Below are 72,089 nucleotides of genomic sequence, written 5' to 3' on the forward strand. Positions count from 1 at the left end.
TACTTGGATTATTATGAAGCGAACCCTTCAACCTTGCAATAGTTTTTTCTAACTCCATTTTCCCTCTTTCAATTTCATTCAAAATAAATCATTGGGTTCCTATAAGAGGTCTTTCAATTGACAAAGGTTGTGAAAGTGGTTGTTCTTCATTTTAAGGGTTTTTAGGTTGATCTTGTGGAGGGTTTGTTGGATTAGGTGATTGATTGTTCACACGTGGATTAGGTGGTAGATTCTCTACATTACCTGACAATTCAATAAATACTATTATAAAAACCTAAACAAACCACAATCAAAATTTTAGAAAACATATAATTTAACAAAAAATAAGAGTTAAAATTCATACACTTTGAGTAGTTTGGGATTTATGTCATCGTGGAGCCATATCTCATGAAAATTGGGGTTCAAAATGGGCAGCAATAGGGCATACATGCTCCTTTGAAGAGAAAGAAAATGCCAAAGCCATGAAGAGAAATAAGAAATGGCTCTTAGTTTTTTTTTTTAAAAAAACTTTCAACAACACGATCACATTACCAATTTCACAAGCCATAGGTTTGTTCCACCCAAACCATAGTGTGATCATGCTATAGTATGATCACACTATATCAAGATTGCACTATACCTTAGATTAGGGGGAAAAAATGTGGTGTATTTTTGTTCCACAACTTTATGCACTTACCCTAAACTCATGTACATGGTAATTAGTATATGTCTAATATGTACAAAGTGGTTGCAACTTAAGCTAGGATACTGATTGAGGCTTTCTTAGTAATCATATTGCAATAAAATTTCTTCATTTGTGTTTCATCTATATTTTCAAGATCTAGAATCTAGTAATGGTCCTTTGCAATGCTCTAATGCTCTACACCCATGAAAATCAAGTTTGTAATCATCCTTAATTTCCATACTCCATAGTTAGTTCCATCAAAATTTATTCTTTCCTTTTTAAAGGCCATTGTAGATCTCCTTGAGCAGTTAAGAGGATCAAAGAGATCTAATACCAAATGATAAGAATGACTATGCACAACCCACCACTAGAGGGCACAAATTACTTGTGCCCGAATCAAAATACTAAATCATCCTTGAATTTGTTGGTAAGAATTCCTCAGGGAAATTGAAAAATGTTTTTTAGGATATTGTAAGTAATATTTTGGAGATTATTGAGTGGTAACGTGTTGCATTCATGACTTAGTTTTCCATTGATGTCAATGTATCATCCTTTTGGAAAGGCCTGGTAGAGTAGTAAAGATAGTTTTGTTTGGTGAGATTAGTGGTTGTTGAATTGCTTTTAGTAGAGTTAACAATATGTTCTTAGATGTTTATAGATGCTATGAAGTTATGCATGAGTTATGGAAGATTTGTAGAGGAGTAGTTGTGGGGAAGTTTATAGGAAATTGTATGTTGTTTGTATTGTATCTTTTAGGTGAGGTTGAAGCTTTGTCACTGGGCTTGGATTTTGGTCAAAGACATGTTTGATATGGTAGAACTTAGTTTCCAATTTGTGAATATTTGTATAGGATAATGTATAGGTTATTCCTTAGAGGCTAACTATATTACATAATTGATGTAACTTGTATTGTAATGTGTGGAACCTAACTTGTATTGATGTAACTTGTATTTGATCAGAAAATGACTTACATATTGAGTATTTTCTACCAAAGATGATATCATAAAAAAAAACAAGCTAGCAATATCTTACTTTGATATTGACTTTTCAAATATAGATTGGTATTTTCATTAGCTCTTGCAAAACCAACTTTCACCAGTAAAATTATGCCATCTTTCATACCATGCTTTAGGGGCTTGATTCAAACCATATAAATCTTTTTGTAGCTTACATACCATATTCCTCTTGCTTGGATCAACAAATCCTTTGGATTTTTCAATTTAGACTTCTTACTCCACAATTCCATTTAGGAATGCAAATTTGACATCCATTTGATATAATTCGAATCCTTGGTAAGCAACGTATACAAGAAAAGTTCCTACTCTTTCCAAACTTGCAACTAGAGAAAAAGTATCACCATAGTCAAATCCTTGTTCTTGTGCATGTCCCTTAGAAACTAGTCTTGCCTTGTTCCTTGTGACTTCATCTTTCGCATTCATCTTGTTTCTAAAAAACCACTTAGTTCCAATCACATTCTTATCCTTTGGTCTAGGTACTAATCTCCATGTCTTGATCTTCTCAATTTTTTCAATCTCTTCATTCATTGCCCCTTTCTAGTTTTTATTTTCCAGAGAATCTTTAACTGATTTAGGCTTAAATTCAAATAATAAGCATGTATCATTCTTCACTCTTCTTCTTTTCATGACTCTTGAATCTTTGTCTCCAATGATTTGATCTACTACATGATGTCTTCTTACATATTTTTCCAGTATGTAAGCAAAGTTCTCACTCCTTGCAAACTTGCAACTGGAGAAAAAGTATCACCATAGTCAACTCCTTGTTCTTGTGCATGTCCCTTACAAACTAGTCTTGCCTTGTTCTATGTGACTTCATCTTCTTTTTGAAAACCCACTTAGTTCCAATCACATTCTTATCCTTTGGTCTAGGTACTAATGTCCATGTCTTGATCTTCTCAATTTTCTCAATCTCTTCATCCATTGCCCCTTTCTAGTCTTCATTTTCTAGAGCATCTTTAACTAAATTAGGCTCAAATTCACACAATAAGCATGTATCATTCTTCACTCTTCTTCTTGTCAGGACTCTTGAATCTTTATCTCCAATGATTTGATCTAGTGCATGATGTCTTCTTACATATTTTTTCAAAACAGTTTCACGTCTTGTTTCGTCTTGTTGTAATTCACTGGTATTTGTAATTCACTAGTATTATTTTGCTATTCTTCTTCAGGTATTTCTGGATCCAATTCGGCTTCCTCTATCTGATGGTTAGAAATGTCTATATGTGACTCAATTCCTATAGCCTGAAGCTCGACAATCTGTTGATGCTTGATAGAACTCTTTTGTAGAACCTCGACAGTACCTAGCTGGTGATGCTCGACAACCACCTTTTCTAGTTCAAGTAAGGTACTAGGTTAACCTTCATAGATATAAATAAAATTTATGTAATCTTCAAGTTTTTTTCTTGCATTCTTCTTCATTCTTTTTTGAAAATTCACCAACTCTAACATTTGCACTTTCCACAATTTTGTTAGTGTTAGAAATCAAACACTTATAAGATTTGATTTTAATGAAATATCCTAGAACTATGCCTTCATCACTTTTTGCATCAAGTTTACCTTTTCTTGCATCTTTCAATATGTAACACTTGCTTCCAAAAACTTCAAAATATTTCACATTAGGTGCATAGCCATACCAAAGTTCAAAAGATGTTATGTTTGTACCTTTCTTCACTTGAACTCAGTTTAGATTATAGAATGTAGTACTTACAAATTCTCTCCAATATTTCTATGAAACATTCTTCTCCATCATCAATGTTCTTGCACAATCCACAGTTGATCTATTCCTTCTTTCAACCATACCATTATGTGGTGGAGTCCCAGGTGCACTCATTTGTCTCTTGATTCCTTTGTCATTGTAAAATATGTTGAACTCATCTGATATGAATTCACCTCCTTTATCTGATCTCAAGAACTTCAGACTCTTTCCTATTTCCTTTTCAACTCTAGCCAAATACCACTTAAAAATTTTAAATGCATCAGATTTTTCTTTAAGAAACACTATAGTCATCATTCTAGAAAAGCCATCAACAAACATAATGAAATATTTGTCACCATAATAGCTTTGTACTCCAATAGGACCACATAAATCAATATGAACCAATTCCAAAATATCATCAAAACAATAGGTCTTTCTCTTGAAGCTAGGCTTTGTCATTTTACCCATTTGACATTGTTTGCACATCACCTTATTAGGTTTTCTTAATCTTGGTAACCTTCCAACTCTTTTCATTTTACTAATGCCTACCGGATTATCAAAGTTCACATGACATAGCCTCTTATGCCATAGCCAAACATCCTCAACTTGTACAAATAAACAAGTATCTTCAAATAGGTCTAGATAGAACAAGTTACCTCTTCTTTCCTCTCCACTTCCAACTGGTTCACCAGTAGCATCATAGATCTTTGCCTTCTTATTTTGGAATTCAACTCTATAGTATGAACTGATCAACTATGTGACACTCAACAAATTATATTTCAAACCATTGACCCAATATGCATTGTCACATTTGATCTTATCATTTAGTATAACTGAGCATTTACCTTTCACATAACACCGTCCATCATTTTTTTCTCTAGTGGTAATTTTATTATATCTCCTGCTCGCTGCTCCCACTTGCTTCTACCTAGTTCAAGGATTGCTGTTAGGGGACTCGCTTATCAGCCTGTCTTTGGCAGTTGGTCATGGGATAGGGCTCTTGCCTCGGTTCTAGGTAGTTTTGCTACTTCCTTTGTGGATGTTCCTAATTTTGAAGCTGAGGTCCATAGTTTAGGGGTTCTGGTTGTGGATCGTTCAGTTTTTGCCTTGGGTGTGACTCGTATCATGGTCTACAATCCAATTTGGTTGGAGTTGGAGGATAAAGTTGCAAAAGAAATTTCTCAAAAGATCAAGGACTTCTTTGAGAAGGTAGCCATTTTCAGATTTCAAGGCTTCTAGCCTTCCCTTTCGGCTCTTCATGCTTAGATCTCTAAGCACTAGGACCTGTTGATTTATGAATCTGTCCAACTTTTACCCTATGGCTAGGAGTTTTTTTATAGTAAAATTTGATGTTGTTGAAGATAGGAGGGCTATTTTGTGTAGTCACTTCAATTGGGAGGACCGTCACCCATTGTTGGCCAAACCCTAGCGTGAGGGTTTCGACCCTACTTCGAAATCTTTTTCTCATATGCCTATTTGGATCAAGCTCCCAAATCTCTCCCTTCACCTGTGGCTAGATTCAGTTCTTGAAGTTGTGGGAGATGTCATTGGAGACTTCCAAATGGTGGATTCTAAATCTTTATATATTCTTCATACTTATTTCACTCACATTCTTATGGTGGTTGATATTTCGAAGGGCCTCCCTGAGAAGATCAAATTTGAGGTCCCTAATGGATCCTGGATTCAGACTCTAGACTATGAAGGTATTCCTTTCTCTTGTAGGGTTTGCTCTGGAACTGGAAACATTGCTGGACGCTGCATTGAGGAGTTGAGGAAATCAAAGAAAAGACCTTCTTGGTGGGCTGGGGCTTTGGATCAACATTACTTTGTCCTTAAAGACCCTTCTCCTTTAGTTTCCCCTACACCTGTGGTTGCTTTGGGTGTCTCTAGTTCTTCCCCATCTGACTAGGCATCTGGTCTGTGGTTGAATATGTATGTTTTCATTTCCCCTCCCTCTATGGGTTGGGATCTAATAGGTAATCTTTCTAGTATAGTATTGCATGTCTCTCTAGATGGGCTTGATGTCGATGCTTTGGTTTGGGAGAAGGAGGCTTCTTTGGTGGAGGAAGGTTGGACAAAGATTAAAGAAAAATATACAAATGATCCCAATAGTCCTCTAATTGGCTTCTTTGATCTCCTTCTTTTGGGACTAAAGGGTCCTAAATGGTTTTACAAAGTTGTAATTTAGTGGTAGAAGTGAACTGTGTTATCTGTAAGGCCACCTTGGTCACTTTTTTTGGTTGGTGACCTATTTCTCCTCTGATCTATTATATCTTTTGTTTGGGCTCTATTGAATTTTTTTTTATGTGTAAAAGGTTTCAAGCACCCTTCAAAACTTGTTTTACTTAATCAAAAACATCATGCATCATTCATAAACTTAACACTAATTCCATTAAAATGTTCTAACTTCTCAAACTATAAACTTACTTGTACTAGTCATATGATGTGAGAAACCACTATAAACTATCCATTTATCATTCTTAATCACATGTGAAATCAATGAAGTTTTCTCATCAAAATTAGAATTATTTTTCATTACAACATAAACAACTTCTTCATCATGATCATCAAAATCACTATCATAACCATCTTCTTCAGTAATGTAGCAAGATTCTTACCTTTTTATTTATAGTCTTTTTTACCTCAACTGTCTCTATTGTCTCTCCTTCCTGTGTATTTGAAATCTTTCATTTAATTCTTCTCATCTCTATCAAGACATCTTGCAGCAGTATGACTAACTTTGTTACATGTAAAATTGATTATAGGAAGTTTACCTTTGTATTTGCCTTTTCCTCTAGGTAGTCTTCTAGCGAATAATGCTTCAACCTCATCAAGATCATCATTAGATCCACTGTCACTTTACACATACTTGTTTTTCTTCTTTCTCTTAGATCAATCAAGTGTTAGTTTAGCCTTAAAAGCATATTCAACATTAGAAGGGAAATAATTATCAAAATTTGACAATTCAAATGTAGTAAGTCTACAAACTAGACTATCCAAAGTTAGATCATTACCCGGTGTCCATTTCAGTCCCTGAATTGCAGATACTCTAATTGCATAGATAGGAAGTAAAGTCCTCAATACCTTACTTATCACTATCTCATCAGATATGATGTCTCCAACTCCTTTGATAGCATTTACCACCTCTTTGATTTGGCCACAATATTGTGCAATGGTTTCACCTTCTTTCATTCTCATGTCATCAAACTTGCCTATCAAGCTTTTTGCCTTAGCTCTCAATAAATTTTTGTCTCCTCCATGGATTTGTGCTAACTTGTCCCACACTTGCTTTGCACTAGTTCATTCCTTCACATCATCAAATTCATCATAACTTAGAGCAACTGCAAGTTCAATCATCATTTTATTGTGTTCATGGTTCTCTTTCATTTGTTCAATTGTCATAGGTTTATGTACCTCAATGTATTCATTGTCCCAGTAGTGTGATACATAGCATCCTCAATTCCAAATAAGTGAAATCTCATCAAGCGTTGCCATGCTGAGAAGTTCTCCTTGTTCAACTAAGGTATCTCTTTCATGTACATCTTGATCTTTAACTTGAGTCTCTTTAAAAATTTCTTACAACAACCAATACTCTAATATCAATTGTTATAATGATTTAGACTATCTAAGAGGGGCGAATCAATCATCCTCAGGTCTAGATATACCAACTCAACTTTCAACAACTTCAAACAATCTCATTGAACAACTCAGACCATATAGCAATACATCGGCAATGTAATATTCATTGACTTTATGTTATGTCTATGTGTGTTAACTAACAGTAAAATAGATAAATGCAAAAATAGCATGTATAAAAGTAACATCCACACATGTAAATAACACCTTGACACCAGGATTTAATGTGGAAAACCAATTTGGAAAAAAATACTAAGTAACATGCTACCAATTTTTCACTCTTCTAAAGTGAGCTTGGTTAAGAGCCAACCCTATTAAAGGTTGTACAAAACACAATTACATGTGACCCTATTAAAGGATTTAATCACCCTATTAGGAGTGGCCTTGTTAGAGGGCTTTGGATCATTCCATTAGAATGTCACCTTGATTAAAGAATTTACAAAATGACTGTTAGGTCAACCTTGATTAAAGGATGTTGACTATCAAAATGGTTAGAATGTATCTACAAAACACAACTCACTTTGAAAATTTAGATCTCTATTCTCTCATATGTTGGTTCATTGACTGACCTTCATTATCATCTCCATCACTGATTTTCTTGGCATCCCTTCAAGCAATCATAATTCACTAATCTCTTCACACTTCTCCTATGTTGCTCTGCTCCTCACAACTTCTCCTTAAGATCACCAATCAATAATGAACTAACCTTAGAAAACATCTATTTTTCCTCCTTAAATAGGCAATTTTGATCTTTTGTCTCTTAATCATCACTACAGATCTTAAGGTTAGGTCAGATTCATCAAATCCTTCCATCATTTTGTTCTCCTCGTCTTTTCTTGATACTTCTAGGAAATTCTAATCAAATTCTTTCATTTGATCATATAACAGACACTCTTCACATTAAATACACTAGCTCATCAATCCTTATCATCCACGTGTTTTGACTCATCCAAAAAATTAATTGTGTCAACCTCAAACTCAATTCTTTTTCAAACTGCAACTTTTGATATCACAAGACAATCACTAAGTTCTTCTACTCGGTCATCACTGTGTAGCTCCACATACACTATTTTGTTTCACTCGACATTCACTAGCTTTCTCAATCATTACTACGCTTAGGCACTACTAACCTTCCTTCATTAACTTACTCGGTAATAACTATCACTTGGCTTAAACTATTTTTTCAACTTCTACTTGAGCTCCTTAATCATTTGTTCCAACTCCTTCATTAACTAACCAACACAGATACTTTGTCATGCTTAGAGTTTAACTCAACTCTTGTCATTTCACTTATACATCAATTTTATTTGTCTTCTTCACTTCATGTAATGATTAAACAACACATCATCTTGTCAATGTCTAACTTATCAAATACCCATTGTAATTCCATAGTACTTAACTTCTCTCTTCTCAACAACATCACTAGCTTAACTTGCTATCTCTTCTTTTCAAGTCCTCTTCATCAATCAATAGATATTGCACTCTACATTGTTAGTAAACATATCTCTAGTAGGTTAGACGATGTCTTACCAATAAGTTTGACATCAATGTTAACATAAGAATTCTTCCAATTGTCGTTTCCAATAGTTCTTATGGTTACCCTTAAAAAGTGTAAAAACCCTTTCAATCTTCTTGGGTATTCTAGAGAGAAAATCTAGAAGGGGTCCCATAAAAATGAGTCACCATTACTATTATTGAAGACAATGAGGAGAAGGGGGACTCTTACATGCTAGCTAAGGTTGCCTCAACTGCAAGAAATAAAGACAAAAATCTTACTTTTTAGAATGATGAGAATGACAACACATAGAAGCATGACTCTATTGCAAAGGATACTAGCAAAGAAGTGGTTTATGAGGAAGAAAAAGAAGAGGAGGAAGATGCTAGCTTCTAAAAGGAAATATTACAATATGGGGACACTAAAGGGAGCCCCAAGAATTAGGGATCTAAAAATGAAGATACAGAAATATATCAAGAGGATGATGTTTTCCATAATATTTGGGAAAACAAGTAGGGCAAAGGGAACAAGGAGACTAGTTTAAGACTAAAATGGAGAGGGTGAACCTATTAGAAATGATAGTTGAAAGTGACAAGAAAATGTAGGATTTTATGTCCCTAATAAGGACTACAAAAGGGACAATTTAGATACAATTAATGTGGGTATGTCCACAAGCACATCTAAAATCAAAAGCAACTCAAGAAGAGCAACAACATCAAAGGAACCAAAGGTCTAAGAGCATCAACTTAAGAAGATAAGCAACTACAGAGAGGCATTGGAGAACCCCAAAAAGAATTCGGACCTCATTGATGTCCTCAGAATTCCATTTAGTCACATTCTTTATTTCTTATTTTTTATCAACGAGCCCATTAGCCATAACTATATACCATATTATGAATTTTTAAGTATGCATATAGTTAACTTCTTTAACTACTGATAATGAATCATTGAGTATGATATGAAACATTATGTTAATAAACTTGCACACAATCTTACCCAAAAGTAAAAATATAATATCATGGATAATGGAAATTTGTTGTTAACTATTGTAATGTTTGAATGTAATTATAAGATGCTTTGGTTAAGGTATTTTTTTATTACAACTATGTTTAATATTGTTTTCATTTGGATAGGCATGCAACTTTATCAAGATTATGGTATGTGTTGTTCAACATTAGGAGTTCCCTTTGTTGTTTAATGCTAGTCATTCATTGATGATTATTTATCTCTACTTTTCCTTTTATAATGGGATGGAGGCCCTTCCAATATTAATCTAATAGAAAACATATACCCCTCCGAGGAGATGAGAAGAAACTTAGCTGACATATAGGGTTTTGATGGCTGCCATGATCCACATGCCTTAGCTGTCACTGCTCTTATAGCTTGAAGACTTTTTATTCTTTTTTTAAGATAAATAGCTAAGTAGCTTTTGACCTTAGTACCAAATAAACTTTTACATTTCTATTTATAAAAAAGAACTATTCATCAAAATAAAATAACATAAAAATAAAAATATATAATAAATTTTAAATAAATATTAAATAAGATACAAATTTGGAATATTAAATTACCAATTCAATCCATAATACTCGATTTCAACATTAAAATTTTAAGAAAAACATAAATTAGCACAAACTTCAAACACTCTACACTACTACATATTTTTTAAGACAAAATTTCCTCTTAATTGGACTACCAATATCCTCTATTATCCACCTGCTCGATTTTTGGCTTTGGCAACCTGCAATTAGTAACGAAGAACGATGAATTAAAAACATGATTTAATCCCAAAAACGATCGCTACAAAATTGACAATTACATGAAATGTGCAGAAATCAAATTTAATGAGCTCTTATATTTACCTCTCTGTCCCAGTCACATCGATACACAATAGAAGCCAAAACAATCGTCTGAACTGCTGTCCCACAAATCATTCCTATCCATATCCCCTGACATATAAAATTTGGGATTCCATGCGTTCAATTTGATAAAATAAGGTTGAAATACTCAAATAATTGAAACAATCTACCAAAATCTTAAGAGGAAAAGAAGTTTGATAAACTGTACAATAGAATGAGCGTATAATTAATCTGAAACAATGTGCAAAGGAAACCATCTAGATTTGTCTACCCTTCTTCATGTCTTATTATCTGGCGACCTTAAAACTTGTTCATAATGAAAACTAATAGAGCTTCAATATCGTTTTCCTTTGTTTCATTCCAAGAATCGTTGGTTGTTGGATAGTAGCTTTCATTCTATGGCAGTTGAGTATACTACAACGAACTAGTCATATTGTGGGTGCTACATTAGTAAAATATTATTGATTCAGTGGGTATTTCATTAAGTTGATTCCCGTTTGGAAGCAGAGGGAGAACAAAAAAATTCGGAGGAAGACTCAATGTAGACCTGAACTGGAAGGTATATAATAGCATTGCAACTGTTGAAAGAAGTGAAAAGATGTGAAGATATGAAGGCAGCCATTATGTAGCTAAGTTCAAGGCTCCTAGCCGTTGCACCCGAATTTTCTGTGACGTGTGAATATTACAACTATCTACATTCTATGATATAGTATCGTTTGATGAGTACTGTATGTATATATGTGATTTTCTGGTCCAAAGAAAACTTCATTTCATTTTTATTTTAGCCAAAAAAAACCCTGTTTAAAAATTTATTTGTGAGAATCTTCTTGAAAGAAGTGGTACTTACCAAAACTCCCTTTTTAAACACCCAACCAAGAATCACCCCAAAAGGGATACCGATCACATAGTAACACCCAATATTGATGTAAGCAACATAAGATTGCCACCCTGATCCCACTGCTACGCCTGAACCAGAATAAGACTGCAGAGTTAGTGTCATATAAAAGTATAAAGTAAATTTGATCTGTTCAGTGCTCATAAATCTTATGGTAATTGAAATACTTACCTTCCTCTTGAAGTACATAGTTTCTGCCATTATCAATTTCTCAAAGAGATGTTTAATTAAAATAAGTTGGAGGGAGAAAAGGTAGGGCTTTGAAATTCTGATCAATACTTATATAAAAAGGAAGTTTAATTGCTTTACCTGATAGGACTGGCTGAATACTGTTAAAGAGGACAGTAAAGCTCAACAAAATGGACAATTTGGAGACCGCTTTTATAATTGTGGAACTACTTGTGAAGGCGAAAGCAAATTCCCGGCGAAGCACAACAATGAGCAAACAAATGACAATGCCTATCATAGCCGAAGTAGTTGCAGAAATGATAACTGCAAATTTGGCATCTTTGCCATTTCCAGCACCCAGCTCATTGGCCACCCTCACACTGCATTTTTAGACCAAATAAATCCATACAAAAATCAATCCAAGCGACAGTAGAAGACATACAATTTTTTTTGACATTATGATATTAACTCACTTAAAGCAGAATTTGTAACCAATAACAGTTTGGATTTGTCATACATTACAGAGCTAATAGTTACATCCAATGGGGGGAATGGCTGTAGGTGGTGTATCCTAGAATGTCTGGCCAGCAGTCAATTGTAGTTATTCTAAATTGCAGGTTCAAGTTCTGAGTTCGGGTGCATTGATGTTAACTTTCTTAACTGGGTCTGATAATGACTGCACAAAACATATCTTATAAAATGAATTCGTTATTTGCACAAAATATACAAAACCAAACTTTATTGCGAATCAAAAGAAACTAGATTTTTTATGTTGCCAATGGTACCTATCTAGCTTTTAAATTAGGACAGTGATTTGGATGCAGGTCTATTTCTTGCTTTATTTTTATGATGCTTTCTCAGTTAATACTGGTGGATATTGATTGCTGTTATGAAAATTGGACCCAAATTACATAATTTAATTTATAACAACATTTCTCTTGATACTTTCTGTTCTGAAGGGCATTGCTGCCAAGAGTTACAAAATTCTGAAGACATTGAATTTGCACATTAAAATTCTCCTTAGTAAGCTGGAGGGTTCTACTGAAGATAGAGCCGTTATCCATGTCATGGATGTTAAGGAGTCGCTTGCTGATAGGCTGGCTCCAGCACTAGGAAGAAGCTGTCTCCTGCTACTGCGGAGGTTCAAGAGATCAAGAAAGCAGCTGAGGAGAAGGACAAGTTCCCTCCTTTTCTTTTTATTTCTGGAGTATGTTGTCTTTAGGGCTTAGCACATTTTTTTCTGTCCTCCTTCCTTGCTGGCTTTTGTCTGTTGCTGGCCTGTTTTGGTTGTGGTTCTGTTGTGTTTTGGGTACTGCATTGATATACATCTTGAGATATATTTTGTAATAGGGTTTCATGGCTCTTCTGAAACTTATTTTCACGTGATCAAAAACATTTCTCTTAATACAATGCCAAAAACGAAGAGTGTAGTAAAATTTTGATTAGATGGTGTGATTCCAAATGAACACAGGAAGCCCCGCAACATATGGTACTGAACTGCCTAAATAGCTGCGAAATGAGTCATTATGTTGTTTGATACTACTTTGCTATATTTCAAACTCCGTGATAATCTTAATATTATGTTGAAGTTGTCAAAAAGGTTACCCTATTTATACGATGCAAAGGATGGAACATTTGCGTAACGCTAGCTGAAATGAATATGTGAAGCTCCTTTACAAGGAGCAGCCCCATGCCTATTGCTCACATATCTCATGAAGACGAGACAGATGGGCACATGTAGATCAAAATAAACGTACAACGCTTACAAAAGAAACAGAGAATTGTAATGGCTGGTTTGTCCATTATGAATTTGAGAATTTGAATGAAAATCAAAGTGCTTGATATTTATGGATTTATTTCAAATGAGAAATGGGATCCTATCAACTAGAATTGCAAGGATGAAAGATAAATGATGTTCATGTCCCTGGTACACACATTCCATTCGATTGAGGTTAGTTGGAACTTGGGCATGCCTTCGAAACAGCTAGGAAGTTATTATAAAATATGTACTCAATCATTATCATAATAAATTAAATTCAAAGTTGAAAATAATAAATCTGCAAACATTAGGCCAACAAATTCTGTCATCCGAGGGCATTTATAATTCTTGCATTTCATTTCAACGCAGGAAATACCTTTTACAATTCTCAATACAACTATTTATAGTAATTTCATTTCAATGAAGGAAATACTTTTTACAATAGATCTGAATACAACTACATACCCAGTAGCAGCAAAAAAGCCAATTGGTATCATCATCTCCCACCCATTAATGCTCGTACTGCAAGAAATGTGTATCAAGGTTTTAAAAACATAGTTGCAGCATTACACACGCACTTCTGTCATTGCTTTGAAATGAATATTGAACCAGAAAAAAGGCTTTTTACAATGTTACCAGATAGAAAGAGAATCAACTGCAACTTGTGAATCTGGCAAATTTCCTGTCAAGAGAACCAATACTCTGTAATACCAATTCTCTAAACTGGTCACAAGCTAAAGCATGTCAGCACTGATTGAACAATGATTTTAAGTCAGAAGCAACCAAATACATTCATATTTTACAACTTCACAAGCAAATTGATCACTAACCAAAGCATGACACCGGATGCAGCAGATAGTTTGAGAAAAGACCACAAGTCAGTGAATGCATCTCTGGACAATCCTGTCCACGTCAGCGGACAACCCCCACATGTGGCATAAAGAATTTGGGCAATTGGGGGCAACCACCATGCCAAATTCAATGTCATTGCTGAACCAATTAGCCCCATGTCAAATTTAACAATAAACAGCCAGCTTAGAGAAACATGGAGCACCAATGTAGCTGCAGAGATACATGCAATAATCATGGTTTTCAACTGGGATTGCAAAAATCTCTGCACCGGAAAGAGGAATACAAATGCGAAATGTTGGGGAATGAACCAGATTGCAATTCTTCCTGTTAATTCAGCAATGTCATCTGGCTGTCCGAGGATCTTCAAGATGGGTGTTGCAAATATATACATTGGTAAGAGAAGAATTGCAACACCAAAGAGGACAATCCATGCTCGTTGCAGATATAATCCCAACAAACCATATTTCCGAGCCCCAAACGCTTGGCCGCACAGGGTCTCCAGGGCGCTTCCCATGCCTAACTGCCATGCCCAGTTCCAAGTTCAATGAGATAATTAATAAAAGAGACGAATCCCATCATTAAGCTTTCTCGTTCTTATGGTAGAGCCGAAATCAATATGAACTATTAAAAGTCAAAACAAGAACAGGAATGACACTAACAAACAAGGAATATGAAGTTATGAACACCTGCATATTACCATACCCAGCATTGTTTGCAATCCAGTAGACGAGTTGGCAGATGGCACAGAGAATGGATGAAATGATATTAATTCTGGGGAATGTGTGAGGTGGGTTTGCCTTCTCAACTGTTAGCTCTTCGGGATTTTGCATAGAAAAATGCGTGCTACTGAATTTAGGGAGGGAAAAACGAGATCAACCCAAAGTTCACTGGGACATCACATTTACCGACAAAGAATCTGACTTTTGCCGATTCATTATTTTTTTTTATGCTTTCTTTCTTCGTTCTGATGATTTCTTTCTAGATCACAGAATATTATAAAATATTGATAGAAAAATTACTTGTATAATCAAATTTAGAAACAACATTTCTGATTGTCTACTCACTGTAATAATATAATTTGTTAATTTATTACAAGCTATAATGAAGACGACCATTAAGAAAACCAAGATATCATTATTTGCAGAGGAATGCGTATTTAGTGACTGTTTTTAGTCTAAGTGGCAGATTTACTGTAAAAGCAGTTTGCATAATGGTGTATATCAAAGTATTCTTTAAGACCCATTTGATTTGAAAAATGGTTTAAACAAGTGGATAGTGTCCCACTGCATCATTATATTTTTATCTGAACTAGTTATATATTAACACGATTTCACTTTTAGAACTCCTTTTTGAATCTTTCTAAAGGGTTTGCGAATGATTTCACTTAGGCCCCGTTTGGTTGGGGAAGATGAATTTTCCTCATAACCAGGTTATCTGATAACCAGGTTTTCGAAAATCTGGTTATGTATTTTAGGAAGATAGTTGGACCGTTTGGTTGACACGGAAGATGAATTTTCAAATCCATATTCTGTGTTTGGTTGCCAATTTAGAAATTGGAATTGGAACAGAATATGACTAGGAATGTCTTTTTGTTGCGTTTGGTTGTTCATTTTCTAATTGGAATTGGAATTTGATGTAAATTTTTTTAATCTTATTTAATTAGTGAAACACAAGGATTAGAATGAGTAAAGTATTAATATTTATGATTTAATTTATTTATAATTAGACTACATTATTATTATTATTTATTCTTGAATATTCACAGTTTTATTTTGTTAGTCAATAATAAATAAAATGATTATTATTTTTTATTTTAATTCTATTTATTAGCAAAGAAAAGTAAAAAATAATCATACATGCAATCATTTGTACGAAGTTATTTTTTGTCCCATTGTTGGAAATTGTGATCATATATATTATATATTTTTGAAAAATTGTGTAAGACAAATTTATCGTTGAATTGAATTTATTGTCAAGTTCATCCGAACTTCATAATTGTCGAACTCGAATTGAAACTTGAACCTTGTGACTTAGCCGCTAAATATGTGTGTTTGTGTCCTCTCTCTATCCCTCCCTATGTTTGTGTTCATCCACGTGATTTGGCAAAAGGATTGGACACAATAAATGTTGTTTATGCAGATGAATTATTGCCTACACTATATGAGAATTCTCGCATCTCTTAAGACTAGTTGCCGACACAGAGAGGGATTGTGAGGCGTGTTGTGGCTCTTGGTCGGTATCTTCAGAATCCATTGGCCATGGTTGCAACATTATATAGTCTTGGCAAAGAAATATTATCATTGAAGCTTCATTCACTGGAACATTTCCTTACTCCAGATGAAAAGTATGAAGATGTTGAGCAGGTAATAGTTACAACAACCAACTGTAGAGGCTATGAAGCCACTTGTCTTTATAAATGCTATTGGTTTTTTTATGGGTTAGAGGGAATGGACAAGCAGCATCCGAAAACCATGTTATGGATCCATTGGATGATACTAGAATTCATCCAAAGTCATATGAATTTGCCAAGAAAATGGCTAAGGACATATATTGTGAAGAAGCTGGACATGATATAGATGATATGGATGAGGAAACACAAGAAATGGTTGTTGAGCATGTCAAAAATATCCTGATCTGTTAAATGCCCTTGATATTGATGAATATGCTAGAAGTGTGGAGCAATGGACATCCAATAAAAAGCAGGAAACCCTTGCTGACATAAAGAGTGAATTGTTACATGGATTTCAGGATTTGAGATCGCCATATAAAGAGCCATCCCAGGATGAGGAATTTTATCTGCTGACTGGAGAAAATGAAGAGACCTTGTTAATGGAAAAAATTGTCCCCGCAGAGTCCAAAATCATCGTATAATTTGTGATCTGGAATCAAGCTTGACATGAATAATATTGAAAGAGGAGCTTTCTGATGATCTAGATATAGATCCTTTAGAAAAAATTGCAGAAGGCAGCATCCTTACCTGTTGGGTGAAAACTATGACAAAAGTGAAGTACCTAGTTGAGTTAACTTGCAAAGAGAGTTCACTAAAGAATGATAACTATCAGGGTGCATAGGATAAGGATAAGGAGGTTAAGGATCCATATTTTGCGGAAGAGGATTCCATTTCACGAAGTGAACAAGAGAATGAAACCATTAAGTTCCTAACAGATAAAGAGCCAGGGGAGAGTATTATCCGTCCATGCTTGAAAGGGCCTACTCACTTGATTCTAACACTGAACATTTTCAATGGAGTTTATGCACACAAGGATATTGTGGAGGGAGGAAAAGACCAAAAGGATTTTGCTAGCTATCTTCGACTTGGAAAATACTTTCAATTGGGGAGGAGACATTTGAAGATCTTGATGAGGTCATAGACAGATATATATTCAAGAGAGGATAAGATATTTCAGTATTTTGTTCTACTGTTTGGTGAGTCATAAAACACACATCAACAGACACCTTTCTACAGATGCAGGAACACACAAGCTCCTCTCTCTCTCTCTCTCACTTTCTCCCTCTGTCCCTCCGTCCCCCCTTCTTATCCCGCACTCTCTGCCCCTCTATGTATCTCTCCCTTTTAATAAATTTATTAAGTTAGTTAATTATTCAACAAAATATGCAACTAAATTTTACGTGAAATATTATATAGGAAAAAATATACCATTTTACATTCACATACATTAAACATTTGATGAGAACTTTAACAAGAAAAATGATGCTTTGTTAATAATTGCTCTTAAAAAATGTGGAATTTTGGCAACATAGATTTTACATGCAATTTAAAAAGAAAGATCATGAAAATCATTAATCATATAAATCATATTTTAACATCATGAAATTCTAATAATGAATTTCACATAATTACTACAATATGAAAACTTGCTAACTTGATAGAACAATATCCATGATTTGATGGTGGTGTGAAAACACACCGTTAAACACGAAAACACTGAGAAATCCACGATGTATGCCTTTATGCCCCACATTCGACGACACACCATTACATACGAAAACACTGAGAAATTCACGATGTATGCCCTTATGCCCCACATTCGACGGCAACCCTCTCATGCTGCTCAATCTTTCCATTACTGTTTGTGTTGTTAGATGGTCGATCCTACATATATGAACTAAACATGCTTGAAAAATTAAAACCTGATTATTTTTTTAATGGAATACACCAAGGAGTGGCATCAGAAATATTGATCGTTTACAAACACAGTAAACAATCATCCGATAGCTCATTTTTTATCAGCATGTGTGGTCTTGCAATATTAGCAAATCAAGAGCAATAAAAAAATACAAGAGAAAGACACTTTATCAATACCGTTGACAATCTTGTCAAGAAGCACGTACATAGGAAACCAAACTGTGGAAAAAAAATAAGAAATTTAAAAAATATCCAAGCAAATTAGGAATATACATATAACATGGGACATAATCATGACTGTACAATCATCTACCAAAAATCCTCAATACTTTTGATAATCTTGTCAACGAAAACATACATAGGAAATCAAATAGGGACAAAAAGACAAAAAAATAAAAACATATGCAAGAAAATTAGGACTATAGATATAACATAGGACAGAATCATGAACTATACAATCATCTAGCAAATCACATTTCTATATGCTTTCAAGTTCTACAATTGAGCATTCATCATTTGCCACTCCTTGTGTATTCCACGTATGTATGGTTCAAATATAACTCTAATTAACAATGCAATGAACAACTATATCAAACGTTTATGATATCATAAACTACGTGTTGTGAGAGATCAATGCAATACCATTAAACAAAGCCAACTAACCCTCTGGAATTATTTCACATGCCAATCGTGTGAATGCCAATGAAATGAACAACTAAACTATGTACTGACCAATGCCAATCATGTCAATGAAATGAATGACTAAACTATGCATATATCAAGTATGTATACATACGTACATAAATGCGTGAACATACATATGCACAGACATACATATATACGCACATACATACATACATGTGTACATACATACGCACCTACATACATACATACGCACATCCATACACACATACATACATACATGCTTAGCAAAATAGAAAAAAAGTGCTCAGTAATGATTTCCAATATAGTGTTGTGACAGATCAATGCAATACCATTACACAAAGCCAATTAACCATCTGGAATGACTTCACATGCCAATCGTGCGAATGCCAATGAAATGAACAACTATCCTGCATATTGACCAATGCCAATCATGTCAATAAAATGGATGACTAAACTATGCATAGATCAAGTTTGTATACATACGTACATACATGTGTGTACATACATATGCACATACATACATGCATACGTACATACATGTGTGTACATACATACATACGCATATACATACATACATGCTTAGCAAAATAGTAAAAATGTGCTCAGTAATGAGTTCCAGTATAGTGTTGTGAGAGATCAATGCAATGCATAGATCAAGTATGTATACATGCGTACATACATGTGTGTACATACATATGCACATAATACATACATATGTACGTACATACATACATGTGTGTACATACATATTTTTTGTTTCAAATCTGTTTAGAAAAATAGTCAATATGTGCTCACTAATGAATTCCAATATAGTGCTGTGACAGATCAATACCACTGAAATGGACAACTAAACTTTGTAACAGTTTCTTGCCAGTAATGAGTTCTAGTATAGTGCTGTGAGAGATGAATGCAATACCATATAAATAGAGCCAATTCATAAGCTATGTATAGATCAATGGCAATCATGGCTTTTATCTAGACATAATCAATATGTGCTCAATATGTGCTCAATAATGAAATTTACAAGTATATCACTAGCTTTTATCTATACATAGCTGACCTATACATAGTTTATCATAGTTCTATTTCTATCTGCTATTTGCTTAGCATAGTCAATAGATGTGGTAACTATTTGTTTCAAATCTATTTAGCAAAATAGTCAATATGTGCTCACTAATAAATTCTAGTATGGTGCTATGAGAGATCAATACTAGTGAAATGAACAATTAAACTTTGTAACAGTGTCTGGCTGTTTGTGTCAAATCTGTTTAGCAAAATAGTCAATATGTACTCAATAATGAATTCCAGTATGTGTTCACGTGATTACTTGTATATATCATAATGCCAATCATAATAGCAAAACATGGCAATTATGCTTTTATCTATACATAGTTGACCTATACATAGTTTATCATGGTTCAAATCTGTTTAGCAAAACAGTCCAATAAATGCTATAACAGTTTGTTTAGAATATGTTTAACAAAATAGTAAATATATGCTCACTAATGACTTCCAGTATAGTGTTGTGAGAGATCAATGCAATACCATTAATCAAAGTGAATCATGTCAATGAAATGAACAACTAAACTATGGATATATCAAGTATGTATAGATCCATGTAAAATCATTCAACATACTTATGATGTCATAAACTATGTACAGATCAATGCAATACCATTAAACGCAGTCAACTCATAAACTATGTATGGATACATGGAAGATCAATGGCAATCATGGCTTTTATCTATACATAGTTGACATATACATAGTTTATCATGGTTCAAATCTGTTTAGCAAAACAATCCAATACATGTTGTAACAATTTGTTTAGAATCTATTTAACAAAATAGTAAATATATGCTCACTAATGACTCCCAGTATAGTATTGTGAGAGATCAATGCAATACCATTAATCAAAGTGAATCATGCCAATGAAATGAACAACTAAACTATGGATATATCAAGTATGTATAGATCCATGCAAAATCACTCAACATACTTATGACGTCATAAACTATGTACAAATCAATGCAATACCATTAAACGCAGCCAACTCATAAACTATGTATGGATACATGGAAGATCAATGACAATCATGGCTTTTATCTATACATAGTTGACATATACATAATTTATCATGGTTCAAATCTGTTTAGCAAAACAGTCCAATACATGCTGTAACAGTTTGTTTAGAATTTGTTTAACAAAATAGTAAATATATGCTCACTAATGACTTCCAGTATAGTGCTGTGAGAGATCAATGCAATACCATTAATCAAAGTGAATCATGCCAATGAAATGAACAACTAAACTATGGATATATCAAGTATGTATAGATCCATGCAAAATCACTCAACATACTTATGACGTCATAAACTATGTACAAATCAATGCAATACCATTAAACGCAGCCAACTCATAAACTATGTATGGATACATGGAAGATCAATGACAATCATGGCTTTTATCTATACATAGTTGACATTTACATAATTTATCATGGTTCAAATCTGTTTAGCAAAACAGTCCAATACATGCTGTAACAGTTTGTTTAGAATTTGTTTAACAAAATAGTAAATATATGCTCACTAATGACTTCCAGTATAGTGCTGTGAGAGATCAATGCAATACCATTAATCAAAGTGAATCATGCCAATGAAATGAACAACTAAACTATGGATATATCAAGTATGTATAGATCCATGCAAAATCACTCAACATACTTATGACGTCATAAACTATGTACAAATCAATGCAATACCATTAAACGCAACCAACTCATAAACTATGTATGGATACATGGAAGATCAATGAAAATCATGGCTTTTATCTATACATAGTTGACATTTACATAATTTATCATGGTTCAAATCTGTTTAGCAAAACAGTCCAATACATGCTGTAACAGTTTGTTTAGAATTTGTTTAACAAAATAGTAAATATATGCTCACTAATGACTTCCAGTATAGTGTTGTGAGAGATCAATGCAATACCATTAATCAAAGTGAATCATGCCAATGAAATGAACAACTAAACTATGGATATATCAAGTATGTATACATCCATGCAAAATCATTCAACATACTTATGACGTCATAAACTATGTACAAATCAATGCAATACCATTAAACACAGCCAACACATAAACTATGTATGGATACATGGAAGATCAATGAAAATCATGGGTTTTATCTATACATAATTTATCATGGTTCAAATCTGTATAGCAAAACAGTCCAATACATTCTGTAACAATTTGTTTAGAATCTGTTTAACAAAATAGTAAATATATGCTCACTAATGACTTCCAGTATAGTGCTGTGAGAGATCACTAATTAAATAGTCAAAATGTGCTCAATAATGAGTTCCAATATAGTGATGTGAGATTAATATAGTTTTAGTTTAGTGCTATTAGAGATTAATGCAAAACCATTGAATAGAGTAATCATGCAGCATAAGTCATTGCAATCCAGTCAGTAGCTGAAATAGCTAAATGGTACCAAATGTCATTGCAATCCACTCCACTCTCTCCACCTCATCCATCATCAAGAACCCTTTGGCTCTTTCACGTTGAAGCACAAAGGTATCATGTGCTTTCACGAAAATTGCTCGACTCAGTTCAGGGATAGCTTTGAGAGCAATATATGCAGCAGTCAAAATATTATCATCTTCAGATTTATCCACTTTTACAATCTGAGGCTTAATGAGGCCATCTTTCAGTTTCTTAATAGTTTCGCATATCACATCCAATGATGCAGCCAAAGATGTCTTCTTCCTCTTTCCCCTCCTTGATGATGATGGTGGAGGAGTCCCTCTAGCACTTGCACTCGACTGATTGGAATGATATAACTCTTCATCAATATTTGGTTGGCTGTCAAGAGGTGTACCACAATTGGTATCATCCTCATCAAGCACATTAAATGCATCGTTCATAGGGTGCCCTTCTTTAGCATCAAGGGGTGTTGTAGATGCGAACCCTTCAGCAATGTCATTACCAACAATTACAGCCAACTCATTGAAATATTGGAAAGGTGACCTCTTATACATTTTTACATTTTTACATTTTTGAATTCTCTCCTCTACATATAAGCATTAATAGATGGATTAGGTTGTAAGTTTTTCATTATTAAAATAAGAAGGAAAAATTTCTTCAATGAAAAGAGTACAAAGATGATCCTACCTTCAAAAGGTCATCCCACACTGAATCCTCAGCATCCACAGTTTGAGTTTCTTCATTCCAAGCTAACCCACTTGTATTTTTCAAGTCCTTCATTACTTTATATCCTACTTTTCATGTTTTTAGCTTATTCTTAAAATGATCTCGTGACAAATTCGAGTTCATCGCTGAATTGAATGTCCTCTCTATCGCAGTCCATGCCTCTTTTTTAAACCCACCTTCACCTTTCCGTCCGAGATGGACTTGTTCAAGGAGCAAGTCTAAAAACTTGCGTTCCATCGATTTTGTCCACATTTTCTTCTTTGAAGAAGAAGATTTGTTGCTCACAGCGAGGGATCCATCTATATCACTCAAAGTAATGGGAGAACACATTTGTTTCACATGATCGGATCCATCCATGCTCATCATGAGCTCGGTATATGCCATTGTGTACTCCTTCCTGTATTTCATTTAAATTTGAAATAGAAAATCTTTAACTATCAATTTGTAATACGTCATAATGGAACAAGGCTAACATATTGAATAGGTAAACGTATTACGATTTAAAGTAATCATACGACTGAAATTGAAAGTTATTGCTCTTTAAATTTAAATAGAATGCAGCAAGCAGTAACATCAGAAAAATAGGATTTTCAATGAATTCGTTGTTCTCTTCTTACTAGTGGGCTTATGATCTTCATCATTTGGTACTCCTTGCTGTATTTCATTTAAAATTGAAGATGATAAACTTTAAATATCATTTTTTAATACATCCTAATGCAATGAGGCTAACATTTAATAAACTTGAAAGAATTTAACTGAAGATGATACACATTTTAAGCAATAATTGATGATAACACATCAACATCAAAAAAACTACCAGTAAGACAAAATGGTGATATCAATGGCAAGAAAATAGTCATGAGCCCCATTATGAAGCATGTTATTGTACTTTCTCAATGCAAAGATGTATAATAATTGTGCTTTCTTGCATTTAAATCAATGTAATCTATATTTCAAGTTGAATTGTGTATTGCAGATATGATCAACAATTTTTGTACATAATGTAGGTGTGAAACTGAAAGTTAATGTTCTTTTTATTTAATTAGAATGTAGCAAAGATTGATATGAGAATAACGAAATCAAACACCATCATTGTATATGCATACATCAATTTAATCATATAAAGCACATTGCCTTCTAATAAATCATTTATTCTCGAGATCTATAATCTTCCCACATCCTATTTGCTATATCTTCTCGAAATTGGGCCCACTCATTTCTATCCTCCTGAGACAACCCATATGTCTCAAGTAGTGGCACCTCTATCCCATCACGATCATCTTCCTCTTCAATAGCTTCTTCCAATGGAAGGCCATCCTCTATCGTAATGAAATTGTGAAGTATGCAACATGCTAAAACAATATAGGATTGTGTCATGATATCATAAGACGTTGCATGTCTTAAGATTGGAAAATGCTGCTTCAGAATACCAAATGTACGTTCTACTGCATTTCTAAGAGAGGAGTGTCGATGGTTGAACAACTCATGTGCAGAGTTTATTGGGTTTTCTCTTGACCACTCTTTCAAGTGGTAGCGTGTACACCGATAAGGAGCGAGAAATCCAGGTGCATTTGGATATCCAGCATCCACGAGATAATATTTTCCTATATAAAGAAAGTATATTGTCAATACTTGAACCATTTAGCATAACCTTGAGTATATTAAAATGTGATTTGGCTTACCAGGGGGAACTACAAGTGGATCTGATCTGGATAGAGCTGAGGCTAGAACACGGCTATCTGCAGCAGAGCCTTCCCAACCAGTAAGGCAATACTGAAACTTACAATCAAAGGAGCAGACACCCATAACATTTTGCGATAGGTTCCCTTTTCTATCACGATATTTACCCTGTATGTCGACATCAACTCGCACTGGAATATGGGTACCGTCAATGGCTCCAATGCAATCCTGTGGGATATGATACACTGATCAAATGTATGCTCAAGTAATAATAAGATAAGGACAACATTCTAGACAATAAACTTGTAATAATGTGTGATTTACCTTGAAGAATGGTTCAAAACGATCCTTCCCACTAATTTCAGGAGGAGTGCCTGGACTAGGTGGTATGAAGTAATCTCTGTGAAGGGCTAAGATAGCCATCAAAACCTTGTGGAAGTACCGACTGACTGTCTCTCCTGAGTGCCCAAAGTTATGGGCAATCTTGCGGTTCCTTAGATGTGCCCAAGGGTGTGGAGGAACATCAGTAGTTGTTCCTCTAACTTCAAGTGGATCATATCTCTCAAGCTTCCTTTCAGCCTCAAAATACGAGCTAGAGAAAAGAAGGCTGCCCTACTCATCCGAATCTGATCATGACAATCCACCTCATTCGAATGAATAATGTCTCTACAAAAGAAATTTCCTTTTCTTATTCGTTTACCCATTTGACTACCTTCTCGGGCTACCAGTACTTTGGCTATGCCAACAAAAGCAAAAAGAATTGTAAGAATGTGGGTGTATGTGGTCTTCCTAACTATGCTTCCTTGGACCTCTATACTCTCCATAGGATCCATTAGTGATCTGAAATGTGGACAATTTAAACACTATCAGTTATGAAATATCAACTATCACCTATCGAGATACAACATGATTATTTGCTAGCCTCATTGCATTAAGAAGTCAATTATTTATTCAAATACAACAAGGAGTACCAACTACCGAGGATCATAAGCCCATAAAGAACAAATTACAATGTGTCATTATACTCCATGTAATCTATCTATACCAATGAAAGCATAATATTGATTCCATTTGTCTATATGTATACACACATGTATGTATATATGTATGTGCACACACATGTATGTACGTACACACACACACATGTATGTATGCATGTACGTACGTACACACACACACATGTATGTATGTGTGTATGTACACACACACACATGAATGTATGTATGTATGTATGCATGTATGTACGTACACACACACACACATGTATGCATGCATGTACGTAGACACACACATGTATGTATGCATGCATGTACGTACACACACAAGTATGTATGTGTGTACGTACATACACACACATGTATGTATGTACACATACACATGTACAAACTATAACTTGAATTTGGGCTTTTATGAATGTGTTTTAATAAATCGTCGGGTCCGCTGAAATTGAGGCTCGTCTTTTAGAAGATGAAAAGTAATATAGTTGGCAATAGGAATAGAGTTTCTTTCTGCATTGATCTATACATAGTTTTAAATCATGGCTTTTATCTATACATAGTTTATGACCTCATAAGTATGTTGAATGATTTTGCATGGATCAATACATACTTGATATATCCATAGTTTAGTTGTTCATTTCATTGGCATGATTCACTTTGATTAATGGTATTGCATTGATCTCTCACATCACTATACTGGAACTCATTGGACTATTTTGCTAAACAGATTTGAACCATGATAAACTATGTATAGGTCAACTATGTATAGATAAAAGCATGATTGCCATGTTTTGCTATTATGATTGACACTATAATATATACAGGTAATCACATGATCACATACTGGAATTCATTATTGAGCACATATTGAGCACATATTGATTATGTATAGATAAAAGCCATGATTGCCATTGATCTATACATAGTTTATGATTTGGCTCTATTTAATGGTATTGCATTCATCTCTCACAGCAGTACACTAGAACTCATAACTAGCAAGAAACTGTTACAAAGTTTAGTTGTTCATTTCACTGGTATTGATCTCTCACAACACTATACTGAAAGTCATTAGTGAGCATATATTGACTATTTTGTCAAATAGATTCTAAACAAACTGTTACAGCATATATTGGACTGTTTTGCTAAACAGATTTGAACCATGATAAACTACGTATAGGTCAACTATGTATAGATAAAAGCCATGATTGCCATGTTTTGCTTGATTGGCACTATGATATATACAGGTAATCACATGAGCACACACTAGAATTCATTATTAAGCACATATTGAGTACATATTGATTATGTATAGATAAAAGCCATGATTGACATTGATCTATACATAGTTGATTCATACATAGTTTATGACTTGACTCTATTTAATGGTATTGCATTCATCTCTCACAGCAGTATACTAGAACTCATTACTGGCAAGAAACAGTTAGAAAGTTTAGTTATTTATTTCACTGGTATTGATCTCTCATAGCACTATACTGGAATTTATTAGTGAGCACAAGTTTATGACTTGGCTCTATTTAATGGTATTTCATTCATCTCTCACAACAACATACTAGAACTCATTACTGGCAAGAAATTGTTACAAAGTTTGGTTGTTCATTTCACTGGTATTGATCTCTCACAGCACTATAGTGGAATTTATTAGTGAGCACATATTGACTATTTTGCTAAACAGATTTAAAACAAACACCCAGAAATTGTTACAAAGTTTAATTTTTCATTTCACTGGTATTGATCTCTCACAGCACTATACTCGAATTTATTAGTGAGCACATATTGACTATTTTAAAAACAGATTTGAAACAAACAGTTACCACATATATTGACTATTTTAAAAACAGATTTGAAACAAACAGTTACGTTTGAATGAACCAAAAAAACTTAAAAAAATCCAGTATGCAAAGGTGGGTGTGAGAAGAGAACCATTTACCGCCGCCGCTGTTCAAAGTGGAGAAGAGAAATCGCAGAAAATGCCACAGCCACACGCCACGGCCACAGGAAACCACGGCCACAGAAAACCCACAAACCAAAAACCCTCGCAAACCACGGCCACAGAAAACCCACAAGCCCAACAAACGCAGCAAACCAAAAACCCTCGCCTTCGCACAACAGAGCACGAAAACAATACAACCGTCGTCTTCCAAAAAACCCAATTTGTTCTTCCAAAAACCTAAGGCGGATTCGGCGGACCCGACGATTTATTCAAACGCATTCATAAAAACCCAAAACCTGGTTTTCATTTCAACTTCCACCTATTTCTTGGAAGAAATTTCTTCCAATTTTCGAACGAAATTGGCAGACGAAACCCGAAACCGGGTTATGCATTTGATGAACCAAACGCCACCATTTTCTTCCATAACCCGATTTTGGCGCTGAAAACCCTATTCCGCGCCCGGTATTCCCGTAACCAAACGGGGCCTTACGAATGTTATCCTATCCTCAACAACAGAAAGAAAATGGAAAATGAAAAATAGAAAGCAAAAAGGCGGGAACACATTTTGATACTTACAAAGAGTCCAAAGTTGAAACCCACAATGACGGTACTGGCGATGGAAATGGCAGCCAGTTCCAAATCGCCAATATGTCCTGCAAAAGCCTGAGTGACAACATTTGTTCCATACATAGCTATGCGGCTGAATATGGCAGGCCCTGCAATTGCCCATAATTTCTTGGATTCTTCTAAAATTCTTCTTCCAACATCTTTTGGGGATATCGCTAACCCACTTTGATCGCCTTCCTGCAAAATGACATGAAATTTCAACATCCCTATTATGCTCGTTGCGAATAAGTGGGTCTTTGAGAGAGTCTGCCATATCTTTTCAATACTAAACCCCTTAAATCTGAACAAAGAAATAACCTCAAAGTTCTATATCCCTACAACATAATCTCTTACCAATGGTGGTTCGATGCGAAAAAATGGCGGTCCTAACGAATTTTAAATCGCTCTCGAAGCTCAAGAAAAGGACATTTCATATCAGATAGAGAGACTGCGTATTGTAGGTCAAATTCTCACCTTTCGTTGTCAAAAACGAAAACGAAATTGAACTGATTTCCTTGAATGTCAGGAGAAGATGTTGAAAAATGTGGACTGTACTAAATCCCGATACGGAAACTGAAAATGGACAGAAGTGGTACGTTTCAGAAGCTGTTTCTTTATGGAAACTTAAACCTGACTAGTCAGTCACCTCAGCTCTTATTTATGATTTCTGCAGAACTTTATGCGCCGAAAATCTTTTTCAGTGGAAAAGGCCTTGTCACATCAACGCGTGCACTCGTTCCTATTGGCATGTGGTAATTTCTGCCATGGCCGACCATCTAGAGTTGCCCACAGTTTTTCAACCATCTTCACAGCGGTATCAGAGCCAGGTTAGTCTGATTGTAAGAGAACCAAGGTCACTATAGGGTTATTTTACATACTAAATCACATAGAGTTTTGTATTAAATGATTATTATAGTTATATTTGAAAGAATTAATGAAAATTGTACCATGTACACATAAACATTACTCTATCAACAAGAGATGCAATCGTCATAGTTCTTAGTTTCTGTCATTTGAATTTTTAGTTTAAACAAAATAGAAGTAGCAATGTTCCCATTCAAGATATATTAAATAGTAACTTTCAAAAGAATTTCAGGGGCTCAAAAAGTACTTACTATCTACAAGTCAACATACATTACAATAGTACATGTCTATAATGTATCCAATCAAAATCTTAATTCAAATATTTCGTCAATGACATTGATAAATTTTGTATGATACAATCTATGTTAAATCTTGACGTGAGTGACTTGCTATTGTTTGAACGATGTAAACTAACTTACTTGCATTGGATACAAAGTCTGATTGCAATCATAATCTTAATTCAAATATTCCGTCAATGGCATTGATAATTACGAGACAATGTATGCTAAATCTTGATGTGAGTGACTTGCTATGATTTGAACAGTGTAAAACTAGTTTATTTGCATTAGATAGAAAATCTTGCTTCAGATAAGATGGTGCCCTCGTATATTAGCACCAAATTCACCTTATAATACAAGAAATATAAAAGATAAGTAAGTTATAAGAAAATAATGCAAGAATAGAGAAAAATAGACAATTAACATAGTTCATAAACAACTAAGTGAATTAAAACTCATCTTCAACATTCTTATTTACAAAATTTATTGTGTATGAATACAATGTGAGATTAATTAGATTATTCATTGATAATGAGTACATAGAATCCTATAATAGAAAAAATGTAAGCCTTCTATTTTGCGCACCCTTACATCAAATCATTTACTGTTTATTATTAAAAATAAAGATATTATTTATTTACAAGTTCCTTGTGGATAGTTTATAGAGTATAAAAATAGAGATGGAGACTCTTTATATAATTATTCTATATTTATAACAAAATATTTCAATTGTTGATCTTTATATTGTTTAAAATTTACTACTATAATTTCAAATGTAAAAATTGCTTAATTTTTATTTTAATTTCTTTGATTTTTTAGATTGTAAAAGTGTAATTCTTAAAAGTTTTATAATATTCTTAAATAAACTTTAATAAATAAATAATTATAAATAAAATAGAATCTAATATATTTATATTAAATTACTGTCATTGAATATTTATATAAATATTCTAGTTCACAATCAATAATTGAAAAAGTAAAATACAAAATTAAAATAATAATATAAAATACTAAAAGTAAAATACAAAATTAAAATAATAATATAAAATACTAAAAGTAAAATAAAAATCATATTAAAAATATTAATATTTAAGTTGTATTTCTTATATAAAGAAAATAGTCAACATGTCATGTCATTGATATAATTACTATTTGATCTTTATGTTTAAAATAGTTCTAAAGATGACATAAGCTATAATTAATGCATAAAAAGTAGAGTGTACAAAATATCTTAATTTTTTATGAAGAAAATAAATTTTACTCCTTACTATTATTGCTCTAAGTCAATAGAAGAGATAACTTATTTTGTTTAAATCATTTAAATAGATGGAAAATTTAAAACCATAGTTTATAGACATATGTTTTAAAAATTCTTGACTTTGATTAGCTATTTAAAAGTTACTATTGCATGCAATAGCATCTTGCCATGGCAAAAACTAATAAGCATATTATATTGTTTCTTATTTCTACAAGGAAAGAGAAGTAAATTTGAAAAAGAAAAGATTGCTCACATAATATTATCAATAGATGCAATAATTACAAAATTGAATAAATATGTTATAATATATTGAATTTGGATTCAATATTTTCATTAGTAAAGCTTTGCACATTGTTTGAGATTTAAGTGTTTTTAATTATTGATTGGAGAAAGCTAGTTCTAGAGGTTTTAAAAAGAAATTAGGAAAAAAATAATGATATGCTATTAAATAAATAATATTATAAAGTGAAAATGTAAATTTAAGATCGATAATAAGAATAAAATAATTAAAATATAGAACATATTTTATTTTATTTTAAAAATTATCAAATCTTTATTAAATAGACATGTTATTAAAGATCATATAAATGAAAAATAAGAAATTTAACAATTTTTCTTTCTTTATAATATCTCCATTGAGAATTGTTACATCATAACCATTCCAATATTAAATAAATAGATTTTTTTTTGAGGAAAAAAAAACATTGATGGGAAATACTTCCTATTGCCAAACTCCACTTTTACTAATAGTTTCATTTATGAATAATAAATGAATAATAATGAGATTTCTATTATCATCAATGCCATTTCCCTCTATAGAAAAGTTTGAAAATGAAACAAAAACAAAATCATTTTTTGGTTTGTTGCCAAAGAAACATAAAATCACATGCACACATGCGCACGCGCGCGCGCACACACACACACACACACACACACACACACACACACACACACACGAATAGCTATGGCTTGTCCTCTCTTATTATTTTTTATGTACATATTTGTGAAAATGCATGCTTCTAACTTGTATAGAAAACTAAAAACTATAACAAAGGAAGAATGAGATTTACAATAATGAAGCCACCTTGACGTTGAAATTGAACACGCACACACACACACACACACACACACACACACACACCCCGCTCTTATTCTTTTTCATGTACATATTTGTGAAAACACATGCTTCTAACTTCTATAGACAACTAAACTATTTACAATAATGAACTATAAAGCAGCCATCTTGAAGTTGAAATTGAAATATCACACACACATACACACGAATAGGTATGGCTTGTCCTCTCTTTTTCTTTTTCATGTACATATTTGAGAAAACACATGCTTCTAACCTATATAGACAACTAAACTATAACAAAGGAAGAATGAGATTTACAATAATGAAATATAAAACAGCCACCTTGAACCTAAAATTGAAATCACACAAAGTGATAGAAAAATTAGTTGAGATGTAGAATAAACAATCATAACTCACCTATGTGTACAGGAATATTTCATGTAAAATTGAGAATATGTAGTTGAGGCATCAAACTTTAATTATAAATAGTTTAACTTCAAATTTTAACATAGTTTTCAATATACATTATTAGAAAACTAGGTATGCAAACACTTAACAAGAAATTATAGAAATTATATAAAATAGTTATAGTACTTAATAAGGATTCTACATTATTATTGATTTATTTGTGTTTTAGTAATAGTTGTGTTTGGAATGGTGCATTGATGTTCTTCATAAAACTATAAATTCTTATTTTGAAGCTATTGAGTGATTTTGGTAGTGTCTCTTAATTCAAATAGTCTTGGTTGTTTACCATGAAAGTCTTGAGGTGTACCAAATTTCAAAGACCAAGAGGCAATGTAAATTTTTTTAAAACATTTATATAAATCTAAAGATCTTTTAAGTATATTGGTTATGTGATTAGGAAAAAGAAATATAAATTCCTCATGTTTGTTAAATTTTCAAAATTTAAAAGATAAAGAATTTTTTTTTCTCTCACTCACCCAAGAGACCCGAGTTCAAGTCTAGACAATGAAAATGCTTTGCACTATTCAACCTGAATCAAAAAAAAGTGGCTACAACCACTTTTGAAAAAAAGAAGATAAAATTTTAAAATATGATAATATTAGAAATTTTAGATGTATCACACAACATGCTCTACTACCCATATTGTATATTTGTAATCCTTAGGCTTGTTAAATTGCTAAAACTACATAGGTCAAGAAAATAGCATATATCTGAATTTGGATCTATCAAGTGTATCAGTGGACTCCAAGTTGACTCAAAGAATGAGGGGACATGCTTAACATTGGAAAGAATTAAGATTTATATACCTCAAACTATTTAAAATGTCCAAAAGTAGTAGGACGTGAAGATTGCATCTTATAGCCTATTGAATCTAAATCTCTAGGCATGTCAGCTAACTAAAATAATCAGACACCATGCTCAAGTGGTACTGGTGGTGTCTCTATATCCACAAAGTCTTTTGTATTCACCATGGAACTTTTGAGTTGTTACACTTGGAAAGAGAAAGAGGTGTAGATATATTTTTTCATTTATATAAGTCTAGATAGCCAACTCCAAGAATTAGATAAAGAAATCCTCAAGCTTGTTTAAATTTTAAAAATTAATAGGTAATAAAGGTAAAATTTTATAATATGATAATATTGGAACTTTTAGAGACAACACACACCATGCTCAACTACCCATATTTTTGCATATCTATAATTCTCAAACTTGTTAAATTGCAAAAACTAGAAGATAGAGAAAATCACATAATCCCTCTCAAAACACAACATCTTGAAACAATAAGAGAATTTTATGTTACGGGAGGGTATTCAATTATCATCTATCAAATTACAACCACCTCTTTTTTTTCACTAAGACCAAGCCTAAACAAAATGATTAAGTTTTAGCTTGTCGCAAGGCAATTATTCTCCTAAGTGCCATAGAGTTGGTTAGCGTTGAAATCCAAAAGAAAAGACAAAATGTCAATACAAAGCAAGATTAAAAAATAAAAAATTGAAGATTGAAAAATGTCAATACAAAGCAAGATTTAAAAATAGAAGTTCAATTGCAAAATTTAGATTTACCTAGTATTCAATCATTCTATGCATGTGAAACATATATAATGAGTCCTTTGAAAAGTACAGTTACATGAAAAATATAAACTATAGAATCTTGTGTTCAGTTTTTCAAATAGCCTATTCCTAGCAAGTAGCTTTCAATATTTCCAATGTGATTGGGATGTTATAAATCTAAATTATGTGCCCAAATTTGAATAATAATATAATAATATTTGAATAAAAATAAAAATAATTCATATAATGGTAAACCCACAAGATTTTGTCTATATCAAGTTACTTATGTATTATAGCTCTTAAAATCTTTTGGAGATGTGAGGTTAATATTTAGAAGGGTTTCAAACTAAAAAGAATTTTGAAGGACAACCACATCTAATAAAACATAGAAGGCAAAAAGAAAATTTAAACCTTTATGAGATTAAATAATATAATATTTTAGACATCTATAACTAGACTTGCATTCAATCTTTTTCTATGGAAAGTGATGAATTTCCCCAATTTATGGGTGGTCTTCTAGTTGGAGGAGACTAGAGACAAAATACATGCAAAAGGATTTGTTGATCTTTATTTCTTAAAGAAAAATATGTTTAAATGATTTTAATTTTTATGATATTCAATGTGTTTTCCTATTAAACTCTTTATATTGATCGAAACATGTTTCATTGTAAACACAAAAATATTTAGTAATAATCAATCATTTGATTAATAACAACATAAACACCACTAAGCTCCTTTTTAATAGTTTTATTTATTATAATAATATCTTTTGCCAATTATAATAAAGAAAATAGCATATTGTGTTTATTGTTCATGATTTCCAATTTTTTTTTTTTTTAAATAATTTATATATATATTTTTAATCTAGTGTATTTTTTAAATCATGCTTTTATAGATAAATAAATGTATTTATGATATCTATAGTAGCATACCTATCTCATTTTAGGGAAACAAGTAGGTAAATACAGTTTTAGCCATCTATACTAATAAAGGTATCTTTAAATTAAAATCATCAATTTTATAATCATTCCTGATGTAGTATTTGGATTCAATCACAAAGTACAAAATAATATACCTATCATTTTTTTCCTTTTTGATCTTTTTTATTATATACTAATATGAACAAGTGCACATTAGAATCACAAGTAGTTCATCTATGAGAGACTTCAAGTCCCTCAAATTCAACCAAACATTTAGAAAGCATATATTAGAATCACAATACATCAAATTTATCTAAGCATTAAATAAGTATACATTAGAGTCACAAATAACTCACCTATAAAATAAAAAATAAGAATATATTACAATCACAAGCAATTCAGGCATAAGAGAATTAATTTCATCAAATTCACCCAAACAAATGTAGAATCACAAACAATTTCAAGTCCTTAAAATTCATCTAAGCACACATTAGAATTACAAGTAGTTCACCCTTGAGAGAATGAAGTCCATCAAAATCACTAAGAATTCATGGATAAGAGAATCAAATCCATCAGATTCACCCTAAAATCAAAGCAATGTTGTTCATAAAATTTTAAATATTTAAGATTAAAACCAAAACAATCTAAGATTTGTAGGTATTATTTACCGTAATCCTAGTTGAAAATCAACAAAGGAACATAGTATTTGAATTTAGAATGGTAAACATTGCTCAGATATGAACATCATTCAAATCAACTAGTAGTTTTTATACGAGTTCGTCTGTTCAGATTAATTCTAAGTTCAGTATCGATCAACCACTCCATTAGAGGTGAAAATTATTTAAATCGATTAGTGGTAAAGGCTATTCTATGCATTTTGTTTTAATTTTTTCTTCTAAATGTTTCTTTTCTATTTTAGGAGAACAATTGAGTGTTTGAATTAGATAAAGCATGACCTATAAATTATAGATTGGGGCTTTCATAGTAAATCCCTAGGAGAGGTAGTAGTGTCAAAATTAAATACAAAAAGACATAAAATATAGGTGAGATTTTAGGGTAAATTACAATAGGAAATTCAAAAGAGACGCTTTAGATTCTAAAGAAGAGTAATTTTCATTAACACTTGAGTTTGTATACAACATCGAAAAAAACCATGCCCCTTATTACTAGATTTATGGCTTCAGACATCTGCAACTCGTAATGTTATATGAAAAATACTCGATAAGGATTTCTAAATCAACATAAATGAAGTAACAAATAAAATCAATTAATTTTAATGCGAGATATTGTGAAAGAGATTAGAACTTGAAAACCAAATGCTTCATAGAAAATAAAATGGTCTGAAAATAAGATAGTTCAGTAAAATCATTTGTCAACATATGAAAATAGAGGACAAATTTTAATTATAAGTAACAATTAGAATCATTCTCGGCTATATCGATAAAATTTTAGGAAATATTAATATTTTGACAAATTCTATTGAAAATTCTTAATTCTAATAAAAATTCTTTAGCAAAATTGGGAAGAACATTAAAACATATGAGTTTTGAATAAAGTATATTTAGCAATCATAAAAATGGAATTGCTAATTAAGTAGGAATTCCAATTTATAGTGATCAACAATGAAAACATGTTGATTATGGAAGAAAGATTTAAAGTAGAATTGATAATCACCTAAAGAGTTGCAATTGATGCTTTTAGTTCGCCATAATGGTGCCTTGCTATCAATGATGCCAATGAAAATTGCTGTAAAAATGTTCAGAATCCCTACTATAACAAAAGTATTAATAAATGACATGAAATCAATCTAATCTCTTCACACATGCTTCCACATTCAAAGCCTATGGAACATGTGTAAGAATAGCACAGATACATCGATTGTGAAGGCATTGTCATGATATGTAATGGAGTTTTTATAGTGTCCCAATTGTCAATGTTTTCAGTAATCTTATTTTTCCCCTAATTTCTTGAAGGAAAAAGGAAAAAATCATGAGGAAAAAAGGCCCTAGCCAATGGAAAGAGACAAACAAAAAGAAAAAAAATACAATTTAATAAGGAATTATTGCAAACTATGGGATAAATAGTTGTTGTTGTGACTCCCTAGAGTTGAATTAAAGTTAAAAATGCATTGGAAAACTTTAATCTCTTGCTTTAATGACAGGGACTAATAAAATTATAAAAGGGTAGTCAAGCAAGGAGGAAGTGATTAGTGCATATAACAAGGCATTGAGTTATATACAATATGTTAGTTTAAATGAGCTATAGATTACTTTAGCAAATGGAATTGTTTGTCACTATTTATGGAAGACAATAAGAGATTGTAAACAAGGCATAGTATGAAATCAAGCCAGTAGTGCCATATAAGGTATTACATTTATTAAAGTTGATGCATTCTAGCTATGTGCATATGAACTATATTTTTCTTTAAGTCATTAATTTTGTAAGGAGTTGGAGCTTTAAATTTTTTAATCGAGACAATCTTATTGATTCTTTTGTCATACTTACGAATTCAAGTATTTTTTATTAAATTTTTTAATTTATTTTAAAGTATGGCATCAAACATGAACTAATTTATGATTCTAATATTTTCTGGCAAGAATTATGATCGCTGGGCATTTAGAATGATAACAATATTTTATTCTCAAGTATTATTGGAGATTGTAGAGAATGGATATGTAGAATCACATGATGAATCATTGTTAACTACAAATCAAAAGAATGAACTCAAGAAAAATAGGAAAATGGATATAAGGGTTTTTCAAATTATTTGACAAGGTTTCGATGACATTGTTCTAGTGAGGATTAATGGAGCTACAATAGCCAAGCAAGCATGGGATATTTTGGAAACAACATATCGAGGTATAAGCAAGGTAAAAGTATATAAATTGCAATCATTAATAATAGATTTTAAAAACCTCCAATTGAAAGACTCTGAGTTAGTAGAACAATTTTCAATCCAAGTTATGAATGTGGTTGACTAAATAAGTGTTGGAAAATTACAATTGGAACAATTGTTGTTTTGTCATTGATGTCAAATCTATGGATGAGACATATTGCTACCTAATCTAAATGTCATATCTATTTGATTGATGAAGATGATTTGAGATTTACTCATAACTATAGCACCTTGAGGAAAGGTTGAAGTTATGAATAGGAGTTACAATGGACATTTGATTAGATAGACTTTGATAAAATAAAGTGATTTTTTATGTCAAGAAAGCTAAGCCTAGCTGAGAAAAAGAGTAAAATACTAATGAGTATCGAGTAATGCTAGTGTCAACTAAGCCACAATTAGTGCCGAGAAAATCTACTATTGATCAAGCATTAGAGTCAACGAACCAAGTTAGCTGATGTCGAGCTAGAAAGCTTTTCAACAACTGAGTATTTCAGTATTGACTGAGTGCCAAAATTCAGCGATTGTTGAGTGACAGTAAAAGATCAAATTCAAACAAATCATAAGATCAAGCTAACTAAGTTGATTTCTTGGGAGATGTAAAACATGTTGAAGATAAGATTGATGAGTTGTATCATTAAATACAAGGTGGTGATTAGGTAAAGACCTAAACAAAGAATTCTAGAGGATGATCAAGAAGATGTACAAATACATTGAATCAAGTTGAATATGATCTTAAACCCTAAGATCTATGGTGGATGTAGAAAATGGTAAAGCACAAATTGTCTATTAAGGTGATACAAATCTAAACATTTGGTACCCAGTCCAACGCCAGCATGTGTGTTTATGTGCAAGTTTGTATGTGAAGGAAGTCATACAAAGAAATTTCGATCAGATACACATAGGTGAGTGGATACAAAGCTAAAAGAGAATATCTTACAAATGTGATGTTGTTATTGATAAGTGAATTTGAGCAGAAGGCTTAAGTGTTGATGAGAACAGTGGACTGATTGCTTGAAGGGTGTCCAAGCATATCAAGAGTAGATATGACAATGAAAGGCTTATTAGTGAACCAACATAAGGATCAAACATAGATCTAAACCAACAAAAGTGAGTTGTAATCACATAGATCAAAACCTACTATTTTCTTTCTTATCATTGTAAATAGTTTGTATTGAAATCCTTTTAACAGAGATTGACCTAATAGTCATTTGAATACTTAATAGTCTGTGTAAATCCTTTAACTAGGTGATATTTTAAATACAATGATCAAAGTCCTCTTACGAGGCCATTCCTAACAGGGTGATTGAATCCTCTAACCATGTCACATTTAACAATGTGTATTGTAACCTTTAATAGGGTTGGCTCCTAACAGAGCTCACTTCAAAAGAGTGAAAAAGAGTGACATATTGCTTGTGGTTTTTCCCAAATTGGGCTTCCACATAAAATCCTAATGTCAAACTGTGATGAATGTCTTATGAATGTTTTACATGTGATGATGTTTTCATTATGCAACACAAGTTAAGTTTATGATAGTTTTATAGTAGAGACCAAGAAACAATAGGATATGTAAGATAAATAGAATAGTGATGTGTTTAATGTTTAATTATTCAAGTGGTACACATAGACCATGAGTAACTGATTCACCTCCCCAGTTATTCTAAAAATTTATAACAATTAGTATCAAAGCTTAATGCTTATAGAGAAAAGTTTAAAGTACTTAAAGATCATGATAAACAATAGAGATGTAACCAAACTGAATAAGGAGAACTTTCCTATATGGTAGACCTTGATGAAGCTACACATATCTAGTATCAATGATGTTGCTGTCAATTTTTTAAGAAATGAATATGTAGAGGTAACAATTACTCCTCTAACTGTTAAAGAACTAAGAGAGAAGTTAGATCACAACTAAAAAATCTTGGAGATTGCCTCATTCCTAAGCTATGCCAAGTTTGATGACCTAAGAGATTGCAATACTGCAAAGAAGACATGGGACAAATTGAAGACCATATATGGAGGTGACGATAATGTACTAAGAGCCAAAGTAGAAAGCCTGAGAGGTAAATTTGATGATATGAGAATGATGGAAGGTGAAAACATAGTACAATACTGCACAAGAGTTAAAGAGGTTATTAATGCTATCCAAGGACAAAATGAAACAATTAAAGATGAAACAATGATAAGAAAGGTATTAAGGACTCTACTCCCTATCTATACCATTAGAGTCTCTACAATTTAGGAATTGAGATGCACACCAAGTAACAATTTGAACTTAGAAGGTGTAGTTGGTAGACTCGCTACTTTTAAGATGTTTAATTTTGATAATTGTGCACTTGCTACCATTGAATCTTATTTCAAGCCACAATTGATTCTTAGTAAGAAGAAAGGGAAACATGTGAAGAGCATAGGTGATAGTTTTGATGATGAGATTAATGAACTTGAAGCCCTCATTGCAAAGTTTTTTGGAAGAGGGAGAGATAAATAAAAAGGTAAATTACCTATCATTTTTTTAATTAAACAAAGTTGGTCATATTAATGCTAGATGTCCTAACAGAGAAGACAAGGATGAAAAGAAGGAAAGCAAGTACAAATGAAGAAGAGATGGCAAAGACTACAGAAGAAGCAAGGATGAAAAAGGTAAGAAATCTTGTTATATTATTGAAGAAAAGAATGATAATGAATCTAAGAGTAATGATGATGAAGTTGTCTATGTTGCTATGAAAGAAGAGTCTAATGAAGATGAGAAAAATGCATTAATTTTCCTATGTGAACAAAAGTGATAGATGGATAATGATAGTGGATGTTCCAATCATATGATTGGTGATAAAGAAAAATTTGAAGATTTTGGTTCATACAATGGTGCATGTGTTAAATTTGGTAATGATATCCCATGTGTTATAAAAGGTAAAGGCATTATTCAACTGACTGACAAGATAACATGTGAAAATGTTCACTGGTTTGAAGGACTTAACTACAATTTTTTGAATGTTTTACAACTAAAAAAAATTAGGTTGTAGAGTTGAATTTCACAATAGAAAGGCCAAGGTACACGATAGTGATGGTAAGCTAATTGGAACTAGTGAGCAAATAAGAGGTAACTTATTCTATCTAGACCTATTAGAAGAGACATGTATGTTTGCACAACAAGAAGATGTTTGGTTATGACACAAAAGATTATGTCATCTAAATTTTGATAATTTGGTAAATATCGGTAAGATGAAGAAAGTGAGAGGATTGCCTAAATTGATGAAGCTTGACAATGCTATGTGTAAACAATGCCAATTACAAAAGATGACCAAGTCTAGTTTTAAGAGTAAAATATATACCACTAATGATATTTTGGAATTGGTTCATACTAACCTATGTGGACCCATTAGTGTTAAAAGTTACTGTGGATATTAATATTCATTCTATTTGTGGATGACTACTCTAGAATGATGATTGTAATGTTTCTTAAAGTTAAAATATGATGCTTTTTAATTATTCAAGTGGTATTTAGCTAGAGTTGAAAAATAAATAGGGAAGAGTCTGAAGTGTTTGAGATCTGATAGAGGTGGTGAATTTAACTCACATGAGTTCAATACATTCTACAATGACACAAGATTTAAAAGACATATGCCAAACCAAGTACACCTCCTCAGAATGGGATAGTTGAAAGAAGAAATAGATTGATAATGGACTATGCAAGAACACTAATGATGGAGAAAGGTGTATCACAGAAATATTGGAGAGAAGTGGTTAGTACTTATGTCTATACCTTGAATAGAGTTCAAGTCAAGAAAGGTATAGATGCTACACATTTTGAACTATGGTATGGTTATCCTCCTAATGTAAAATATTTCAAAATCTTTAGAAGTAGATTCTATGTACTGAAAGATAATAGAAATGGAAAACTTGATGCAAAAATTAATGAAGGCATATTCCTAGGTTATTACACAAAAAGAAAAGCTTATAAGTGTTTAAATTCTAACACTAACAAAGTTGTGGAAAGTACAAATGTGAGAGTTGATGAGTTTTTAGAAAAAAGGTGATGCTTTAGGTAATGAAGAAGCTAAAAAATATAGTACATTAATCTATGTGGATGACGATGCTTCCAACACTCAAAATGAATAGACAATTCAAGTTGTAAGTTCCCATCAGAAAAGAAATGATGAAATGCAAATATAAATTGTTGAACATTAGAGAGTGGTTGTCAAGCAACAAACTGAAGATGCTAAGTCATAGATAGGCAATGTTGACCATCAGATAGTGAATGTCGAGCATTCAAAACCAGAATCAAAACTAGAACAAGAAAGATGAAATGAGCCAGAGATTATTTTTCTAGATGAACCAGAAGAAGAACCAAGAAGAAAGGTACATGTATTAGCAAAATATGTGAGCAGACATCATAAAACTGATCAAATCATTGGAGTTGTTGAATCAAGTGTTATGACATGAAGAAAACTCAAAGGTGACACATGTTTATTATGTGAGTTTGAGCCTAAAACAATAGAAGATTCTTTAGACAATGAAGATTGAATACAAGCTATGAATGAAGAAATTGTCCAGATTGAGAAGAAAAACACTTGGACCTTAGTGCCAAGACCTAAAGAAAAAAATGTCATTGGGACAAAGTAGGTTTTTAGGAACAAGCTCAATGAAAATGATAGAGTAACAAGAAACATAGCAAGATTGGTATGCAAGGGTTATGCTCAAGAAGAAGGAGTTGAATATGGGGAAACTCTTGCTCTTGTGGATAGACTTGAAGGAGTCAAAACTCTACTTGCGTACTCAACTTAAAAGAATTTCAAGGTATATCAAATGGATGCTAAATCTACTTTTTAAAATGGCATGCTAGAGGAAGAAGTATACACTAAAAGACCTGAAGGATTTGTAGATCCAGACAAGAGGAACACGGTATGTAAACTAAAAAAAGCTCTTTATGGATTGAAGCAAGCAGCAAGAGCATGGTATGAAATGGTACATAACTATTTAGTGAAAATTAGTTTTGAGAGGACAAATGATAACATCAACCTATATTTGAAGAATGGTAAGAACAATGAAGTACTATAATTTGAGATATTTGTTGATATCATATTTGGAGGAAGGGAAGCATTATGTAAATCATTTTCTTCTGAAATGAAAAAAGAATTTGAAATGTCTATGTTTGGTGAAATCAAGTTCTTTGTTGGATTGCAAGTATGTCAAATGAAGTTTGGTATTTTATTTCACAAACCAATTACATCAAGGAAATATTGAAGACTTTTGGTATGGAATATTCAAGGCCAGTAAACACACTTGTGTCTATAGGATATAAGATATCTAAGAATGATGATTCGACTGATGTGAACCAGACCCTATATAGATCCATGATAGGAAAATTATAATACATTGTTCATAGAAGACTAGATATTGAATTGGCCATTAGATAGTTGCTAGATTTTTAGAAAATCCTAAAGAGAATCACATGATGGTTGTAAAAAGGATAATAAGATACCTGAAAAGTATGAAAGACTATGGATTATACTACAAGAGAAGTAATAGATTTGAACTAAAGGTTTTCACTAACTCATATTGGGCACGAAATATTGATGACAAGAAAAACACTAGTGAAGGTGAATTCTTTCACCTTCATGGAAAACCAAGAAACTAATTGTATTTCCCAATCAATAGCTAAATCCAAGTATGTGGCAGCTGCTATGAATTATTCAAATATAATGTGGATTAAGAAATTGTTGAAACACATGAAAGAAGAGATTACAGATCCAATAGTTATTTATTGTGATAACACAAATGCTATTAACATTTTAAAGAATGTAGTGATGCACATTAAGACAAAGCACATTGCTATCAAGTATCACTAGTTGACAAAATTAGTTCAAGACAAAGAAGTGAAGCTAGAATATGTGAATACAAAGGAACATATTGCTGACATATTCACAAAACCATTACCCAAAGATGCTCATGAATATCTTAGAGGTAAATTAGGGGTTATTCCCCTAACTAAGGTTAATTAAGAAGCCAAGGGGTATTGTATCACATGTACTAAACAAAACATTCTACATAGTGGTGCAATACAACTCTACTTTGGGTCATGCCTAAGGTAGAATATTTTAGTACAACATAAAAGATCAATCATAGACAGATGAAAAGTATCAGCTAGACATGCAAAATTTACATAACTCAGATGTATGAAGAATTTGAAGCTGATATAGCTAAACATTTTTGGCATTGTTGTCAAAGAAGGAGAGATTACTGTTGCATTTTGTGCCTCCCTGCCAAATATTTGAATTTTAAATACTACGCGCCCAACGATCAATTCTCGATTTAATATTATTTGAAACACCCCCAGGAATATCAAAAAATTAAACGGTTGAACCTTATGTTATTCCTTATTATATTTTTGCGAGCCCACAAGTTCCTCATCGTCGGATCTCAGAAGATCTACGGTTGGCGCTACCTCGCCATGGGAAGTTGCGCGTCATTTTGCTATGGTGACATAGCACCTTCTCACCACATGGAAGGTGGGTCCCCCCTTTTACCTTGTTGTTTCTCCAGTGTCAAGTTTATTCCATCCATGGTGGGCGCTATGGTACTATCGAGAAATCCATGCTTCTCGCCGTTAGCGACATAGCTCCCAGACGAAAAGTGATCCTGCAGTGAAGTTTGGAAATAATACAGTGGGTCCCAAGTATGCCCTATCAAATATCAACAAGGATTTGTTAGACACATTGGCACTTGATCAATCTTTTCATTAGCTAAGGTATGACTATGCGAAATGTGGGTCCTGCTTCCCTTGGTAGGCCGCAAGTGAGGATTTGTTAGACAGGTTGGCACGTGGCCAGTTCTCATTGGTCGGTACACTAATAGGCCAAATCCATTTTACCCACCATCAAATCTCAGAGAGATCAACGATGGCCGCTATCTCGCTATGGGAAGCTGCGAGAATTTTAAAGATAGTGACATAGCACCTCGGCGATGCATCCCACGGATGATGTAATGGGCCCACCCTTCTCCAAAGCAATATTATTGCTTGTCCTCGGTGGCATGTTGTCAGGTGGGTCATGGTACGATGGAAATTTTCATTGGTCCATTCAGCCAGCTCGATGTGCAGTTGTACAATTTTGTGGATCATCGTATATCTAAAGAAAATCCATGGCAGGCACTATCTCGCTATGGAGAACTGCGAGGACATTATCCATAGTGACATAGCACCCTTTCACCACGTGGATCAGTGGGGCCAAAACTTGCCAAGATAAGGATGCTAGGTTGTGCCAGGTGTTGCCAAGTGGATTCATCGATCAAAAACTTTATGGAGGCAAGTGAAAATCTTCCAGAATCATTGATCTTGTGGAGATCAATAATGGGCACTATCTCGCTATGGAAAGCTACGAGAATTTTAACCATAGTGACATAGTGCCTCAGCAACACGTAGAAGGGTGGGGCTGAGTGTTATGAAACTACATGGATGGTACTAGTTCAAGCTGAGTCAGGCGCTAGGTGTGCTGAGGTGTTTCATGGGCCCAGAGGTTTTAAGGAGATAGCACAGTATTATGGCGAGTCCTCATGATCGTCAGATTAGTTCAAATCTATGGTGGGTGCTATCTCGCTATGGGAAAGTGGTTAGAGGATACACATAATGACATAGCACCTAAATGACATGTGTCCTAGTGGGTCTGGTGGAGGCAGTAACAATTTGACGTGCTGGCAGTTAATGTGACTATTGTGGTCAGGGTTGCAAGGTGGCAAGGTTAGTAATGAAAGAGATGGTCAACTCAGGGAGACTTTGTAGGGTGGTGAAAAGATAAAAAATTGTTGGACCACGTGGCTCATCTTGGTGCCAAGATAGGTTGATTTGTTGACTCTGCTGATTCATGCACCAAAGAATGATAAGAAATCAAGTTTTGCCACACGATTTGATCTCTGTAATCAATCCCAACCAACCCAAAATGAATGCGAGACAAGGAAGAACACTCCACCTTTGATCCAATCTATCTACCCAATTAGAGTGGCTTAATGTCACCGTTTCTATCTTCTCAAGGCATTATTTGACATACAGGATCAGATATCATTATGTTTGGATCTGTACCCAGATTGGATTTTCTTTTGGATCCCCATGATTGTTCTCTGCAGGACTTCAATGTAGTGGTTGTAGAATAACTACAATTAGAGGACATCTTAGTTATGCTTGCAATATAAAGAATTTTTTTATAGATTTTGTTCAGGTCGATCATTCTCTGTTGTTCTCTGCTATTGCTCTACAATTCTAGTGTAAAATTCCCTTTGCCTCTGAACTGTATGATTTTTGCCTTATCTCTTTCAGTCATTGGTGTGAAGTGCAAGAACTCTTTGCCTACACTAGTGTTTTGTGGGAATCTGTAATCTGCATAACTGTATCTCCTTGGCCTATGAATGATAATATAAGTGAATCTCTCATCCTTGTGTCAGTCATCTTGGTCTTCTGATCTGCATGTGATTATTTGATTAAAGCAAGTCTGAATGTGTATATCCTTAGTTTCATTCTAGTTCAATAGTGCATATATGAGCAGAGATTGGTCTGAACACTCTATTTTGGTGCATCACCTCTTTAGATTAGATTGGGTAGATTTTCTTACATGCTCTCCTTCTCCCTTTTCCTCTCTAAGAGTAGTTAGGTGCATCTTGATAGTAAAAGGAAGTCGGTCTTCTCTGGAGACTCAACCTCATAGTTCAAGTCCCACATCTTGGAGGTTGTTTCTATGTTTCACTAGGTTGTCCTCATGCATAGGCTTTGGACAAAGGTGCAAACCTAAGTGACAACAATTATTGTAGAACAAGATTTAGTGTGCAAAGAACATTAACAATAAGGAAAACATTCACAAACTAAAACTATATTCACATATAAGATTAGACAAAAGAAGGTGTAAGAGAGTGCAAACTAAGAGCAAGATCACTCAAAAAGCCTCCTTGATTTTGTAGATGCATCCTTTGATGTAGATGTGTGCTTAATAATATTGCTAAAGCTTCAATAAAAAAATATGGATCAAAGTGGATTTGTGGATGGATTTTTCCATTATGATGGTATTTTGATAGTCCTTAAGCTCTCAAAAGAGCATCATAACATTAGCATGTAAGTGGATGATATTTGTGAAGGGAGAGGATTCTATTTATAGGCCAAGGGGTAGAGGGATGGACAGTCAAGATGCAAGGATGGAAAGATGGTGAGGGAGGGCTAGGATGCACTCAAAGGGGAGCACATGGATTGTGCTTGTTTGAAGCCAATTAGGAGGTGACACATGTCATAGGGTGATTGGATGTGAGAGGGTAGTATATGAGTTGGTCAAAGGAGTAATGAAGGAGGTTGAGCCATAAATGGGGATGGTTGGGTCATAAATGGAGATGGTTGGGGGGAGAATGAGATTGTTGACTTTGGCTTGGGTCATAAATGTTGGAGGGTGAGGGGAGAATGAGATTGTTGACTTTGGCTTGGGTCATAAATGTTGGAGGGTGAGGGGAGAATGAGAGTGTTGACTTTGGCTTGGGTTAGCAACTCTTAACCCATGTTTATGATTTTGCACATGATTAGAAGAGGATTAGGCTTGGATTAGAGGGGGATTAGGAGGTAAGTGGCTTAGATTTGATGGGATGGGTTAGTTAGGTGGCTAAGTGAGGTTATTATGTGTGAATGAGTTGGATTAGGGATTAGGATTGGGTTTAGGGAGGCTCTTAGGATTTTAGATATTTTATTAAATGATTTATTTAATAAAATGGGGATATAGAATTAAATTGAATAGATTTGAGGATTTATTTAATTTAATAGAGGAATAGGGATTTAATTGATAAATTGATTTTGGGTGATCTTTTAATTTTATCAATTGGACTTAGTTAATTAAATTAACTAATTAACTAGGGGATGACAATAGATTAATTAAATATTAAATACTTAATTAATGATGCCTTAGGAGATGACTAAATAGGATTACTTAAGTGATGTAATTAGATTTAGGTGTCTACATTTTGCCCCTCTTTGAGATAATGTTGGAACAATACTATTTCAAAGAAGTTTGAAGATAGACGACATGAAATTTTTTTTTGAAAGCAACATGATTGCCCCAGTCTTGAATATAAGAGGAAAGAGTAGACTATGTGATGCCCCCTCAAGAAGATGGCGGGGAGAGAAGGTGAGGCCCGATAGCTTCTTGAAAGGTACAAGAATCTAGGGCAAGTAGGAGGACTGAGAGTGGTGAAGAGAGGTGGTTCAGGGAAGCACATATTCTCACTATGGGAGAATGAGACAAATGAAAACCTTGGGTGCAAGGATAACCAATGGGTAAGAAAAATGGCTACAGGGAGAGGGGGGAGGGTGATTGGGTTTCTAAATTTGAACCTAGGGTAGGGATTGGGAAGATGGGAGATTTGGCGAGATTTATGATTCGAGGATTTATGATTGGCGATGACTAAGAAGACGATTGATGTAGGAGCTATGATTATGATTGATGCAAGAGCTATGATTATGAGTGATGAAGGAGATATGATTTATGATTGATGAAGTAGATATGATTATGATTGATAAAGGAGCTAAGATTATGAGTGATGTAGGAGCTAAGATTATGATTGATGAAGGAGCTAAGATTATGATTGATGAAGGAGCTAATATTATGATTGATGAAGGAGCTATGATTATGATTGATGAAGGAGCTAAGATTATGATTGTAAGACTGATTGGATGGAATGCTTGGATAGGATGGGATGTTTTGATAAGATGAGAGTATTAAGTAATCCATTGAAGCTTGAGTGTGTGGGTGTTCCAAATGGGAGCACCACCATGTAGTTGAGCACTTATTTTGATATAGGAATATTGGGGATATGCCAAGGTTACTAAGACCATCGAGGCCTTTTTACCAATATTACATAGGACTGATGCAAAACAAACATGCAAGGATTGCCCCAGCATCACACATGAATCCTAAAAGAATCAGAGTGTAAAATGATACTGGGTAACCCACAAGCAAAAAATATTTCCCAAGTGCACCATGTAACCACAAGTGATCACATGTTTGGACTATGCAAGGGTCACATCCGAATGACTCACAAGAAAAAAAGAAAATGAAAAAGACCTAGTCAAAACCTTGCTCTTGAATTGTCCCATTCAAAACACACCATGATATAAAAGATCATGGTGACTTTGAGGAGGGAACAACCCAAATCACTTTGAAGAGATAGTTTTAAGAACCAAACTTTGAAATCCCAAAAAGAAAATAAATCGAAAGAAAATGTAAATCCATGAAAATGTAACCTTTTGCCAAATAGATCGGTAGGACTAGATACTGACGGACCAAGATCAGACGAGAGGAAGGATGCATCCTATAAGGATCTATCAGTAATATCAAGGACTAGGATGCGTTGGGCAATTGGAACTTTTGAGGAAAACATTTTGATGACAAGGGATCTTGTATGAGGATTCATGAAAGCACCTAACCAAGAAAACTGCAAGTTATGATCAAGCATGAACTAACACGAAGAGAGGAGAGATATATAATGATACCAAGTGAAGGACTAACATGCAAGGAACATAATGTGGAAAAATCAAATTATTTACAAGGGATTACCATACAAAAGCATAGTGTGATAGGATAGTGGTGGGAAAGATGAAGATGAGAAGGTTAGTAGAAGAAAATCTAGGGATGAGGAGATAGTGCAATGAAAAGCGTGGGATGAGAAGCTAGTGGAAAGAGATAGGATATAACATACTATGACTATAGGGGAGGTGAGGTGTGGAAAGGACAGAGGTAGTTGCCAACTTGACTATTATGATGGCGGGTATTGAAGCTTGTTGCCAAAGATATGGATAGTATTTAATGGAAGCGATGGAGAATGTTGTTGGTTCTATAAAAGGTGAGTGAATTTGATGAAAGCCCAATAATAAGAAGTGTTGGCATAAGAAAAGTGTGAGTGAAGAATTAAGCTGTGAGTGAAATACCAATGGCTAATTCGCAAGAGTAGAGGTAGAAAATGCCAGAGGCGATAGAAGGAGGAACAGGGGGATGCAATGAAGAGGAAAATGAAAGCCAAGGAGAAAGGAAAGGGTTGCGAGGGCAGAAGCAGGGCATAAAGTAGAGCCAACAAGAAGGAAGAGAAACCTTGCCATGTTGAAGTGTGTAGCATTGGGATCGAGGAGTTGTGGAGGCTAGCAAAATTAATCTAGCTCAAAATCGGCCAGAAGAGGAAGAAGAAGATCTGACCTTGTTGTAGCTATTAGCAGAAGGTGCGATGCAACAAACAGAGGCGAGGGAAAAAGAGAAGGAGACAAACTTACCAAGTGTGGGAGTGTTGTTAAAGGGAGCAAGTGTAGAAGATCATCCATCTATAGAAGAGACTCTTCTAGAAGAGGAACAAAGATCTATGATGTGACCAACAGTGGTCGTATGGAAGAAGAGAAAAAGTAGCTTAGGGGATATGATGCAAAGCTCTGGGGAAAAAAAGGGTGACCTAGTGTTGTCTGTATTTCAACCATTTTGAGCATTGCAATCTGATGTTGTAGTACAAGTGGCTCATGATGCAGCTATGGTGATGGAGAAAGCATTGGCAGTGGAAAAAGAATGAGTTGACCAGGCAGAGAAAGATGCAAATTTATTTCAAGGCCTAATTGAAAGAGAGTGAGAGCATGGTGCATGGACAGAAGCTGAGTGCCTAGGAATGATGTTAATGATGGAGCAAACAAGAGTGGAGACTATGGAGGGGACTTTGGCAGCTGAGAGAGTAGCGATGGAGAGATGTGAAAATGAATTAGTGTCCCTACAGTCATAAGTAGAAGCATTCAGGGAGTCAGCAATGCAGACAATAGTTTAGGTAAGTCTTTTTGTGGTTTTGTCTACATCCACTCCTTTATTAGTTCATAGCCTATGTTGGAATGAATACGAGGCATGCAAACTATTTGAAAATGCTAAATCATTTGACAAAATGCTTTGTGTTTGGTAGAAAGAGAACTCACAGTCATAGTACATAGAAATCAAATGATTCAGCAACATTGTCAAAAGGCCTTTAGAGGTGTCATCTCCAACATGAGACAAAATGTTTTCAAAATTTTAAGGAAATAAAAATGCACATCAAATTTTTGAGAGAATATCTCTAGGAAAGTAATAGAAATAGGGATACACAAATATTTCAAAGGAGAAGCAATCTAGAAATAGGGATACCCAAATAGCTTGGCTAAGACTATTATTTCCTTAAAGATATGTATTTCCTATAGAATCTATGCCATATAATCATATATGGGTTATGCAATCTAAAAATTAGAAATAGAGCTATAATAATTGAGTTTATTTACATAACAAAAGAAATACAAAGAGATATGATCTCCTTGATGTGTGCTTCTTTAAGAATGAGGAATAGAAAACAGAGAATCATTGATAATCTCAAAAAAAGAGTTATAAGTTATTCCTTTGAATCCAACAATAATTAAAAATGAAAACATATAAGTTATGTTCCAAAACAATAAATATATCCATTCATGAGACTTAGAAAGATTGACTATCTTGAATGTAGAATGCTATAAGTTTTCAACATCCTCTAATGAACATGAAGGAATTGTTCACATAAGTTTTTAGAAAAATATAGAATTGTTATTATGATAAAAAGATATTTTTTAGACATTAGAAAAAACTCAAAATGTGATATTTCTTAGGAGGTGTGCAGTTTCTTGGAATCCTTCAATGTATCATAGGAGCTTTGATAAGTACATGAAAGTGCGAAACAACCTCTATTTGGATATATTTAGTGGATCCAAATCAAATCCAAATTCATGCTCTCTTTGAATCTCCTTGAAATGACTATTAATTTGGTTGATTGAACAACTATATCAGTGTAAAGGTCTAGATTTGAAGCATGTATGAGGAACCTTGATACTACTTAGGAGAAATGAGTATTAGGAATATTTTCTAGTCCACCTAATACATGAACTTATAATATTTGATATCATGAGTTCATAATAAATGTTAGTTTTAATAGTAGAATTGATCTTCAAATAGACCATTTTCAATAGGGGTTGACTTGGAGGATTTGTACCATTTGAATGAAGGTATAATACGATGTATATATTACCAATGAGTGTATTGTTGGACAAAAGAAGATAGTGAAAGAGACTAGATTAATTAGGCTCATCTTTTATAGTTGAGGGTAAAGTGAAGATTTACTCTTTTGCTAGAGGTTTCTTCACTATTTACTTTGATTCTAAAAATGATTCTAAAAATGAGTAATATATTTTTGTTGATGGTGGTACTTGGAGGTGGGATTCCCATTCTGTTTGAATGATCCTTTCATCTTAGTTCCTTCTTTTGATCCTTTCAAAAAATTTGCTAATATTTTTCTTATATTCTTAACATATCTTATCTTCCCCTATCATTTCTAGTGTGATAAAGCTTATGAGGTATAAGTTGGACTCTCTAACTAGAAACATCTTAGAAATATTGTATTTGCCCAAAATTTTGTTGCACTTAATATTTCAAAAATTTTCCTAGCAAGGTCATTCATTACATTATGACATGCCAATTTACACTGTCGTGATTACTAAAAGAATGGAAAATACCCACAAAAAATCAATTTGTTGATTGACAAAACTATAAACAACCCTTCACAACAGATGAAAAATCTATCTAAAAAGCTAGTAGTGAGCTCTTGATTTCAAGATGCTTGTCCCATATTAACATATGATGGTGATTCGTTACCAGCTAGTATTTGGATCATGGTATTGGAATTTTATTTTACTATTCTAGACTAAAGTTGTTTTAGTTTCTCAAATTGTTTGAGATTCTCTAGTGTGATGATAAATGCAAAACAAAGTCTTACATGTGATCTACAATCACGGGTCTATTTTAGACTGACAAACCTTCCCTTTGAGAAGGAAAATTTTCCACAAACTTTCCCTTTGACAAGACAAATGTCCAATACAAAATCCTATCTGAATACACTCATGGAATGCATGATTTTTAAGGTTTGGAAAAAAAACCTAGAATCTTATCAATTATAGAGTTAGGTATCATAGTTCTGATCTTCTGTAGTTAGGTATCAATTTTTAATTATAAAGTTAGGTATCACAGTTCTCATCTTCCATAGTTAATCTACATTGATTTTGCTTGTCTCATGTGAATGATTATATACATTCCAATTCTCTTATAGAGATTCTATAAAATAAGATTTTTTTTTTAATTTTTAGTATACCATTCTTCTTATATTATTGAGTTGAGATAATTGCTAGATAAAAGATTATTGAAACATAATTTCTATTAAGATCTTTTTTTTTTGAAGATTTTGTGAAACTTTGATAAGAAGAGCACTCGAGTGAGAGTCTTGATATTTGCTAGAAAGTTCTCTTGACTACATCTTATCATTCTTTCTTTCATTTTTAGCCACCTACTAAGGAGAATTCTAAAGAAGAATATGGTGCTACCCTTAGTTGGAGCTCTAGAAAATACAATGGTTAAAATCCACCTTCTATCGGTAATAGATAAATTATCTAACATTTTGTAGACTTTATCCTTTGTTTTAATTCTTCTTAGATTTTGAAGATTTGTCTTTCTACTATCTTGTGTATAAATAGTAAGCTAAAAAAATTATTATTATTATTAAATAATATTTCCTTGCTGATATCAATTAAAGATAGTGTATATCTAGACATCACAAACCCTAAATCTTATCAAGGAGAATTTGAAAAACAAAAAAAACTCATCTTTTGATAAGATAAAGGTTTCTAGACATAGATCTACTCAAGAAGAGTTTAGAGATTTAAGTTTCTAAACATCCTCTAAATTTTCTCAAAGGGAGTTTGAAGAAAAAACTTAGTCCTCCTTAATATAGTAAGAATTAAGTTTCTAGACATCCTTTAAATCCATTCAAGGAAAGTTTGGAGAAAAAACAAACTCCCCTAGATAAGATTTAAGTTTCTAGAAGTTCTCTAAATTTGTTCAGAAAGAGTTGAAGAAAAAGCTTACTCCCTCATTAATATAAAAGAATTTGAATTTCTAGATGTCCTCTAAATCTTGAAAAGAATTAGAAGAAAAAAAAATTTCTTGATTGATAAGATATAAGTTTTTGATTATACACACAAACTCTCTCAATTTGTGAAGATTGAATTCATCGATAATGAATGAACTAGGCAATAGTCTACCAAGAGCTCAAACATTACTCAAACATTATCATAGAGTGGGATCAAAATAGTTCTCCTCAAAACCACACATAACACCTAGATTCCAGTCATTGATTGTCATTACTTGTTCTCTCAACATCTTCAACAAGAGCCCATTGTAGCAATCTCTAGAGCTACACAAAACTAGGGTTTCCTTTAGATCATCAATCATGGAATCCCACACTCTTTGACTTCTCAAATACAAGAAGTGGGAAAATATTTTTTCAATCTTTCCATGGAGGAAAAGGAATTGTATAGAAATGAAGAAGTTGGGAGCCCTATTGGCTATCGAAGCAAATTAGGATACACCCAAGATGCTAAATAAGATTGGGGAGATTATTATTAGAAAGGATTGAAATTGGGTTGATGTTCAAAGTATTCCAGGTGCCTTGACTATTAACAAAGCTTATATTAATTATTATCATTTGTTAAGTTTGAATAAATTCAAACTTAAGACTTCTTAGATAAGAAGCTCACAACTTTCAACACAACTTATTATTGTTGAAAGTGCAATTTATAAGCAATTCATAAGATATTGGCTTATGTTGAAGATATTTAATCATACCAATATACAATGGTTATTTTGATTGAAAGAACAAGTAATAAGAAATGGGGTATATATCAAACCTTATATAGCTCTATAACCTTCAATGACCATTGTTTTCAATTCATAATAATCTCACCAAGTCAAGTTTATCAATATTGATCTGTTGTGACTTTAATGTTGCTGAGAGATAATTAGCTGAATGGTTGTATACTTGTTTTTCTCTACAATTAAAATAATTTTTGTACTTTTCTAAGTATTGGAATGACTTCAATAAATAAGGTAACATGGAGCCACATCTCACATAGAGACATCTCTACATGAGACATGTCATTTGTGAACTTATTATTTGTTACCATTAATAACTATTTGATTAGCCTTACTCAGTGATGTCATTATCACAATCATGATTGATTATATATGTTGTAATACACCATAATATATTGATATTAATTATCGATGCACTTGAACAATAATATGATTATTATTTATTTCAATATAATCATTCATGTATACGAATTTAATAATATGATTGTTATTAAATACATATACACAATTGGTGATTATTAATTTGCTGATTATTAATCATATATATGATAGAGATTAATTATGATAAGGTAAAGGATAGAGGTCAAATGTTCAAGGCCAACATGCCACTTATACATTTGATTGCATCAGTTAGAGTAATCTGAATAAAGCTGCAAATCTCTAATAGATTTAATAGACCACCTCCTTCTTTAATACAATACTTCTAACTTTTTAAAAAATCAATTGCATAAAATAAAAGTTCAATAAGCAATTGAAGTGAATTTTTATTTTATGAAATTGATCAAAAGTTAGAAGTTCAATAAAAGTTCAAAGGTCAAAAATCTTGGTCAAAAGTTCAAAGTTCAATTGAAAGAATAATTGGTTTGTGAAATGATTAAGTCCATTACTTAATCTCTTATATGAATTATTGATCTATTTATTTGATTAACTTGACAATCCACCACGGAGTTATAACTCGTGTAATATAACAATCGTATTAGAAAAGGGCAAGGAAACACAATAGGGATGTAGGAATATGGACCCTATCCATTAGGCAGGCACTAATTGAGTTGGTTGTGTGTGGACCCCCATTGAGTTGGTTGCTTGTGGGCTAAGGGGTCAAATTGAATTAGTTTCTTGTTCGACACTATTGGGCTTAATTGCTAAGGATAGTCTCCCGACATCCTATGGTTCTTTCCCCTCAAGTTCCTAATATGGTTGAAGCTCTATTATGAATATTTACAAATATAAATATTTATTATATTTTGTTCGATGATTGATTCTTCTCCTAAATTCAATAACTATTGTGTAATTGAGTTACCTCTCTTCACCTACATCCTCTAGGATCTTAAGTCACCATTAAACTTAACATCTCATTCTCTAATATTCTACAAGGTTTATTAGCCAACTGACAGGTCTAGCCCTTCCCAATATTCCAAATTCAAAAGTTGCACTAGGAGGCATAAAAGGGGCTCATTCCTAGGCCCTATTTTTGCCAAATTTACTCTAAACTTAACAAAATTCTACAAAATAACAAAAAAACATTTATATAATATCTTTATAGGTGTAAAATCATATCTAAATCTCTAATATTGGTTTAAGAACACAAGTTTTCATCTCTTTTCTATTGAGCCCTAGCTCCTAGGCCTTTTAGGCTTAAAAATGTTGTTTGGTCTTATAGGCTAATTCCCATGAAACCCATGAAGAAAATTCTTCCAAAAACATCATTGGCATGGTATTTCCATCATTTCCACTAAAGCTTTTTCCTTCACCAATCCTAGAACACCTTATATGCTGTGAATCTTAGCAATCAACACTTTAAACTTGTGGTCACAGTCATGAAATTTAGTGTTGCATCTCCATATGATGAAAAATCCCAATATTCTCACCTTGCATACTATATCCACCTTCCAATACAACTATCCACTAGGTATGAAGAAGCTTTGGTTGTGAGAATGAAAGAGAACAAAAATTTACCTCTAAACCCTCAATCAAGACTTAGGGTAAAGAGCAAGTATGAATAAATCTTAAACTTAAAAAGGAATGTTCCTTGTAGACACCTAAATTTGATTACACTGCTTTGGTAATATAATTTAGCCATCTCTAAAGGCATCATTAATTAAATTCTTATTTAATTAATCCTTTGCCATCCCTAGTTGATTAATTTAATTAATCATCTATAGTCCTAATTGATAAATCAAATAATCTATTATTTATCAATTAAATCCTTTTCTCCTATCTAATTCCAAAAATCTCCATTTATTAAATAAATCTATTTGATAAATGAAATCCTCAAATTCAAAAACCCCTAACCTATCTCTAATCCTCCATTTAGCCTAATCCACCCCATCCACCCATACTAACCAAGCTTAGCCACTAACTCACCCACCCTCATTAATGCATCCACTTGCACATCTCTAACACTCCTAATCTAATCCTAAACCCAAGCCTAATCCACCCCCTAATTTTGTCACATTCCTTAAACAAGTTTAAGACTTTCCTAATCCAAACCAAAGTCTCCCCTCAAAAAACCCAACCACTAAGTCATGAGTGCTCTTACAAAACATAAAAGACTCTTACAATCCCACTCATGACTCTTACACCCATCTTCCACACTCTTCCCTCTTCCACACTCATTCCTCTAACATCCCTCTTACATACTCAACCCCACTCATCATGCCTTTAACCAACCCTTTACCCTACCCTCTCATCCTCCTTGTGACAAGTGTCACCTTCCCATTGGTGCTAAACAAGCACAATCCATGTGCTCTCCTTCGAGTGCATCCTAGCCCTCCTTAAGCCTTCATCCATCCTTGCATCTAAGCCCTCCATCCCTCTACCCCTTAGCCTATAAATTGAATCCCATCCCAAGCCATTTCATCAACAATCTTTGAGCTAAAGTTACCATGCTATTTTGAGAACCAAAGCCATCAACCATACCCTTATAATGCCAAATTGAGAGCTCACAAAGCTACCAATTTTCCATTACCCATCTCCATTGAAGCAGCTTTTGAGCATCTTGAGCATACATCCACAGCAAAAGGACACATCTAACGAATCAAGAAAGCATGGAGTGCTTTTTCTTGTGAGGTTTTCACTTCTTGTTTTCTTCCTTTGTCTAAGCATATATGTGAATTTAGTTTTTGGTTTGTGAATGTTTACTTTATTTGTTAATGTTCTTTGCATACTAATTCTTGTTCTACATTCCTTATTCAAACCAACATCATATTCCCTCTTCACTATATATATATATATATATATATATATATATATATATATAAAACTTTCAAAAACATGAAAATATTTACTTACTGATACAATACTCCAAGTTTAGAAATAATATTGCTGACTATGCACAAAGTTGTAAAAAAATTCCATTTTCCATTCCCAAATCTGTACAGGGTGTCATTGATGTTTTAAGGTGGGAGATAAAAAAACATTTAAATGCTTCCTATATTTTCAAGTTCAACTACCACAAATATCATCCAATAAATCTTTGATTGTTGACCTTCCATATTTTGCAAGAAAAGTTGCAAAAAAGTTACATGACAACTTTTTTTGCAATTTTTTGCAAATTTACATTTTTTCCGAAAACATAACACAAGAACTTTACCAAGGTCATCTAACTATAACCAAAATATGAAAAAAGTTTATGCAACATAAAATTGATGATTTTTGGTCAACTCTCATGTTTGACCACCTATTAACCACCCCTTGACTTTGCTAGAAATCTTAGAAATCATGCAATCCTAATGTTAAAAATACACAAAAAGAAAATCTAAACTAACTTGTGTCAACTTGGACACTTATTGACCTTCACACTCTTCTCCTCAGTGTTTAACTACCTTAATCAAGACCTAGGGCCCCTACACCATACTCCCCTCATTTGGGAAACTCAAGTGCCTTGAGTTGCTAACTGGTGAAGGTTTGTGCCATGCTCGATGATGTCTTCTATTGGAATATTCAAATGGGAAGAATGCTTCTGAGAGGGGGGGGGGGGGGGGGGGGGGGTTGAATCAAAAATATTACACTTTATCCATTAAATTTTTTAACTAAAACTAAATTGCATGCATGTAAACATATGAAATAAACATGAAGTAAACACATGCATCAACAACACATAACACTAGATTTTGGCAACCCAGAAACCCTCTAGGAATAAGAAGGTAAAACTGGGGTGGGGATGATACCCACAAAATCATTGTAGCAATAATTGTTTTGACCACTTCTAATGGTATGCCCTATTAAAGGCTTTACACTGTATCAATAGTGACTTGGTTAAAGGATTTACAAACACTTTTCATTAAGTATCACCCTATTAAAGAATTTAATCACCTCTTCAAAGGATCAACAACCTAGCTATCAACATAGGATTTCCTTTCTAAATAAATTGCTAGAGAGTATTAGGTATAATAAACCTAATAGCTTACAATCCTTGATTGTTGAATTCAGGCACTTGATCTGCTCTCTCTAATCTTGATTCTCTAAAATTTGATATCTATTCGTATCCCTTGCTTTGTTCTGATCAATTGAATATCTAATTGTTACTCTCTTCCTCTAAGTCTTTTCACTCTTCACTTTGAATTTTACTATATTTTTCTCATACACTTCTTTTCTCATATGCACAATGAGATTTTTTCTTCCTCATAAAGACTTTCAAAGATTTAAGGTTAGGTATGGATCTACAATCCATATTGAATCTTTATTTCTCACTCATTTCTTGCACTTTTATTATTGGTTGCATGCTTTCTCCATTTTTCTTATTGGCTGCATGCAAATTGCATAGGAAGTACAAAAGATTCGATCTTATCACTTAGATCCTTCAAGATTCATCATATTTCGGCCATAAAAATGGTTTACATATGAGTTTGTGCCTTCTCAAATTCATATGTGCATTCTATGTTACTCGACACTTTCTAATTTTTCATGCTTGGTACATATAAGAAAACTAGCTCACTCGACTCTTATAGTGATTCTATCCTGCTCAACATCATCTTTGACTCAGCACCTATATATTACTCGGCACTTGTATCATGCTCAGCGCCTGAAGTCACTCAGCACTTGATCTTCACTCAGCACCTGAAGATCACTTGGCACTTGTTGGAATTCTGACTTGGCACATGTTGTGGCTCGGTATACATAGTGTACTCCGCTTCAATGTAGAAAGTGGTTAAGTGTGTTGGCACTCAAATGTCAAAAACCATTCTGAGACTAACAGTCTTCTTCAATCATCCATTTTACTTCTACTTCAGGAAAACCCTGCCATTTCACCAAATATTCTTTCTATGTTTTGTTCCTAGTCTTCTTGACTATCTTGGTATCTAAAATGCATTTGAACTTTAATGGTTTGTTAGGTGGAAGATCCTTTATCCAATCTACATTAGTATTTTCCTTGCTATTATCACAAGAATCTATGTTGTTGCTATCCTCTTTGTATAATTTTAGATCAACAACATTAAAAATGGGTGATATGCCAATCCCATGTGGTGGATTATCAAATAAAGAGTAGCAAAGAAAGGCATGGTGTGTTTTCTTTATTTGAATCACATGTTTTCTAAACACACATTACTTTATACAAATAGTCGTTGCCTAGGAATTGCAACAAGGAAAGAACCCTTTAGAGTAATTAGACCTAACTTCACATTTTGAACCATGTCTTGATAATATATCAAAATTTGAAACATGTAGTGGAATACAAGGATTTGGGGGAAGATCAACAAAATTAAGATGCTTTTAACAATAAGGATATCAATATAGACAATTCATATTTGGAACTGATTGCATTACCTTTTGTATGATTGGAAATCTAGTCTATTTGTTGTTATAAATTTTTGTTGCTCTTTAATAATAGTGGGCAGATAGAGGAGGAATCGTAACAATTGTCCATTGGAATTTCTTGGTGGAAACATAGAAAAGGCTAATAATGCAAGCACGACCAATATAAATAGGTGGTGCATGAGCACCTAGGTAGGCTAGTAAGAAACCTAGGGATTCCTTTTTTTTTTGGATTTTAGTGAGGATTATCCATATCACTATTCTAATAAGAGGTCTTATTTGGTCCTTAGGTGTGCTTAGGAGAGTTGGCAAGACCCAAAATGGCCAAGTTGCTAGAAAGTGCAAAATATTGTCAACTAGGTGACTTAGGTTCTAGAAAGGGTAAAATGATCTGCTAAGGTTCCCATGGCCTTGGATATGTTATTATAGGTCATTTTATGCATATCATATGCCCACTTGGTCTTTAGAAAAAGTGTGGGTGTCTGAATCCAATTTGGAAAAAGTTTCTAAAATGTTGTCATGCATCATGACAACATTTTCTTTTCAAGAGCAACTTTTTTGCAAGATTTTTCAAATTCATGTTTGCAATGCTCTAACTATTTGGAATAGTTATGAAACAAATGGTAGAAAATTTAAAAGCATGAGGAAAACCTTTTCAATGGGTTGGAAAAATTGGAGAAAGTAATGTACAAACTGTGCACAATGTTTTTGTTGCTAGTCTTGATTGCTCGACAAACTTCTTGACCTTTGGGGTGTTTGACAAACTTCTTGGAGAACATGTTAATTTTTAGTAACTTTGCAAGTTGGCATTTGTCATCATCCTTTTACTTTAGTTACATCAAGGTGATTAATTTTGGATTTTTAAGCCTCAATGTTGCTTTTTGTAACTCAAATGGATTATTTAAATTATGCTTAAATTTTCATCTAAGTTGCCAATTTGAGTTCTAGTTTTGGTACATGGGTTCAATATTTTTTCCCCCTTTGGTATAGGTTTGATTTTATTCATACATACACATATTGCCAATATAAGTAGACATGTAGGGGGAAATGGTTGAATTTTGGGCATATGCCAGTAGTGTTACTTCAGTGGTATAACAATTGGTTATCATGCCTTCTTATGTTTATTTTGAGCAGAAGAGAGTAGAGATATTTGCAAAAATAGAGAAAGTGGTAGTCCCTAGAAGTTCCAAAATGGAAATAATTTCTAGAGTACAAGTTCCTTTAGCAATCATAGAATAGAGAGAAGTGAATATGAGTGATAGACATACGAGAAGATCCTACAATGAACATTGTAAATATGTTGGTTAGGGGACAAGATAAGAAAATTAATCCATGCTTGAAACAAAAAATAAATGCATTGCATTGTGGGTGGATATAGTGGCCCACTGGGGGAAAATGGCAATAGTAATAATAACAATAATAGTGCTAGCAATAATGGCCAAGGGGACCAATTCACTAAGTAAAAACACTACAAATTAACACACTAGAATAACTAATAGTGGACCTCTCATGTCGATATTTCTCCTAGAGTCCAACCACAAGCTGAAAATGAACCTACATAAAATGGTTTGGAAGATCACTTCATGCAAGACTAAAACAAAACAATCAAGTGTAGGTCCAACCTAAGAGATCTTTAAGAGATTATAAGGACCTCTGACTGATTTATAGAGTTGAAGACCATATGAAAATGACTTGCAGAAAAAGGTTGGAAAATTGACCCTCTTCTACTATGATGTGTCTAGCAAGACAATGACAAGAACATGGGTTCTAAAAATATATACCTATTTCTAGTTTATCCCCATGCTAGAAGCTGAGGCTATTTAAATATGTTGCTATTCACTTGGTTGTTATTGCTCATGATTGGTGGCACCAAAAAATGATCATAATGGGACATGATTAGAGTACCTCTTATGAAGAGTTCACTAAGAGGCTTATTAACAAATTTGACCCTAAACATCATTTTAATAAGTTGGCTTAGTTTGAACAGTGTTGCTCATTGGACACCTACATTGTTGATTTCTAGAGTTATCAATATTGGGCACTGATATAACATAGAGGAGGTTGATGGTGCTATTTATGGATGGATAAAAGCTCTTAGTCCAAGAATAAACTTCAGTGATCCAAAAAATCTATGTTACAAACTAAATAATGTAGAGGGAAAGGGTTGAATTTTAATGTGAGCACCAATCCATCAAAACATATAATAGAAAGTTTACAATTTTTGGACAAGTATGAATTAACTAGGACTTTCATAGAACAATTCAACTCTTGATGGCACCAAAATTTTCTTTCAAAACCATATGTGCAGATATAGACATTAAGTACAACATGTCAAATTTTTTTTGCAGATATACACATTAGTTACACCAAATTTTTCCTTCAAAACCATATGTGCAAATATAAACATTAAGTACATGTCCAATTTTTTTTGTAGATATACACATTAATTACACCAAATTTTACTTTCAAAACATATGTGCAGATATACACATTAAGTACAATATGTCCAATTGTTTTTCAAATATACACATTAATTACACCAAATTTTTCTTTCAAAACCATGTGTGGAGATATAAATATTATGTACAACATGTCCAATTTTTTTTTATAGATATACACATTAGTTAAACCAAATTTTTCTTTCAAAACCATATGTGTAGATATAAACATTAAGTACATGTCCAATCTTTTGCAGATATACACATTAGTTATGCCAAATATTTCTTTTAAAACCATATGCGTAGATATAAACATTAAGTAGAATATGTCCAATATTTTTGCAGATATACACATTAGTTACTGTAGACACTTAAAATTGTCCTAAAGACTATATTAATTTATTTAATATTGCCTTTGACATTATAATTAATTAATTATATTTGTCATGTTCGTCTACCTATTTAATTAAATTTATTTAATACATGATCCTCCATGAATCCCCTTTTAAATAAATTCTATTTATTTAAATCCCTACATCTCATTAATTCCTCTAAAGCTATGATTAAATTAAATTTTGTTTAATTTAATCTTAAAACCTAGTCTAAAACCATCACTTTCATCCTCCTAAGCCTATCCACCCTTTAATCCTACTTAATTACCCTTAATCATCTTGCTAATCCTTCTCAAGCCTAAGTGTGTGCTCACACGTGTGAGACCACTCCCTCTTGCAAGCTTTGTCCCCCACTCTTCTCTCCAAGTTTTCTCACACATGTGTGAGCAAACTTTGAATGTTGACTACTTGCATGGCTTGCCTATGTGTCTCCTTGTGACACTATGTGGATGCCACATAGATGCCAACTCACCCAAGCTCTCTCTCAAGCCTATAAATAAAGCCCTTGTCTCAAGCATTTTCATCTCCTCCACATGCATTGTTATCATGTTAGTTTGAGTTTTGAGCTTCCATAGTGTTATCATGCTAGTTTGAGTTTTCATAGTGATTTTCATGTTGCATATTAACCCTTGGTAGCTAATTTTAGATTGCATTTGCATTGTTACATTTAGCTTGGGTCTTCATTTCACTTGTATACTAGTTTAGCTTGCACATTAGCTTAGTTTCTTTATTGCATTCCATCTCCACATCCTTGAATGCTTCCAAATGTGGCTTCCTCCACAACCATTGTTTGAGGTTTTCTTCATCTCATATAGCATAGTTTCATAGTTTCATCAATCATACTTGCACCTACACATCAAGAGATTCAAATATAGTTGTGTTTGAGGAGAGCACACCAAACATCCCTCCAATCCAACACACCAACAAGGCCTCTCATGGGTGCCTTTGTTGAGTTGTTTGAGGTTGTTTGAGGACTTGAGTTTTTAGTTTCTTTGAGTTGCAAAAATCAAGAAAATGTTAGTTAGCTTTTGTTTCATTATTGAACATTTAATGCATGCATATTAACTAATATTTATTTGTTAACCCTTTCTTCAAATAGGTCAATTTCTCTAGCATACATTTTGGCAACCCCAGTGGGACCCACGTCCCTATTTTCCCTTCAAAAAAATTGTCAAAAAATCATAATTCGCTGTCAAAATCTGCGCATTGTCATTTGCACAACACGCAGTGTCATTTGCATTCTATCGTCTCTGAAGATTAGTGTCTGTGTAGACTAGAATTTGCATGGATTGGTGTCTCTGCCCTTGCCATTTTGACCCCACCTTTTTTGGCATTAGACCTAAGTTTTAGCATTTGCGCCTACTATACTGTCATCTCTGACATTCTGTCATCTGCGCTAACTTGTTCTATCATTTACATTGTGGGTGGCCAAAAATTAGTCTTTTTTATAAACTATCGTCTCCACATCTGAATTGGCATCTCTGCCATAGACTGTAATGACCTTATGTTTTGGCATCTACCATTTTCTTGCAACTCTTAGTTTTGTCATTTGCGAGTTTTGTCATCTTTGAGTTCTGTCGTCTGTGTGTTTTGGCATCTCCGATCTCTACTCTATCATTTATGATCTATAAGTGTAAGTATCTATTATATCAGACTTCTTTTTATTCTATCATCTTTGTGTTTTTTCATCTCTACTTATATTCTGCCGTCTACAATATATATATCAAAAAAAAGAAGTATAAATCGAATTTTGACTTTTGGTGGTTCTATAGGATTGAAGTCATTCTAAGTTTATTTACATATAGAAAAAATAATTTAAAAAAGTTAAAATAAATTTTCCCATAGTAAATCCTTCATTTTGAAGTTTTTCTTGTGAGGCTAATCAAGTTTATTTTTTCTTGTAGATTGGAGCATTTTAGAAACACCTAACCATATTTTCTTGTAGGTTTTTCTTAATGTTTTATTGCTCTTGTGAATGAACTTGAATGCTTAAACACTTATCTTTGAATGAGTGTTGCACTTAATGGAATAAATCAAACACTATCTTGAATGCCTTAAGAAAATTTACAAACATTTTTTTGAAATGAATGCTTAGAAGTCAAATACACTCTTGAATGCATAAAGGTCAAAAAATAATGCTATGATACACATTTCAATTTGGATTTAAAATGAATCTCATCAAATCTTGAATGCTTAAGGATCAAAGAACATGGCAATGAACATTGGATTTGGTGCTTAAAATAAACTCATGCAATCTTGAATGACTTAAGGGAATTGATTTCATTTTTAGCAATTTGCTTATATTCATGAGCAATTTACTTTTTTTTTGACGAATCCACCTTTTTCATTAATGTTGATGATGATTTTAAGTTGAAAAGAACATTGTATGCTATAAACACATGTGTTTTCAAAGTAAATTACAAAATCTAAAGTTTAATTTGGAAAGAATGTGTGTCTTTTAAACCCCAAGGCCACTTACATATTCTCTCCCTTTGCGCCTTTAGGTGATCTTGGGTGCACAAGAAATAAGTGGTCTTGATTTTATCTTTTTAGGAGGCTTGCTTAGGGATTTCATCACCCCTTGGGATGACCTCAACTCCAATGTTCTAGAAGAGTATAAAAATCAAGAGGTGAATCGAAAGACACCTCTCTTGGAAGTAAAATCTTGTCACTCTTAGCTAAGCCTCAAAGAACTTTATTGTTTTGGGAAGTGAAGGAGGAGATTTGGGTTACCATCTCCCTCAGCTGTATGGCATTATTTTCTTTCATCTACAGATTTAGGCCTTACGTACCTTGTGTATATCGAGGATGCCCTCTAGTTGATCCTTGTACATCCTAGTTGAAGCCTTATAGGATTGTTGGTGTGTTTTACGTGCTTGAATATTCAAAAACCTCCCCATTTGAAGGGGAAAAACATGATCTAAACTTGCCTTGTATATATTTCCTTGTTTGATTTTGCATCTCAAATTTGAAAAAGCCAAAACCATCATAAAACATAAAAGTACAAAAAAAAATCATTAAAGTTCAAAAAAAAACAAACAAAAAACCCTCAAAAACAACAAAAACAAGTCTTGGTTTAAGTCCTCTTAATCAAGTTGTCCACATCAGTTCCACATCACTTCTTCTATCCATCAAATTCATCACCCTCATGCATCTCTTGTCTTAATCATTCAAACCATTCTTTGCAGTCTTAATCATCTCTATTCGTCCAAATCATTTCTTCATCTTCCTAATCATTCAATCTAAGTTCTAATATTCATCCTAGTCATGGTGTATACTCCACATCACACTTCAATTCCCTCATCCAATGCTTCATAATCATCATCCTTCTAATCCAATTCCTTGTCAAATTCAGTCATTTCTAATCAATTCTTAATTCAATCCATTCACATCTTCATCCATAATCAATCTTCCTAATTTCATTCATGTCTTCTTCTAATTCATCTTTGCATCACATCTTCTACTTTGGACAAAGGAGCATTGTCATGAAAATTTGACTTTAATTCAAATCCCACATTCACTTGTTTGCGATATCATAAGGTTTTTGTCAAGTCAAACCTTTATCCAATATCAAATCAAATCAAATCCAATCAATATCAAATCAAATCAAATTCAATCAAATCAATATCAAGTCAAATCCAATTCAAACCAGGTCAACACAAAGTCCACAATTGCTCCTAGTCCCAAGTTCATATTTCATTCATCATCGAATCTTTCATCACTCTTTGTCTAAGATCCATGGATAAGAATTGGCTTAATCAAATGGTTGATGATCTTCATACGCAATTTGAAGGTATACCTCTCTTTCAACCTATGTATCAAATCAATCCTCATAACTTCATATCCAATTCTAATCCATCTCACATTTTCTATTCTTCTACCTTTGACAAGGGAAATCCACCTCATTATCCTTCAACCACATACAATTCCATTTATAGCCCACACAATGCCTCAAGCAGAAATGCCATGGCCAAATAAATTGAGGAACTAAAGAATTCTATCTTGAGCCTAGCAAATCAGCAAAAAAAATCCACCTTCTATGCCATATGTCCTCCTCCCCCATGTTTTGAAGACCATAGTCCTCATGTCCCATCTAGCCCCAACCCTCCATGCAACTCCCCATACTTTGAGCCTAATGTCAAAAATCATCATCCCAATCCCCTACCCCTAGTTCCACCTTCACACAATCCTAATCCTCCAAAAACATCATCCCCACCTCATAATGGGTTTTTCTCACACAATTTCTTGGATAAATGTAAAATTCAAAATAAAGTAATCCAGTCACCCAAAGTCATATCCCCAATTCCATCTCAAGAGATTCTTCCAAAGAATGATATTATAGATTCCTCTTCTCCTCTAGATTTGAGCATTTCTCCATCCCATCATTCCCTTATCCCTCAAAATCCATTTATCCCTCCTAGTCCATCTCATGATTCCCTTACTAATCAAGATCAAGGCATTTCATGTACTGCACAACTTACTGATTCTACTCCATCTCAAGAGTTAGCATCCATAGACCCTCCACTTCATGAAGAGGTTCCTTTCACTCCATCCACTAATACTCCTCCATGTCATGATCAAATCACTCCATCTTATTATTCTATTCCATCTCATGATATACTCATTCCAGCACATGATCCTTTTTTAAGTCAAGATAAAAACACCCCTTCATTTGCCTTTCATGATCCCACTTCATCTCAAGATCCTATTGTCCCTTATAATCCCCTTCATGATCCTAATCCTCCACATGATCCTATCACACCTATCCAATTCACTCATGAACCCCATATACATGGACTTGCATCTTGTGTTGAAAATAATAAGCATCCCATTGAAGAAATAATGTCTCAAGATGTTGGTGCACCTTCTAGTCCTTTCAAATCCAAAATTCCTCCATCCAATCCCAAATGTTCCTATCATCCACATTCCAAGTCCATTTTGGGACCTTATATCTATAATCCACTTCCTTCCCCATTACCATCCATTTTATGTCCCTATATTCCACATCCAAATACTTCATCCTTTCCTTCCATTTTGGGTCCTTATGTACATCCATCCACCATATCCATGTTTTCCACTTCATCCCATAATGTTCCTAATCAAGATCAACAAAGGCACACATCCTTGAATTTCTTACAATGTTAACCATCTATATGCTCTCCACCCCATTTATCTTCATGCACCCATACCATGGCCAGTGGAAGCAAATTGGATGCCAAAGAAAAAAAGAATAAAGCCAATAATCCACAAAAGCCCGATGATCAACATGTATCGTCTAAAAGACATGTCCAAGAAAAGACAAATACAATCCAAAGAAGAACTCAAAGGCCACAAAGTCTAAAAATAAAAAATGCAAAAATTTTGTGGATCCCAAAGCTACTTAATGTAGCAATGGATCTCAAAGAAAGCTTCAAAATGGCATCCAATTTTGCTAATCCAAAGGATTCCCTCATTCATAAATCACCCAAACTTCCATTTTCCAAATCCATTTTGGGTCCTTATATACCCAAATCCACCATCCTAAATCCATCATCTCCTTCATCCATTTTGGGTCCTGATATCCCAAACTTTCTCCTACATATCCTCCACAATTTCCTCCCTTCCATTACCCTTCAAGATGTGTGTTGATGATTATCTTTACACCTCCTTCATCCACTCATTTAAAATTCTTCCAACCTAGCATCCATCAACCATGTCTTCCTCCTACCTCGTCCACCCCCTTAATCCAAACTTTTTCATAAGCCATTGTCCTCCATTCACTATCCTACCAACATCTATGAGAAAATAGAAATAATTCCTTAAAAAAAGAAAAAGAAAAAAAAAAGAAACAATATCAAGGGATCCCATCCATGTAACTAAATTCTTGATTCCTTCCTTCATTTTCCTGTCATGTATCCAATGCCTTCCAATTTCACTTATCCATCCATTCACTTTTCCTTCTTCCACTTTCACTCTACACTAGAGGCAAGCTCCATCCATACCACACTTCCATACATATCTTCCATATTTCTATCTATTGTTTATCATCTTTTTCCATCTTTGATCTTGACTTTCACTTTCCCTTCATCCATCCATATGCTCAATTGACATATCCCTTGCGCATTACCCATACATTATCATCTATATTTCCATCCACTTTCACATATTTGATCTTGACATCCTATCCATGTCTTGTATCTCATAGCCCTTGTCATGTTCATCCATTTTCCATCCATACTCATACATATTTCCATCTCCCTTTCATAGGTCCTTGGTCTTGGTCATCCCTTCCATTTCATCCACTTCATATCCCACATTTTATCCATATCATTATCCCTTTTTCATTATTCATCATTCCATATCCCTTAATAATTCCACTTTCATGCCCATGCTAATGATCAATAATAGAGGCACAACAAAAAAATGTTCATACATGCTTTGGAAGAGCACATGTCTTCTCTTCCTCCATATGCTAGCCTTAATCCCATCTTTCCATTTTCATGCATCCTTTCCAACCATATTTTCTTCCATTTTCCTATCCTTGGTATTGGGCATTTGGACTCCTTCAAAACATGGTCCTTGGTTCTACATTTTCCCTCATATCCTTTCACCATTCCTTTCATCCGCCAACTCATGTTGCTTTTCCTTCATTTGCCATCCCTTGGTTATCCCTTGTCATTGGTTCTAATCTATTCCACCTTCCATCACTTTTATTTACTTCTTCCAATCCTTTCAATCAATTCATTCATATTCCCTTCTTCTAATCATTTCATTCAAATCATTTCCATAATCAATTCCTTCATTTTCCCATCTATTTGCATATACCTTGATCAAATTTCTAGTTTTCCATTAAACACACCTTCCTCTAGAGAACATTTATCACTTTCTCTCTTGCATTCCCCTTCTATTCCAATTCAATTCATCCATTATCTTATCTTATCCAAATTCTTCTATTTATCTCATGATACTGAGCTTCACCCCATCAAACTGAGCTTATCAAATAGTGATTGCAAATCAACTTACATAAATTCACACTAAGACTAAATGATTTAAGAACATTGTTCCTTTCACACTATTACCAATGAACAATCACAAACACTTCAATACAATTCAATCCAACAAACAATTTTTGCCTTACAGGATGAATCCTTCCTACATAGGCTTAACAAATTTCATCATCAAAATCAAGTTCATGGCAAGAACTATGGATTACTTGGTCAAAAGGTATTTTGTTGATTTTATCTTTGTGTGTCAGTGATAGCCTCCCATTGTGTGCCTAGATCTTCAATATCTTGGTATCATTTGAATGGCTTAACCTAATTAAACATGTCATTTTGTGATATAATCTATTTTCATGATTCTTTAGCACATCTCTATCAGTTTTCAAGTTATGGTAAAGAATTTCTCATTGGGGGCAATGGGTTACCACACTTTCCACCAAGATCCCTAACAAGGCTTTGGGTGTGCCTAGACCTCTCCAGTGCATATATGTCATTTGTTCCATCATGACTTTGAAACCTACGTCTATTGTGTTGAGAGTCTAGTCCACGCAAATGAATCTTGTCATCTATGCTACTATAGCATTTGATGCATAACTCCTCTTGCAATATCAGACTAAGGTGTGCTCTCTCATATGAACACAACTAAATCCCATGCATTCATGTAGTCAAGTTGCATTTAGATTAATCATTATCCAATTCACCCTGCTTCATTTTGATCTTACCCACAAGTCATACAAGGCCTTTCTTTAAGCCTTTTTCCTTCCCTTTTCCTTTTGGTGTCTATTTTTGAGAAAATGGGGCAAAATATATTCCTTTTTCATCCCATTCCCTCGAGGGGGCACACTCTTCCCCTGTCATCACTTTGACACAACTCCTAGACTTCTACCTTCTCTAGGGTAGCCTATATTTTCTTTTCCTTAATATGATGTCATCTTGGCATCACATCAAAGAGGGGCAGAATGTAGACACTTAAAATCATCCTAAAGACTATATTAATTTATTTAATATTGCCCTTGACATTATAATTAATTATTAATTAATTAATTATATTTGTCATGTTCTTCTACCTATTTAATTAAATTTATTTAATCAAGTAGGTTCACTTTCCTAAGGTATTTAAATTTAATTTAAATACCTCCAGCCTTAATGTGTTAAATTTATTTAATACATGATCCTCCATGAATCTCCTTTTAAATAAATTCTATTTATTTAAATCCCTCCATCTCATTAATTCCTCTAAACCTATGATTAAATTAAATCTTGTTTAATTTAATCTTAAAACCTAGTCTACAACCATCACTTTCATCCTATACACCCTTTAATCCCACTTAATTATCCTTAATCATCTTGCTAATCCTTCTTAAGCCTAAGTGTGTGCTCACACATGTGATACCACTCCCTCTTGCAAGCTTTGTCCCCCACTCTTCTCTCCAAGTTTGCTCACACATGTGTGAGCAAACTTTGAATGTTGACCACTTGCATGGCTTGCCTATGTGTCTCCTTATGACACTATGTGGATGCCACATATATGCCACTTCACCTAGGCTCTCTCTCAAGCCTATAAATAGAGCCCTTGTCTCAAGCATTTTCATCTCCTCCACATGCATTTAAATCATGTTATTTTGAGTTTTGAGCTTCCATAGTGTTATCATGCTAGTTTGAGTTTTCATAGTGATTTTCATGTTGCATACTAACCTTTGGTAGCTGATTTTAGATTGAATTTGCATTGTTACATTTAGCTTGGATCTTCATTTCACCTGCATACTAGTTTAGCTTGCACATTAGCTTAGTTTTCTTATTGCAATTCATCTCCACATCCTTGAATGCTTTCAAACATGGCTTCCTTCATAGCCATTGTTTGAGGTGTTCTTATCTCATATAGCATAGTTTCATAGTTTCATCAATCATACTTGCACCTACACATCAAGAGATTCAAATATAGTTGTGTTTGAGGAGAGCACTCCAGACATCCCTCCAATCCAACACACCAACAAGGCCTCTCATGGGTGCCTTTCTTGAGCTGTTTGAGGTTTCTTGAGGACCTGAGTTGTTGGTTGCTTTGAGTTACAAAACTCAAGCAAATGTTAGTTAGCTTTTATTTAATTATTGAACCTTTAATGCTTGCATATTAAATAATGTTTATTTTTTAACCCTTGCTTCCAACAGGCCAATTTCT

The 72,089-nt window shown here is 33.5% G+C and overlaps 2 protein-coding genes across 2 annotated transcripts; both read right to left on the minus strand.

Moving 5' to 3' along the window:
- Positions 1-10,215: 10,215 nt before the first annotated feature.
- LOC149542109 (protein DETOXIFICATION 27-like) lies at positions 10,216-44,647 on the minus strand. The gene is made up of 12 exons (XM_089795690.1): positions 44,570-44,647; positions 44,141-44,252; positions 28,782-28,880; positions 28,662-28,693; positions 28,278-28,505; positions 14,015-14,560; positions 13,825-13,904; positions 13,654-13,710; positions 11,571-11,809; positions 11,214-11,332; positions 10,370-10,456; positions 10,216-10,248 (listed from the first exon to the last, which is right to left on the minus strand). Exons 1-12 carry the CDS (start codon positions 44,645-44,647, stop codon positions 10,216-10,218), a joined length of 1,710 nt encoding a protein of 569 aa, XP_089651816.1.
- On the minus strand, positions 14,652-28,125 carry LOC149542110 (uncharacterized). Its single transcript, XM_089796506.1, has 4 exons — positions 28,057-28,125; positions 24,755-24,980; positions 24,463-24,676; positions 14,652-14,886 (listed from the first exon to the last, which is right to left on the minus strand). Exons 1-4 carry the CDS (start codon positions 28,123-28,125, stop codon positions 14,652-14,654), a joined length of 744 nt encoding a protein of 247 aa, XP_089652632.1.
- Positions 44,648-72,089: the final 27,442 nt, after the last annotated feature.

Source organism: Cupressus sempervirens, chromosome 8, assembly GCF_028749045.1.
Source record: "Cupressus sempervirens isolate cs-2001-9-10 chromosome 8, ASM2874904v1, whole genome shotgun sequence".
NCBI lineage: Eukaryota > Viridiplantae > Streptophyta > Pinopsida > Cupressales > Cupressaceae > Cupressus > Cupressus sempervirens.

Excerpts from the sequence above, each read along its gene's own strand:
- LOC149542109 (XM_089795690.1), bottom strand. The coding sequence starts at position 44,647 with ATGCCACCGAGGACAAGCAATAATATTGCTTTGGAGAAGGGTGGGCCC. Across the intron at positions 28,881-44,140 it reads GACACTGGAGAAACAACAAG|TTTCCGTATCGGGATTTAGT; the intron begins GTAAAAGGGGGG and ends GTCCATTTTCAG. Across the intron at positions 10,457-11,213 it reads TGTTTAAAAAGGGAGTTTTG|GGGATATGGATAGGAATGAT; the intron begins GTAAGTACCACT and ends TTTATATGTCAG.
- LOC149542110 (XM_089796506.1), bottom strand. The coding sequence starts at position 28,125 with ATGGAAGAAAATGGTGGCGTTTGGTTCATCAAATGCATAACCCGGTTT. Across the intron at positions 24,981-28,056 it reads GGGTTTCGTCTGCCAATTTC|GATTGCATTGGAGCCATTGA; the intron begins GTTCGAAAATTG and ends CATATCCCACAG. Across the intron at positions 24,677-24,754 it reads TCCACTTGTAGTTCCCCCTG|GAAAATATTATCTCGTGGAT; the intron begins GTAAGCCAAATC and ends TTCTTTATATAG.